Consider the following 57,149-nt stretch of genomic DNA (forward strand, 5'->3'; position numbering starts at 1 on the left):
TAGAGAGAGAGAGAGTGAGGGGCCGAAAGAGAGCGGGGCTGAAAGAGAGAGAGAGAGGGTTTCGAGCGAGAGAGGGAGGTGAACGAGAGAGACAGAGGGAGGGGGTGAGAGAGAGGGAGGGGTGAGAGTGAGGGAGGGAGGAGGACGAGAGAGAGAGGTGGGTCGAGAGAGTGGGGGGGCGAGAGAGCGGGAGGGGGCGAGAGAGAGAGAGGGTGCGAGATAGAGGGGGAAGGGGCGAGAGAGAGGGGGGAGTGGGATGAGATTGGGGCGAGAAAGAGGGGGACCAGGGCGAGAGAATGAGGTGGTGATAGTGAAGGGGGAAAAGAGAGAGAGAGACAATGAGAGAGAGAGAGAGGGAGGGAGGGGCGAGAGAAAAGGTGGGGGATGTGACAGAGAGGGGGAGAGGGACGAGTGAGAGAGGGAGGGTTTGAGGGAGAGAGGAAGGGGCACGAGAGAGAGAGGGGGCGAGAGGGAGAGGGAGGTGACGAGAGTGAGAGGGAGGTGAGGAGAGAGGGAGGGTGAGGAGAGAGGGAGGGCGCGCGAGAAAGAGAGATGGAGGGGGCGAGAGAGAGAGGGAGGTTGACCGAGAGAGGGGGAGGGGTGGAAAGACCGAATAAAAGAGGGGAGAGAGAGAGAGAGGGAGGTGGCGAGAGGGAGAGGGAGGGGGCGGGTGAGAGTGAGAGAAGGAGGGGGAGAGAGAGAGAGGGGGATGGGTGCGAGAGAGAGAGGGAGGAGACGGGCGTGAGAGAGACAGAGGGGATGGGCAAGAGAGAGTGGGAGGAGGCAGGCGAGAGAGAGAGAGAGTGATGGGGCGAGAGAGAGAGAGACAGAGGGAGGGGGTGAGAGAGAGGGAGGGGTGAGAGGGAGGGAGGGAGGGGGTGAGAGAGAGAGGTATTGGGGCGAGAGAGAGGGAGGGGTCGAGAGCGAGGGGGAGGGGGAGAAGAGGCGGAGAGAGAGATGGGGGAGAGGGGCGATAGAGAGAGGGAGGGGAGAGAGAGGGAGGAGAACGAGAGTGAAAGGGAGGTGTATGAGAGAAAGAGGGAGGGGAGCAAGAGAGTGAGAGGGACTGGGGCAAGAGAGAGAGGGGGGGGAGGGGGCGAAATAGATGGGGGAGTTGTCGAGAGAGAGAGAGAGAGACGGAGGGGCTGGGGCGAGAGATAGAGTGATTGGGGCGAGAGAGGGAGGGTGAGAGCGAGAGAGAAAGGGAGAGGAACAAGAGTCAGAGGGAGGGGGCTAGAGAGAGAGAGGCAGGGGGAAGAGAGAGAGAGAATGGTAGGGCAGGCGAGATAGAGAGAGGGAGGGAGACGAGAGAGAGAGGGAGGAAGACAAAAGAGAGAGAGGGAGGAGGATGAGAGAGAGAGAGGGAGGAGGACGAGAGAGTGAGCGGGTGATGGAGACAGGGGGGCGAGAGGGAGAGAGCGGTAGGGGGTGAGACAGAGAGGGGGAGGGGCGAGAGAGAGAGGGAGGGGGAAGAGAGAGAAGGAGGGGAGCTAGAGAGAGATCAATGGGGGCAAGAGAGAGAGGGATGGGGGAAAGAGGGATGGGGTGAGAAAGGAGGGGCGTGACAGAGAGGGAGGATGTACGAGAGAGAGGGAGAGGGGTGAGAGAGAGAGGAATGGGGGTGAGAGAGAGGGAGGGGGTGTGAGAGAGGGGGAGGGGAGGAGAGGCGGAAGGAGAGAGAGGGAGGGAGGGGAGAGAGAAAGAGGGAGCGGCGAGAGAGAGAGTGACGGGGCGAGAGAGGGAGTGTGAGAGAGAGAGGGAGGTGGACGTGAGAGAGAGGGAGGGGAGTGAGAGGGAGGGGAGTGAGAGATAGAGGGAGGGGAGCGCGAGAGGGGGATGGTTGGTCATAACAGAGAGGGAGTGGGGCGAGACAGAGGGAGCGGTGAGAGAGGGGGTCGTGAGAGAGAGGGAGGGAGTGTGAGGGAGAAGCAAGGGGTGACAGAGAGTGAGGGATGGGGTAATAGAGAGGGAGAGGGCGTGAGAGAGAGGGTGGGTGTGAGAGAGAGGGGGTGTGAGAGAGAGGGAGGGGGCGTGAGAGAGAGGGTGGGGAGTGTGAGAGTGAGGGAAGGGGTGAGCGAGAGAGGGATGGAGGTAAGAGAGAGGGAGAGGGCGTCAGAGAGAGGGAGGGGGCGTGAGAGACAGGGGGATGTGTGAGAGAGGCAGGGAGGTGAGAGAGAGAGGGATGGGGAGAGAAAGAGAGGGATGGGGAGAGAGAGAGGGAGAGGTCGAGAGGGCGAGAGAGAGAGAGAGAGAGGGGAAGGGGGCGAGAGAGAGAGAGAAGGAGGAGACGAGAGAGAGAGGGGGGAGACAGAAAGAGAGGGAGGGGGATGACAGAGAGAGGGAGGGGAGTGAAAGAGAGGGAGGGAGGGGTACGAGAGAGAGTGGGAGGGGCGAGAGAGAAAGAGGGAGGGGGTGAGAGAGGGAGAGGGAGGGGGATGAGTGAGGGAGAGGGAGGGGAGCAAGTGTGAGAGGGAGGAGGATGAGAGAAAGAGAGGGAGGGGAGTGAGAGAGAGATGGAGGGTGCGAGAGAGAGAGGGAGGGTGCGAGAGAGAGAGGGAGGGGGATGAGGGGCGCGCACAAGAGAGAGAGAGAGGGAAAGGAGCGAGAGTGGTGAAAGAGGAGGACGAGAGACAGGGAGGGGGACGAGAGAGAGAGGGACGGGGGCGACAGCGGGTGGGCGAAAGAGAGGGAGAGGGGCAAAAGACAGAGGGAGGAGGCGAGAGAGAGAGGGAGGGGGGCCAGAGAGATAGCGGGTGTGAGAGAGAGAAGGAGGGGACAACAAAGAGGGAAGGGGACGAGAGAGAGAGGGAGGGGAATGAGAGAGAGAGGGATTGGTTCGAGAGAGAGAGGGCATGAGAGAGAGGGAGGGGGTGTGAGAGACGGGGAGGAGAGCAAGGGGGACGAGAGAGAGAGAAGGAGGGGGCGAGTAAGCGAATGGGAGGGCGGGCGAGATAGAGAAAGGGAGGGGGACGGGGGACGAGAGACATGGTGGGGCTAGAGAGAGAGAGAGGGGGAAGGGGGCGAGATAAATAGGGGAGGTGTCGAGAGAGAGAGAGCGAGACGGAGGGGTGGGGGCGAGAGACAGAGGGACGGGGGCGACAGAGGGAGGGTGAGAGAGAGAGGGAGAGGAGCAAGAGTCAGAGGGAGGAGGCGAGAGAGAGAGGCAGGGGGAAGAGACATAGAGAATGGTAGGGCGGGCCAGATAGAGAGAGGGAGTGAGACGAGAGAGAGAGGGAGGAAGACGAAAGAGAGGGAGGGAGGAGGACGAGAGAGAGAGGGAGGAGAACGAGAGAGAGAGGGAGGGAAAGGAGAGAGAGGGGGGAGCGAGAGAGAGAGGGAGGAGGAGAGACAGAGGGGGGGGGCGAGAGAGAGGGAGGGGGCGAGAGAGAGAGATAGAGGGGAAGGAGAGAGAGAGGGAGGGGGGGCAGGCGAGAGAGAGATGGAGGGGCAGAGAGAGAGGGAGGTTGACCGAGAGAGGGGGAGGGGCAGAGAGACAGAGTGAAAGAGGGGCGCGAGAGAGAGAGGGAGCGGTCGGGCGAGAATGAGTGAGAGGGAGGGGGTGAGGCTGAGAGGGGGGGCGAGAGAGAGAGGGACGGGACGAGATAGAGAGAGGGAGTGGGCGAGAGAGAGAGGGTGAGGGGGCGAGAAAGAGATGGAGGATGCGAGAGATAGAGAGAAAGATGGGACGAGAGAGAGAGAGGGAGGGTGCAAGAGAGAGAGGGGGATGGGGCGAGAGAGAGAAGGAGGGGGCGTGAGAAAGAGAGGGAGGGGGCGAGAGAGAGAGAGGGAGGGGGCGAGAGAGAGAGAGAGGGAGGGGGCGAGAGAGAGAGGGAGAAAGGGAGGGGGCGAGAGAGAGAGTGAGTGAGGGGGCAAGATAGAGGGGGATGGGGCGAAGAGAGATGGAGGGGGCGAGAGAGAGAGAGGGAGGGAGGCGAGAGAGAGAGGGAGGGAGGCGAGAGAGAGAGAGTGGGTGAGCGAGAGAGGGGGAGAGGCAGAGAGACAGAGAAAAAGAGGGGCGGGAGAGAGAGTGAAGTGGCGAGAGAGAGAGGGAGGGGTGCGAGAGAGACAGAGGGAGGGGGCGAGAGAGAGAGGGGGGCGAGTCAGAGAGGGAGTGGGGGGAGACAGAGGGAGGGGGTGAGGGATGGGGTCGTGAGAGAGAGGGAGGGGAGTGTGAGAGAGGCAAGTGGTGACAGTGAGTGAGGGATGGGGGTTAGAGAGAGGGAGAGGGCGTGAGAGAGAGGGTGGGTGCGAGAGAGAGGGGGCATGAGAGAGAGGTAGGGGAGTGAGAGAGAGGGAGGGGAGTGAGAGAGTGAGGGAGGGGAGCAAGAGAGAGAGAGGGAGGGGAGCGAGAGAGAGGGAGGTTGACCGAGAGAGGGGGAGAGGCGGAGAGACAGAGTGAAAGAGGGGCGTGAGAGAGAGAGGGAGGGGTCGGGCGAGAATGAGTGAGAGGGAGGGGGTGAGGGTGAGAGAGGGAGGGGGCGAGAGAGAGAGGGACGGGACGAGATAGAGAGAGTGAGGGGGCGAGAGAGAGTTGGAGGATGCGAGAGATAGAGAGAAAGATGGGGCGAGAGAGAGAGAGGGAGGGTGCAAGAGAGAGAGAGGGATGGGGCGAGAGAGAGAAGGAGGGGGCAAGAGAGAGATGGAGGGAGGCGAGAGAGAGAGAGTGGGTGAGCGAGAGAGGGGGAGAGGCGGAGAGACTGAGTAAAAGAGGGGCGGGAGAGAGAGTGAAGGGGAGAGAGAGAGAGAGAAAGGGAGGGGGCGAGAGAGAGATGGAGGGGCCGTGAGAAAGAGGGAGGTGGTGAGAGAGAGAGAGAGGGGCGAGAGAGAGAGAGGGAGGAGGCGAGAGAGAGGAAGGGGGCGAGAGAGAGAGGGAGGGGTCGTGAGAAAGAGAGGGAGAGGGTGAGAGAGAGAGAGGGAGGGAGCGAGAGAGAGAGGGAGGGGGCGAGAGAGAGAGAGGGAGGAGGCAAGAGAGAGAGAGGGATGGGGCGAGAGAGAGAAGGGGGCGAGAGAGAGAGGGAGGGAGGCGAGAGAGAGAGAGAGGGAGGGGGCGAGAGAGAGAGAGGGAGGAGGCAAGAGAGAGAGAGGGATGGGGCGAGAGAGAGAAGGAGGGGGCGAGAGAGAGGGAGGGAGGGAGGGAGGGAGGGGGCGAGAGAGAGAGGGAGGGAGGGAGGAGGCAAGAGAGAGAGAGGGATGGGGCGAGAGAGAGAAGGAGGGGGTGAGAGAGAGAGAGAGAAGGAGGAGGCAAGAGAGAGAGAGGGATGGGGCGAGAGAGAGAAGGAGGGGGCGAGAGAGAGAGGGAGGGAGGCGAGAGAGAGAGAGTGGGTGAGCGAGAGAGGGGAGAGGCGGAGAGACAGAGAAAAAGAGGGGCGGGAGAGAGAGTGAAGGGGCGAGAGAGAGAGGGGGCGAGTCAGAGAGGGAGTGGGGCGAGACAGAGGGAGGGGGCGAGGGAGGGGGTCGTGAGAGAGAGGGAGGGGAGTGTGAGAGGGAGACAAGGGGTCGGAGCGAGAGGGATGGAGGCAAGTGAGAGGGAGAATGCGTGAGAGAGAGGGAGGGGGGCGTGAGAGACAGGGGGATGTGTGAGAGAGAGGCAGGAAGGTGAGAGAGAGAGGGATGGGGAGAGAAAGAGAGGGATGGGGGAGGAGAGGGAGAGAGAGAGAGGTCAAGAGGGCGAGAGAGAGAGGGGAGGGGGCGAGAGAGAGAGAGAAGGAGGGGGACGAGAGAGAGAGAGGGAGGGGAGAGAGAAAGAGAGAGGGAGGGGGATGACAGAGAGAGGGAGGTGAGTGAGAGACAGGGAGGGGGATGAGAGAGAGTGGGAGCGGGATGAAAGAAAGAGGGAGGGGAGCGAGAGAGAGACGGATGGGGGCGAGAGAGAGAGGGACGGAGATGAGAGAGGGGGTCCAGGGAGAGAGAGGGAGAGGGGCGAGAGACAGAGGGAGGGGGGCGAGTGAGAGAGGGGGTGTGAGAGAGAGGAAGGGAAGGGGCGTGAAAGAGAGAGGGAGGGGGCGAGAGAGAGAGGGGGTGAGAGCGAGCGGGAGGGGGAGAGAGAGAGAGGGAGGGGGCGAGAGAGAGAGAGGGAGTGGGCGAGATAGGGAGAGGGCGGGGGACGAGAGAGGGAGAGGGAAGGGAGCAAGAGTGAGAGGGAGGAGGATGAGAGAAAGAGAGGGAGGGGAGCGAGAGAGAGATGGACGGGGCGAGAGAGAGTGGGAGGGGGCGAGAGAGAGTGGGAGGATGCGAGAGAGAGAGAGGGATGGCGCGAGAGAGAGAGGGAGGGCAGGAGAGAGAGAGGGAGGGCATGAGAGAGAGAGGGGGGCACGAGTGAGAGAGGGAGGGGGATGAGGGGGCGCACGAGAGAGAGAGAGGGAAAGGAGCGAGAGTGGGAGAGAGAGGGGAACGAGAGACAGGGAGGGGGACGAGAGACAGAGGGACGGGGGCGAGAGCGGGAGGGCGAAAGAGAGGGAGAAGGGCAAAAGACAGATTGAGGAGGCGAGAGAGAGAGGGAGGGGGCCATAGAGAGAGAGATAGCGGGTGTGAGAGAGAGAAGGAGGGTACAACAAAGAGGGAAGGGGACGAGAGAGAGAGGGAGGGGAATGAGAGAGAGGGGGAATGGTTCGAGAGAGAGAGAGGGCATGAGAGAGAGGGTGGGGGTGTGAGAGACGGGGAGGAGAGCGAGGGGGACGAGTGAGAGGAGGAGGGGGCGAGTAAGCGAATGGGAGGGCGGGCGAGAGAGAGAAAGGGAGGCGGACGAGAGAGAGGGAGGGGCGAGAGAGAGAAAGGGAGGCGGACGAGAGAGAGGGAGGGGCGAGAGAGAGAGAGAGGAGGGAGGGGGCGAGATAGATAGGGGGAGGTGCCGAGAGAGAGAGAGTGAGAGACGGAGGGGAGTGAGGCAAGAGAGAGAGGGACGGGGGCGAGAGAGGGAGGGTGAGAGAGAGAGGGAGAGGAGCAAGAGTCAGAGGGAGGGGGCGAGAGAGAGAGGCAGGGGAAGAGAGAGAGAGAATGGTAGGGCGGGCGAGATAGAGAGAGGGAGGGAGACGAGAGAGAGAGGGAGGAAGACAAAAGAGAGAGAGGGTGGAGGACGAGAGAGAGAGAGAGGGAGGAGGATAAGAGAGTGAGCGGGTGATGGAGACAGGGGGGCGAGAGGGAGAGAGCGGTTGGGGGTGAGCCAGAGAGGGGGAGGGGCGAGAGAGAGAGGGAGGGGGACGAGAGAGAGAAGGAGGGAAGCTAGAGAGAGATCAATGGGGGCAAGAGAGAGAGGGAGGGGGCGAGAGAGAGAGGGAAGGGGCGAAAGAGGGGGGGGCGAGAGGGAGAGGGAGGCGGCGAGAGGGAGAGGGAGGGGGCGAGAGGGAGAGGGAGGGGGGCGAGAGGGAGAGGGAGGGGCGAGAGGGAGAAGGAGGGGGCGAGAGGGAGAGGGAGGGGCGAGAGGGAGAGGAAGGGGGCGAGAGGGAGCGGGAGGGGGCGAGAGGGAGAGGGAGGGGGGCGAGAGGGAGAGGGAGGGGGCGATAGGAAGGGGGCGAGGAGGAGAGGAAGGGGGCGAGAAGGAGAGGAAGGGGGAGAGAGGGAGAGGATGGGGCAAGAGGGAGAGGGAGACAAAGAGGGCGAGAGGGAAGGGAAGGGGGCGAGAGGGAGAGGAAGGGGGCGAGAGGGAGAGGAAGGGGGCGAGAGAGAGAGAGGGAGGGGGCGAGAGAGAGGGAGTGGGCGAGAGAGAGGGGGGCGAGAGAGAGAGGGAGGGGGCGATAGAGAGAGGGAGGGGTCAAGAGAGAGGGAGGAGGGCGAGAGAGAGGGAGGGGGTGAGAGAGAGGGGGAGCGGTGCGAGAGAGAGTGGAAGGGTGTCGAGAGAGAGTGGCAGTGGGGCAAGTGTGAGGGGGCGAGAGAGAGAGGGAGCGGGTGAGAGAGAGAGGGAGCGGGCGAGTCTTAGATGGAGGGGAGCGAGAGAGGGGGTGCGAGGGAGCGAGAGGGAGAGGGGTCAATAGACAGAGGGAGCTGGCGAGAGGGAGAGAGAGGGATCGGGCGAGTCTGAGATGGAGGGTAACGAGAAAGGGGGTGCGAGGGAGAGAGAGGGAGGGGCGACAGAGCGAGCGGGAGGGGACAAGAGAGTGAGAGGGAAGGGGCGAGAGAGAGAGAGGGAGGAGAGAGGGCGAGGGCGAGCAGGGCGAGGGCGAGGAGGGCGTGAGCGAGTGGGAGGAGGGTGAGGGCGAATGGGAGGAGGGCGAGGGCGAGAGAGAGCCAGAACGAGAGGGGGGATGGGGGATGGGGGTTAGAGGGAGGGGTAGAGGGAGGGGTAGAGGGAGGGGCAGAGGTAGGCAGGTAGCGAGTGTAGAGGGAAGGGGTACAGGGAGGGGGGTAGATGAAGGGGTGGGAGGGGCAGAGAGAAGAGGTAGAGGGAGAGGAAGGGTGGAGAGGGAGGCGGTAGAGGGAGGGGGTAGAGGGAGATGGTAGAGGGAGAGGGTAAGGGATAGATGGAGGGGGTAGAGGGAGGGGGACGAATCAGGGTGCGAAAGGGTGGCGCGGGGGTTGGGAGCGAGGGGGATAGGGGTTTGTGGCGAGGGGGGCGGGGGGCGAGAGGGGTCGAGCGGGGGTGAGGGAGGCGATTGGAGGGTGAGAGGTGGCGAGGGAGGGCCGAGGGGGAGGGGGAGCGAAGGGAGCGATTGGAGGGTGAGTGGGAGCGAGGGGGGCTGAGGGGGAGGGGGAGCGGGGGCTCGAGGGGGGCAAGGGGAACGATTGGAGGGCGAGTTGGGGGTGAGTGGGGACGTGGGGGGTCGGGGAGGTAGAGGGGTGCGAGAGGATGGGCGAGGGTGGCGATGGGGGCGAGCGGGTTTGAGGGGGCGGGAAGGCAAGAGGGTAGTGAGGGGTGCGAGGTGAGCGAGTGTGGGCGAGGGGGCGAGTGGGTAGGCGAGTGGGGGCGAGAGGGGTCGGGGTGGGCGGGGACGAGGGCGGGGAGAGGGGCGGGGAGAGGGGCGGGGAGTGAAGAGGGGTGTGCCGGGGGCGCTAGAGGGTGGGGGAGGGGGCGGGAGGGGAGGAGAGAGGGGGAGAGAGTCGGGGAGAGATGGAAGGAGAGTGCTGGCTAAGTCATTTCATCGTCTGTGAAACACATTAAGACCGGTGAATTCCCTCATCCTGATAATTTCCTGGTCAGGACTCCAGTCACGAACTTGCTGCCAGGTTCTGATAAATAACCAAAAACACAACAGGAGTTGCACTTGCAGAGTATAAGGGAGCCACGGTTACATCAACATCAGAGCACGAGGAGGCTATTTAGCTTCTTGAGCCTATTCCACCATTCACCCAAGTCATGGTCATCTTCATCATCATGACAAATCCCTGTCTTTGTCCCATAATCCTTCAGCATTTTCATTCCAAATCTACCAACCTCAAATTGTTCGGATTTGCTGAGGCATGACTTCTAATCCTTTGGTATCTCGTCTTCTGTCGAGATCAATGTCAACATTCCACCGGCCCCTTGGTCACTTTCCTGAACCTGTTTGAGACATTTTCGTGAACTCTACAGCTGGATCAATCCCGCGTCGTTTCTTTGGAGTCCACTCTCTCTCTATTTTCACAATCACAAAATATTCTATTTTGATCAAACCTCTCACTTGTCGACATAAACTCATCTGTCGTTCTTTTTTTCATTTCCTGAATCATCAAGATTGCTTCCTAATGCTGTGCTTCCATCTCCCTACACTTGGAATCGCTGTCATCTGCAGAGTGGCCCCAAATGTTGAATGTGGCTTTCCCTTCATTATGAGTAGTGAATAATTAGGGCTCCAACATCGATCCGTGCAGGATATCACTAAACATATCCTTCCAATTAGAATACCTCTTACTATCTGCACAAATGTCTCTTGTTCAAATCAAATTTCTCTGCAATAATATCTTTTGCATCTTATTACCTTCAATGAGCAGTAGAAAGATGTAAATTCAGGGACATTCTTCACAGTCAAATTTGCCTTGTGTTTATCTGATTGGGGGAACAAGGAATCCCACTAAATATTAATCTTTGTCTTCACTATATGGGAACTCGATCACAAAGATTAACAATGTCAAGTATTTATTCTCCTTCATGATTTATAAACTCTGGGCACATTGTGACCGAGTGGTATTCGCTTTTTTTTCAGAAACACAGGCCCTGCCCAACTGTTGGCTCACACTTGTTACACCATATGGTCCTCGTCCTCTCCATCTGAATCTCATGGCAAGATACCTCGAACATGGAGAGGAGCAACTATTCCAAGCACTGAGATCCCACTAATTGGTAACACCACTCACCCTAATCCATAAGAGAAGCCGACTGGCCCCGCACTATGTCCTCATCTGAACCATCCTGCTGGCTGCGTTTCTTCCCCATGTGAAAGTGGTGTTGGCTCTCTGGTGGCAGAAGAGAACGGAAGGATTTCTCTTCAATCTCATCTTTAGTTATTGGCTCGCCAACCTTATGGGAGTATTCAGTGGCAACAGAAGCAGAGGCTGTAGAGACAATAAATGATTGACATTGTTCCTTGTTATTTTCCATTGCTAACTGAAAGGTTTAGAACTTGAAGTTGAAGTTAAGGGCTGAGCTAGAATCCTTGGATTAATTATCTGCTCATGGAGCAGGGTGGGTTACAATTATTGATTCAACACAACTTTGATATTGAATCATACATTGTTTAAGTTTCCTTGTGCACAACCACAGATCCAGGGGAAAAACAAGGAACTTGGATTGAATAGCTTAAGCACATGAATGAACAAAGGAATCTTGAATTAAAGCAGTGCAAGACATGTGCCTCTTTAACCCACATACCGTTTGGGTAGGGAAGGAGTGCTAACGTCGCAAAAGATTTGATTGATTCAAATCATCTAACTGAAGTGACACATTTTCCTGCTTAAGTCATGTGATCATTGGAAGGACAAAACATCATTTCCGGTTAAAGAATCCACCTTTCTCACCAGGTAATGAAGGCACACTGTCTCTGCGGAAGGAGTCCTTGGCCACTGTTTGAACCACCTCCTCAATAGAGCTATTTCCCTTTTGTGTGGCCAGAGGTTCTGCTTTTCTCCAAGAATGGTAAGGGTGAGCTGTCCTGTTTACTGCTGCCGCTGCTGCTCCTGTAGAAATGTCACAGAACAACACAGATGCATCGTGTCAGGACACAAAAACAGGTTCTCAGTATCTGTGATTTACACAGGCTTCCATCTCAACCTGAACCCATCAACATAGTTTTCTTTGATTTCTTGTATTCCAAGCTCCTCCTTGAATTCGTCTGTTATTTGCTTCAATTATTCCTGATGAAGTAAGTTCTACATTCAAACCCCTTTTTGGTAAAGACTTTGTTGGCCTCTGCAAATTCCCCGTTAGATTTAATAGTGATTACAATTATATCCACAGATCCAGTGGATTCTGTCATTCACAAGCAGAAACATCTTTTCCATGTCTACCCTGTCAAACGTGACTGGACCATGTCACTCTTTTTCAATGAGACAAGACTGTCCAATCTTACTTGATGAATTCCAATTCAGTTTGAATATAATTCCAGTAGCTATTCTTTATCTTCCCTACTGCCTCTAGGTCTATATTACAATATGAAGATCGGAACTGTTTGCAGTGCTCCACGGGTGCTCTGTCCATGGTTCTACACATATCGAACACATTTCCATTCTGTTGTTCCAGAAATAAACCCATGATCGACTTTTCTATCTAACCTCACAAACTGGTGCCATTTGCTGCCAGTGACTCATTGCTATCTCCAGATCCCTCTGCCCTATTTAAGGACATATTTCCAAAGAGGAAGTGGTCTCTTTATTCTTTTGACCACAGTGTACTACCTCACACATGGGTGGAGGTTAATCTCCCACAGCTTTGACTGCAATATTCCCTTAACCAAATCTTCCCAACAGTAAGTCTTCCTAAAAACAAAACGCCAACATATTAATGTACTTAATCTTGTCAACTATTTCTTATTTGAAAAGCACTAACTGTCGAGCTCAGTTTTGAACAAACATCCTCTGCCACAGTTATCAAAATTCCACAAGCTGAACGACAACCACTATTTACATTCATATTCATGGCAGCCTAAGAATGAGAGGTGGTATCCTTGAGGGTCTATAAAATGGTCAAGGGATTGACCAAGTAGAGGCAGAGAAGATGATTCAATCTACAATGAGTCGTCCTAAGTTTACAATGAAGGGAAAGTTGGAGGAATTACTTCTCTCAGAGGATGGTGAACCTGGGGAATTCCCTATCTCAGAACACTGTGGATTCTGGGACATGAAGTAAATTTAAACAAGAGACACACAGACTTTTAACCAGTAATGGGTTGAAGAGTTAAAGAGGGCTGGCAGGAAAGTCGTGTTCAGGCCAAGATGAGATTCACAATCAAGCTGCCTAAATGTTAAACATGAACACTTCTTAATAGTTCACTCGATCCTAACGAAATATTTTGTGCAAAACAAATCACATGATCCATAGTTATTCAGAGAACAAAACAAGTTTTTTCATTGAAGAACCCAGAGGAAAAGGTGATGAAACAATGTGAGTTTGATATACCTCAATCATCATTTCAAGTGCATTCTCTGCATAAATTCTCCTTTTCCTCTTCGAAGTATTCAACTTCTTGAATAATTGAGAGAATGAAGTCACAGTTGTGCAATACATAAATCAGACCCTTCAGTCCAACTTGCCCATGCTGACCAGATATCCTAAATTAATCTAGTCCCATTTGCCAGCATTTGTTCCATATCCATCTTAGACCATAAGACCATAAGACATATGAGTGGAAGTAAGGCCATTCGGCCCATCGAGTCCACTCCGCCATTCAATCATGGCTGATGGGCATTTCAACTCCACTTACCAGCGTTCTCCCCGTAGCCCTTAATTCCTCGAGGCAACAAGAATCTATCAATCTTAAACCCTTTCTACTGATTATCCGTTTATTTTACTTTATCAGCACTTGAAATACTGACTTTTTTTTCTCCTAACATTGGTGAAAGAAAACATAACTTCATTCATCCAAATTAATTTTGTAATCTTTCACAAAGAAACAAGTGAGAACAACGTATAGCTGAGTGCAAACCAAAATCCTGCAGCTGCACGATATCTGGGAACACTCTTAAGGTGAGGCACTCATACTTTGGTGGAACTTGCAGTCTAGCCAATTTGCAGCAAAATGCTGTTCAATTTTATCTGCAAACTATTGAATAAAATCGTCCTTGCACAATAATGAGGCAGCATTTTGGGATGTCATTTTTAAAATATATTAGTATCAAAGTTACTCACAATTAAGAGTGATCACTTGGTACTGTCTGCATAACACAGTACGAAATTGAATTAACAGTAAAAAACCCAATAACTCAAATTAAGAGTCACAAATTCATTGATGTTGCATGGGTCCAGCATTTATAAGTAATCAATTTTTAAAAATAACTACAGATACATTTACTAACTATATTGGAGCACAGTCAAGTTTCTTACTGAACAGTGACAGGGTTGGACAGAGTCCACATGGATTTAAGAGAGAGGAATCATACTTAGCAAATCTACTGAAAGAATCTATAGAGTTGAATATTAAAGTAAGAAACAGCAGGACATTTAGAAAAGCTTATCATTAAACATGGTAGTCTGGGTTTTGTGAAAGAGAAACTATATTTGACAAATTTGCGACAGTTCATTGTGGAGATAACTAGCACGGCTGATAAAGGGCAATCCAATGATGTTCTGTATTTGGAATTTAAAAATGCAAATGATAAGGTGCGACATAAAAGGTAATTGCACAATTGAGGAGCCCATGGTATCGGGGTAATGTATTAGCATGGATTGAGGATTGGTTAACCACACTGGCTGTTGCTGAGTCCTCACTTGCAGTGCTGTATACAATATAAGCTCCCATATTTAATAAAGGATAAACCAACATTGGAGACCATTCAAAAAGATTCACTAAGCTGCTTCGAACATGAAAGGGTTGACCTATCAAGAATAGATAAGTAGGGGTGATCTCATGGAAACAAGATTCTGAGGAGCTTGACAGGGTGGATGTTGACTAGATCTTCCAGCACCAGTGAAGTCTCAAACCAGGGGACATTCATTTTAGGAAAAGTAAAGATTTTTTTCTCTCAGTGAATGGCTAGAATTTTCTCACCCAAACTTTTGTGGAAGTTAAATGTGGGAGGGGAATGGTTGGGTTACTCTTCGGAGGGTTGTTCTGGCTTGTTGGGCTGAATGGCCTGTTTCCACACAGTAGGGAATCTATGATTCTATCTCAAATTATTGTTTAAAAGGGTAGATAGATTTTTGAAATATTGAGCAGTTGAGGGCTATGCGGATCAAGCCTAAAAGCGGTGTTGAGGTCTGGGTTGGCCTAGCCATGATCTGATAGAATGGGGGAACAAGCTGAAAGGGATGAATGTCCTTCTCCTGCTCCGATTCCTCGAGGCTCCATTTCATGTTTTTTTTGTCTCCAAAGAAGAGTGTGATACAATGTGCTAAAGATTTTAGATGTTGTGAAAATGGGGTGTTTATGTACTGGTTCAGGTGGCATTGATTCACCAGTCACAGCTGTACAGTCATGAGTAGGAAGGCAATGCCCTCCATGAATAAAGGAAATCTACTGCAGGGCTCACGCAAAGGGAATTCTTACCCTCAGTAAACTCTCAACCCACCCTACCTCTTGCAAAAATGCCATCCAGTTTTCCAATTCCTCTACCTTCGACGTATCTGCTCCCAGGAGGGCCAGTTCCACCAGAGAACACACCAGATGGCCTCTTTCTTTAGAGACCGCAATTTCTCTTCCCACGTGGTTAAAAATGCCCTCCAACGCTTCTCGTCCACATTCCGCACCTCCGCCCTCCACATCCCACCCCTCCAACCGTAACAAGGACAGAACGCCCCTGGGGTTCACCTTCCACCCTATAAACCTTCGCATAAACCAAATTATCCACCAACATTTCCGCCACTTCCAAAAAGACCTCACCCCCAGGGATATATTTCCCTCCACACCCCTTTCCGTCTTCTGCAAAGACCGTTCCCTCCGTGACTACCTGGTCAGGTCCACGCCCCTCCTAAATCCACCCTTCCATCCTGGCACTTTCCCCTGCCACCGCAGGAACTGTGAAAGCTGTGCCCACACCTCCTCCCTCACCTCTATCCAAGGTCCGAAAGGAGCCTTCCTCATCCATCAAAGCTTTACTGCACATCCACTAATTTCATTTATTGCATCCGTTGCTCCCGATGTGGTCTCCTCTACACTGGGGAGACTGAGGGCGCCTCCTAGCAGAGCGCTTCAGGGAACATCTCCAGGACACCCCCACCAATCAATCACAGTGCCCTGTGGCCCAGCATTTCAACTCCCCCTCCCACTCTTCCGAGAACATGGAGGTCCTGGGCCTCCTTCACCGACGCTCCCTCACAACCAGATGCCTGGATGAAGAACGCCTCAACTTCCGCCTCAGAACACTTCAACTCCAGGGAATCAATGTGGACTTCAGCAGTTTCCTCATTTCCCCTTCCCCCTCCTCACCCTAGTTCAAACTTCCAGCTCAGCACTGTCCCCATGACTTGTCCGGACTTGCCCTACCTGCCTGTCTTCTTTTCCACCTATCCACTCCACCCTCTCCTCCCTGACCTGTCACCTTCATCCCCTCTCCCACTCACCCACTGGACTCTATGCTACTTTCTCCCCACTCTCCTCTCGCTTATCTCTCCACGCTTCAGGCTCACTGCCTTTATTCCTGATGAAGGGTTTTTGCCCGAAACGTCGATTTCTCTGCACTTTGGATGCTGCATGAACTGCTGTGCTCTTCCAGCACCACTGTTCCAGAATCTGGTTTCCAGCATCTGCAGTCATTGTTGTTACCTCCCATCACATGACCCAACATCGCAGCAAAAGCAGGACACTCTGCGCATGCTCCAGCCAAGTGACCCCCGGGTGATTGATGTCAGCACCGGACCAATGAAAGGACGGTGGGCGGAGCTGGAGGACCTAGCGGGTGGTTGGTCCTCCAACCAATCACAGTGAATGAAGGGCGGAGCTAAAGTAAACCATGTGATCACCCTCGCGCCCGACGCAGAGTCGCTGTAATGAATAATCGGGAAGTTATGGAGAGAAAGGAGACGGTAAGGAAATAAATAAACAGGGAAACGGGAGAATAACTGTGTTGCTATCACCGGAGAGGTTTTCCAATCAAATTGTGCACGTCGGAAAACACAAATTTGAACGTCCCAGCCCCATGTTTGCAGTAAATGGAGAATTGCCTCAGCGGCTGCAAGCCAGAGTGAGCGCCGCCATCTTTATTCGGGACAACGGTTCACTGGACACGTGCGCGGCCGCCATCTTTGTAGGGGGCACGGTGCAGCCAGGCGCATGTGCAGCCTGTCTCTGGTCGAGAGTCATTATGATGACAGCAGCCAATCCTGCTCTGATTCACCTCTGGGCTCCCTCAGGACCACTTTGTCAATGTCTCGCTTCGTCAGTCTCGAACCATGGGTGTATTTTTGGTCTGTTTAGTACTGTATTATTACTTTTATAGACCCTTTGTAAATGAGTTTTTCACTGTCGCCCAGCCCCTGACCATGTGCTGCTCTATTTTCAGATTACTGATATCTTGAATATTTTTGACAGTCAATAATTCTTTTTTCCATTAAGCAAGTGTATTGTTCTTCCATTTCTGACTTTTAAATTCTGAACCATTTTGATTCCCTGTAATTCATTTTGCACTCCCCGAAATATCAAATGTGTTTCTCCTTCCACAGATCCCAGTGATTAATGCCAAAGCCCTGTTGCCTGTGGAGAGGGTGATGTTTGACTTTCTTGTACAGATGCAGTTTGTGTGGTGAAGGTGCTCCCACAATGTGGCTGGGTAAGAGACATTACAGATTATTCATTACAGCAACAGTGATGATTTGAAGATAATGTCCAAATCAAGGACAGTTTGTAGTTTTATTATCATGCTTTCACAACAATATTATTGAGAACTTTAGATATGATGGAGATGTTTGGTCAAGTGACCAAAAGCTTTGCTAAAATGTAGGTTTGGAGGGATATCTTAAAAGTGGAAAGCAGACCTGTGAGGTTTTGTCTGCAAATTTCAGACCATGTTGCTTTAGCAACTGTAGAATAATCCAAACAATTGAAATTATGAATTAACAAATCATTGGGAGTTTCGAAGAAAATGGTTTGTCGAGGTCTGAAAGGATGTGTGGTGAAGGGAGCTAGGGATGATCACAGCCAGGAATTATATGAAGAGAGAGTTTTCTAAATTGTTGTTGCTTATGAATTGGAACCTTTTGATGGGTCAACATGTTTTGGGAGAAGTGAGCAAATGGGTGACAGTTTTCAATTTTTCTTGAGATTACAGAGAGGTTGAATTTGGGAGGCTGGCTAGGAGTGTGTTTGGATAATGAAGTCTGGAGATAACACACGATGGATGAGAGTTTCAGTATATGAGCTGAGATGAGGGTGGAATCAGCTAGAAATAGTGGTCTTGGAGTGGGACTGGGCTGTTCCCCTCACCTCACCTCTGGGATTCAGCTGGTTGTTAGGTTGTGAATCAGGCGGTAACACAATTGGGAGCTGCTGCTTGGTCGTCCTGCTAATGACTACTTCCATCACTTTACTGCTGATCGAGTTGGACTGATGGAGGGAAATTGTCTGGGTCGGATTGCCCTATGTTTTTATTTGAACATCCCTGGGCAATGTTCCACATTGTTGATAGATTCCAGTGCTGGAGCGGTGCGTGGCTTGGTGCGTGGCAAGTTCTGGAGCACAAGCCATCAGTATTATTGCCAGAATGTTAGCAGGACCCAAAGCCTTTACACTACTTAACTATTTTGTTGATATTATTCAAACTAAATAGAACTGGCTTAAATCTGTGATGTGAGGAACCGTTGGAGAATGCTGAGATGGATCATCCCACTTTGCATCTGGCTGAAAAGATGACAGCATTTGCAGCAATTACCTTTTGCATGGATGTGTGAAACCCCTCCATCACTCAGGGTGGGGATATTTGTAATGCTTCCTGCAACTAGTTGTTTAATTGTCCATTATCATTCACAACTGGGTGTGGCAGAACTGCAGAGCCCTGATCCACTCCATTGGATGTAGGATCACTTAGCTCTGTTGCTTGCTGCTGATGCTGTTTGAAATGCAGATAGCCCTGTTTGGTAACTTCACCAGGTTGGCACTTGATTTTTAGGTATGCCTGGTGCTGCTCATGGCATGCCCTCCTTTCCTGTCCATTGTGATGGGTGAGTGCAGGATGTACAAACCCAGGAGATTACAGATTGTGCTGGAGTACAGTTCTGCTGTTGTTGTTATCCCACAGTGCCTCAGAGAGATCCAGTTTGAGTTCCTACATATGTCCCATTTATCACGGTGTTAGTAGCACTCAACACAATGGAGGTTTTTCTCAACTTTATAGAACATAGAACTTGGAGAAATACAGCGCAGTACAAGCCCTTCGGCACTCGATGTTGCACCGACCGAAGCCTACCTAACCTACACTAGCCCAATAACCTCCATATGCTTATCCAATGCCCGCTTGAATGACCAAAAGGAGGGAGAGTCCATCACTGATACTGGCAGGGCATTCCATGAACTCTCAACCCGCTGAGTAAAGAATCTACCCCTAACATCTGTCATATACCAACCTCCCCTTAATTTAAAGCTGTGTCCCCTCGTAACAACTGACTCCCCATAAGCGAAAAAAGGTTCTCACTGTCAACCCTATCTAAACCCCTAATCATCTTGTACACCTCTATCAAATCTCTCCTAAACCTTCTTTTCTCCAATGAGAAGAGCACCAAGTGCCTCAGCCTTTCCTCATACGATCTTTCTACCATGCCAGGCAACATCCTGGTCAACCTCCTCTGCATCCGTTCTCGTGCCTCCACATCCTTCCTACAGTATGGCGACCAAAACTGCACACAATACTCCAGATGAGGCCGGACCAGAGTCTTATACAACTGCAACATGACCTCAGGACTCCGGAACTCAATTTCTCTACCAATAAAGCCCAGTACGCCATATGCCTTCTTCACAGCACTATTTACCTGGGTGGCAACATTCAGAGATCTGGGTACATGGACTCCAAGATCCCTCTGCTCGTCCAAACTACCAAGTAGCCTACCATTAGCCCAGTAATCCAACTTCTTGTTACTCCAACCAAAGTGAATGACTTCACACTTGCTACATTGAACTCCATTTGCCACCTTTCTGCCCAGCTCTGCAACTTATCTATATCCCGCTGTAACCTGCCAAATCCTTCTTCCCTGTCCACCACTCCACAGACTTTCGTATCATCCACAAACTTGCTCACCCAACCTTCAAACCCCTCCTCCAGGTCATTTATAAAAATGACAAACAGCAATGGTCCCAAAACAGATCCTTGTGGAACACCGCTAGTAACTGCATTCCAAGATGAGCCTTTACCATCAACTATCACCCTCTGTCTCCTTCCAGCCAGTCAATTCATAATCCAAACCTCTAATGCACCCTCAATGGCATACCTCCGTAATTTTTGCTGTAGCCTACCATGGGGTACCTTATCGAACGCCTTGCTAAAATCCATATACGCCACGTCTACTGCTTTACACTCGTCCACTTCCTTGGTCACCTTCTCAAAGAACTCAATAAGGTTTGTGAGGCACGACCTGCCCTTCACAGAACCATCCTGACTATCCTTGATCACATTTTTCCTCTCCAGATGTTCATAAATCCTACACCTTACAATTCTCTCTAAGACTTTGCCCACAACAGAAGTGAGACTCACTGGCCTATAGTTACTAGGGCTATCCCTACTCCCCTTCTTGAACAAGGGGACCACATTCGCTGTACTCCAGTCTTCTGGTACTATTCCTGTTGACAATGACGACATAGAAATCAAGGCCAATGGCTCCGCTATCTCCTCCCTGGCTTCCCAGAGGATCCAAGGATAAATGCCATCAGGCCCAGGGGACTTATCTATTTTCACCCTTTCCAGTATTCCCCGGACCTCTTCCCTACATACCTCAAAGCCGTCCATTCTAATCACTTGTGACTCAATGTTCACATCAGCAACAATGTCCTGTTCCTGAGTGAATACTGATGAAAAGTATTGATTTAGTGTCTCTCCAATCTCCTCCGCCTCCACGCACAACTTCCCACTACTATCCTTGACTGGACCGATACCTACCCGAGTCATCCTTCTATTCCTGACATACCTATAGAAAGCCTTTGGGTTTTCCCTAATTCTACCAACCAAGGACTTTACATGTCCCCTTCTCGCTGCTCTTAGCTCTCTCTTTAGATCCTTCCTGGCTACCTTATAACTCTCAATCGCCCCAATTGAACCTTCATGCCTTATCTTTACATAGGCCGCCCTCTTCCCTTTTACAAGGGATTCCAATTCCTTATAAAACCACAGCTCCCTCACAAGATCCTTTCCTCCCTGCTTTACTGGTACATACTTATCAAGGACACCCAATAGCTGCTCCTTGAACAAGCTCCACATATCATTTGTGTCCTTCCCTTGAAACCTATTTTTCCAATCCACGCATCCTAAGTCATGCCTCACCGCATCATAATTTCCCTGCCCCCAGCTATAACTCCTGTCCTGCAGTGCACACTTATACCCTCTCCATCACTAGAGTAAAATTCACCGAGTTGTGGTCACTGTCCCCGAAGTACTCACCTACCTCCAAGTCTAACACCTGGCCTGGTTCATTACCTAGAACCAAATCCAGTATGGCCTCACCTCTTGTTGGCCTGTCTACATATTGTGTCAGGAAACCCTCCTGCACACATTGGACAAACACCGACCCATCTAACGAATTCGAGCTATAGCTTTCCCAGTCAATATCTGGGAAGTTAAAGTCCCCCATAACAACCACCCTACTACTTTCACTCTTCTCCTGAATCATCCTTGCAATATTTTCCTCTATGTCTCTCGGACTATTAGGAGGCCTGTAGAAAACCCCTAACAGGGTGACCTCACCTTTCCTATTTCTAAGCTCAACCCAAACTACCTAAGATGGCAAGTCTTCCTCCATCGTCCTTTCTACTGCTGTAGTACTATCCTTGACAAGCAATACCACACCTCCCCCTCTTTTACCCCCATGTCTGACCCTACTAAAACATTTAAACCCTGGAACCTGCAATAGCCATTCCTGTCGCTGTTTTACCCACGTCTCTGTAATGGCCACAACATCGAAGTCCCAGGTACCAACCCACGCTGCAAGTTCACCTACCTTATTTCTTATACTTCTGGCATTGAAGTATACACACTTCAAGCCACCTTCTTGTTAACAGGCACCCTCCTTCGAGATCGATGCCTTGTTCCTAACCTCCCTACACTCAAGCTCCTGTACCTTAAAGCTACAGTCCATGTTCGCATGCCCCTGCAGAGTTATTTTAAACCCTCCCAAAGAGCACTAGAAACCTCCCCCCACCCCCCAAGGATGCTGCTGCCCCTCAGGTTCAGGTGGAGACCATCTTGTTTATAGAGGTCCCACCTTCCCCAGAAAGAACCTCAGTTGTCCAGAAACCGAATCCCTCCCTCTTGCACCAACCCTGTAGCCACGCATTTAACTGTTCTCTCTCCCTATTTCTCGACTCTCTTTCACGTGGCACGGGTAACAAACCCGAGACAACAACTCTGTTCGTTGTAGCTCTGAGCTTCCAACCTAGCTCACTGAAAGCCTGCCTAACATCCTCACCCCTATTCGTACCTATGTCATTGGTGCCAACGTGGATCACGACCTGGGTCTGTTCCCCCTCCCCCTTAAGGAACCGGAAAGCACGATCAGAGACATCACGTACCCTTGCACCTGGGAGGCAACATACCAATCATGAGTTCTGTCACCCCCGCAAAACCGCCTATCTGTGCCCCTCACTATTGAGTCCCCAGTAACTATCACTCTACCTTCCTCTGCCCTTCCCTACAGAGCTATGGGGACAGGCTCCGTGCCAGAGGCCTGAACCTCATTGCTTACCCCTGGTAAGTCGTCCCCCCCGCCCCCCACAATTATCCAAAACGGTATACTTGTTATTGAGGGGAATGGCCGCAGGGGGTCTCTGTACTGGCTGCTTCCTCCCAGTCCCCCTCACTATCACACATCTGTCTATAACTTTTGGAGTAACTACTTCCCTAAAGCTGTGATCTGTGACCACTTCTGCCTCCCGAATGATCCGCAGTTCATCCAACTCCAGCTCCAGTCCCCTAACACGGTCTTGGAGGAGCTGGAGATGGGTGCACTTCCCGAAAGTGTAATCAGCAGGGACGCTAATGGCTTCCCTCACCTCAAACATGTTGCAAGAGGAACATTGCACTGCCTTCGCTGCCATCCCTCTAAAAGGTAAACTTTAAAAAGAAAGCTAGATCTAAAGAAACAAACAAGCAAAATGCAGCACTTACCTGCTTACCACAACGGGTCTTATTATTAGGTGAGAGGAGGAGGGCAGGTGGGAGGCTCTACCCCTGTAGTGCCTCAGGTTCCTCGCCTGCGCGCTTTTATAAAAAATAACCTTCCTAGGTAAGCTAGCGCGACACCAGCTTCCGGGTCCGCTAGGTGCTTAAAAAGGCTTTAAATTTTAGCCGTTTAAAAAAAGCAATAACTGGACTATACCGCGACTTTGTATCCAAAAGGACTGTGTGATGGTCGCTCTTACCGCTGCTGTCATGGACAGATTCATTTGCAGCTGGTAGATTCATAACGTTAAGATGTAGTACCTTGTTCCCTCACCACCTGCTGCAAACCCTATTTGAACAGTTATGTCCTTGAGGACTGAGACAGCTCAGTCTGAGTGACTCTATCAGCTACTGAGTTAGACTCATCTTCCCAGAAGTCCTTCGCTCCTACCTCGCACATCTAATATTCCATGTCTTTTTTTTACTGGAGAAGGATGTGGAAGCTAGAGAGTTTGGGGAAATGAATAGTGATAACTTGAAAAGTGTCTGTTACAGAGGAGGAGTTTCAGGATGTCTTAAATTGCATCAAGGTGGATAAAGCCTTGGGACCTGATCAGGTGTATTCCCGAAATTTGTGGGAAGCTCGGGAAGTGATTGCTGGGCCCCTCCCTGACATATTGGTATTATCGTTCGTGACAGGTGAGGTGCTGGAAGACGGGTGCCATTCCTTTTTTTAAAAAAAATGCTGGTAACAAAAGGCCAAGGAACACGAGAACAGTGAGCCTGAAGTCAGTGGCAGGCAAGTTGTTGGAAGGGATTCTGAGGGACAGGATTTACATGTATTTGGAAAGACAAGGAATCATTAGAGAGTCAGCATGGCTTTGTGCGTGGGAAATTGTCGCTCTAACCTGATTGAGTTTTTTTTTGAATAAGTGCTAGGAAGATTGATGAAGACAGACTGTGGACATTGTCGATATGGGCATTGAACAAGGTTCCACAAAGCAGACTGGTTAGCAAGGTTAGATAACATGGAATGCAGGGAGAACTATCTATTTGGACACAAAACAGGCTTGAAGGTAGGAGACAGTGGGTGGTGATGAAGGGTTGCTTTGTTGACTGGAAGTATCTGAAAAGCGGTGTGCTGCAGGAATGGATATTGGGTCCTTAAATAATGTGAATATATGAGGTAGGTTTACATAAAATAAAAAATTGTAGATGTAGTGGACAGTGAAGAAGTTTGGTTGAGAATACAACAGGATCTTGATCAGATGGGCCATTCGAGTGAGGAAAGGCAGATGGAGTTCAATTTAGACAAATGTGAGCTGCTGCATTTTGGTAAGGCAAACCTGGACAGGACTTAATACATTTAATGGTAAGGTCCTGGGGAATGTTGCTGAAAAAAGGGGTACATCGTTCCTTGAAAGTAGAAGCGCAGGTCAGCAGGGTAGTGAAGTTGGTGTTTAGTATGCTTATATTTATTGGTCAATGCATTGAATACAGAAGCTGGGACGTCATATTGTGGCTGGATAGGACATGTGACAATGAGAACCTTATTCCACGTATGGAGTCAGCTATTACTTGGGAGCATAGCATTAAATTAATGGGTGGTAGGTATAGGACAGATGTTAGGGGTAGATGCTTTACTCAGAGAGTCGTGAGTTCATCGAATGCCCTGCCAGTAGCAATGGTGGAGTCTCCCTTTTTATGGGCATTTAAACGGGCATTGGATAGGCAAATGGAGGATACTGGGCTCGTGTAGGTTAGGTGGGCTTGGGTCGGCGCAACAACGAGGGCCAAAGGGCCTGTAGTGCGCTGTATTTTTCTATGTTCTATGATAAAGTCATTTCAGGAATTCCGTTTTCAGTTCGAATTTTCCTGTTCTGAGAAGGATGTTGTGAAACGTGAAATGGTTCAGACAAGATTTACAAAGATTTGCGAAAGTTGGAGGATTTGGGCTACACGGAGAGGCTAAATCGGCCGGGATTAATTTCCCTTGAGAATCAAAGACGTTTGGGAGATTTATAAAATCACAAGGGGCGTGGATATGGTGAACTGCTGTGGTCTTTTTTTCCCCCACGTTAGGTGAGTCCAAAACTAGTCCACGTGGGTTTAAGTTGAGAGGGCAAAGATTTAAAAGGGATCAAAGGGGCAACGTTTTCAAGCTGAGTGTGGTGTGTGGACGGAATGAGCTGCCAGAGCAAGTAGTGGAGACTGATACAAATACAACATTTAAAAGGCATCCGATTGGGTACGTGATTAGGAAGGATTTTGATGAATTCAGACCAATTGCTGGCAAGTGGGACTCCGTTAGTTTAGGATTGCTAGTTGGCATGGGCGAATTGGTCTATTGTTTCTGAGCTGTACATCTCAGCACAGATAATTCTTGGATCTGAGAAGGTTAAGCAGTGATTTCAAACAGGTGCACATTTGTTCCTGGGATATTTTAATTTGCAGAGAGAGGGTAATTGTTAACAATGTCACAATATTAGTAACTACTTTAAGTTAAATGGAAAATAATGGGAATATGTGACCTATATTTTACTGAGTACATTCTGAGCATCTGGAACAGTCTGAACAGCGGGTGGACACAGATACAGCAGGTGTTCGCAAACAGATTTGCAATTTTACTTTTTACAGAAAGATTGGGAGGCTGTGCGTAAATGTGAGGGGAGTTGGGTCGGGTTTGCAGCATCTCCAGAGGAAGAGCGTACAGCCTTAATGGGCTGAATAGCCCCCAGCCCCTGTGTTCTGTGATACTGCCCTATTCACTGTGAATGATGAAGCTCATCCCAGGGCAGAGAGAGGGAGGAGCCCACCACTCACCTCACAATGGGGGATGGCTTGATTGATGGCAGCTCCAGACCAAAGGGAGGAGAGTCAGTGTGGTCCTGCAGCCAATGGGAGTGAATGAGCGGTGTGGCCAGCAGGACAGCACCTGTCCATGAGCTGTGCAGGTGCAGTGTCACTGGGTGGGGTTGGGAGAGACAGCAGAGACTGGGACAGAGGCTGTTGGACCTGAATTTAACACTCCCAGTAAATTAAAACCAAAAGAACTGCAGATGATCTAAATCAGAAACAACAACCAGGAGGGTCTGGAGAAGCTCAGCAGGTCTGGCAGCATCTGTGACGAGAAATCAGAGTTAACGTTTCAGATCCGGTGTCCCTTCCTCACAGCTGATGTTATTGTGAGAACAAATGTTGGTTTATATGCAGAAGGTAGGGTTTAGGGGAGGATGTAAGGAGTAAAGCAGAGGTGGGGATAGAGAGAGAAGAACGGTTGGATAAAGGAGTAGATAACGATCTGGCTGGGGGAGGGTGACTAGCTGTTAATGGAGACTATTAGTGGCAAACTATAGGTAGTGTGTAATGACAGGCTGTGAGAACAAGGCCTAGTGTGTGGGGTAGGGGACTAGGACATGGGGTTGTTAAACTATGGATAGCCACTAACTGTCTCCGTTGTAAGCTGTTCCACACATACATCACTCCACGATTGGAGCTGCAGATGGGCGGCACAGTGGTTAGCACTGTTTCATCACAGCGCCAGAGAACCGCGTTCAATTCCCACTTCAGGCAACTGTGTGGAGTTTGCACATTCTCCCCGTGTCTGTGTGGGTTTCATCCGGGTGCTCCGGTTTCCTCCCACAGTCCAAATGTGTGCAGATTAGGTGAATTGGCCATACTAAATTGCCCGTAGTGTTAGATGTAGGGGATTGGTCTGGGTGGGTTCCTCATTAGAGGGTTGGTGTGGGTTGTTGGGCTCAAGGTCCTGTTTCCACAATGTAAGTAATCTAATCTAAAAAAAAACATAAATAATATCTTTCCTAAACCCCTCTGTCCTCCTTAAATGTGTATCTTAAAGTTGTTTTCATTAATTCATGTTTCCAGAGTTCATGAAACACTTTCGGAGAATTGTCAGTGTGGAAGGCTCCATAAAATGCAGGTAGTTGTTGTTAATGTCTGACATCAGGAGAAACAGGAATGAACCCTCATTCTTATACCTCTTCTCAGAAGATGGGGCTGGGACTGGAAGGCCATGCTGTGCCTGTCGGTCCTCCAACCAATTGGAGTGAATGAGGGGCGTGGCTATACACAACCACGTGATAAGGTTCACTGGCAGCACAGTGTGTGTTGTGACCAAGGCATTGGAAATGTGTGAAGGTGCAGGACACGGTTAAGGAAAGACATAGTGACCAGGAAGAGAGGGAAATTTTAATGGAACGGGCTGAGACGTTTTACAGAACTTAGTGCACATCGGAAAACACAAATTTGAAAATCCCAGGACCGTGTTTGTGGCAAACGGGAAAATGCTTCAAATGGTGAATGGTGCGAGTGAGCACCGCCACCTTTATTGGGGGCAGTGATTCATGGGACATGAGTGTGGCAGCCAACTTTGTGAGGGGCAAGCTGCAGGGGGACACATGCACAGCTTTGCCTGGCAGGGAGTGATAGGGCAGAATTTACAGAGTGTCAGGGTCAGGGAGTTTTCAATGTCAGAGTGTGATGCTGGAAAAGCACAGCAGGTCAGGCAGCAGCCGATCGGTGGGAAGGAAGATGGACAAAAAAGTGGTGCCGAGTTGTAAGGCTGGATCTGGGGTAAGGTGGGGGGAGTGCAAATGAGGAAACTGGTGAATTCCACATTGATCCCATGTGGTTGGAGGATCCGAACACAGAAGATGAGGCGTTCTTCCTCCAGGCATCAGATGCCTGGGATTTGGCGGTGGAGGTGGCCCAGGACCTGCATGTCCTTGGTGGAGCGGGAAGGGGAGTTAAAGTCTTGGGAAACAGGGTGTTTGGGTTGTTCAGTGTTTTACTGTTACTTTCACAGACCTTTTGTAAGTTAATTTTCCTCTGCTGCCCAACCCCTGACAACGGGCTGCTCTCTAAACGGACTGAATTTTCCACAATCACTTTGCCAGTGAATAATTCCTTTTTACAACAAAAGTGCATTTCCCCTCCATTTCTGACCATCAAATTCTGCAACATTTTCATTCCCTATAATGCATTTTGCACTCCCTGAAATATCAACTGTGTTTCTCCTTCCACAGATCACAGTGATTAATGTCAAAGCCCCATTGCCTGTGGAGAGGGTGATGTTTGACTTCCTGTACAGCTGCAGTTTGTGTGGTGAAGGTGCTCCCACAATGTGGTTGGGTAAGAGATGTTACAGATTATTCACACAGCGACAGAGAAAAGGTGAAAACGTATGTGCAAATCAACAACAGTTTGTATATTTATCATTTTTATAATTTCACAGAAATACTATTGATAATTTCTGACATTAGTCAACAGATGGGGATATTAGGTCAGGTGATCAAAAGAATTGCCAAATAAGCAGGTTTTCGGGAATACCTTAAAGGAGTAAAACAGATATGAAAGGGTTAGGATAGGAATTCCAGACCGTGTTGCCTTGACAACAGTAGAAACAGCCAATCCGGTGAAGCAACGAATAAACACATTGTTGGGAGTCTGAAAGAAAATGAGTTGTTGAGGTCTCTCAGGTTGTGTGGTGCAGGGAGACAGGGATGTTCACAGCCAGGAATTACATCAAGAGTGAGAATTTTAAGTTGCTTGTAAACGGGAGCCTTTTGTTGGATCAACAAGTTTTAGAGCAAGTGAGCATTTGGGCAGTAGAGTTTTAGATATTCTTGAGATTACATGTAAGTTTAATGTGGGAGGCTGGCCAGGAGTGTGTCTGGGTAATGAAGTCTGGAGATAACACAGGGATGGACAAGTATTTCAGTAAATGAGCTGAGACTTGGGTGGGGTTGGGTGATCTCACGAATGTAGAAATAGCAGTTTTGGAGTCAGGCTCCTCCTCATCATCATCATCATCAAGGATCTATCCTTGGTCCCTCCACTTTCTCACCTACATGCTGCCAGGAGGTGACATCGTCCAAAAGCACTGTTAGGTTTCACATGTACACTGACCATGTCCAGCTCTACCTCCCCATCATCCCTCTCCATTGCTCCACTGTTATTCTGTTATCAAACTGCTTGCCACACTCCCACTACTCGATTAGCTGCAATTTCCTCCAATGAAACATTGTAATGGTTAAACCCATTGCCTTCAATTGCTGTTACAAATTCCTTTCCCTTAATGCTGACCCCCTCTCTCTCACTGGGGACTGAGGCAGAACTACACTCTTCACAATATTGCTATCCTATTCTGACCCCAAGGTGACCTTCTGATCAGACATCTACACAATCACAAGCACCAGGAATTCCAATCTGTAAAATGTTGCTTGTCTCCCCCTCGCCCCAGCTCCATTGCTACTGAAACCCCTTACCCGTGTTGGTGTTGCATTAAAGTTGTCAAAACTAAAACAGAACCCTTGATTCCGTGACTGACACAGAGTCTGGTTCTAGGTTCCCTCATGCTGGGACACATCCTGTCAGTCTTTACCTTGTCAAACCCCTGAGGAAGCCGATATGTTTGAAAGAGTTCACTTCTCATTCTTCCCAAATCGAGCGAGTAGAGTCCTGACTTCTTCAGCCTTTTATTAAAAGAGAATCCCTTCAAACCAAGGATCATCCCAGTCAATCCCCTCTGAATGCCTCCGATGAAGTGATGTCTTACCTTAAGTAAAGGGACCAAATCTTCTCTCATTACTCCAGATGTGGTCTCACTCGCACTTTATAAAGTTGTTCTCAGGTATATACTTCAAACTCTTATCCTGCAAATCCCTTGAAATCAGGAGCAATATTCCATTCCCCTTCCTGATGACCTGGTGTAACTTTGTGCTAGCTTGCTTTGTTTCCTGCACATTTACCTCTTGGTCCCTTTGTGGTGCAGCTTTCTACAGTTTCCACCAATTAAATAGTCCTCTGTTCTTTTTATTATCTCCTCCAAAATGAACAACTTCACATTTTCCCAAGTGATACTCCATTTGCCAACTTGTTGCCCACTTTTCCAATGAATCCCTCTCTGTAAACTGTTTATAATCCTTTTGGAACTTTACTGTTATGACTTTCCGAGGCGATTTTCCCCATCATTCTTCTAAACTTTTCCTGGGAACACTGGGCCGTGGGAAGCATGCAGAGTTCCTGTCTTTTAAGGGATACTCTATGGAATGACTGGGAGGAGCTTACTGCCTATTTTTTCAGAATGGTGACAACTTGCCCCTGAAGCTGCATGAACCTTTCACCCCACCCCCCATGTCTTATTGATGAGGCACAGCGGCAGCACAGAAGGAAAGAAGAAGCAGCAAATCCTGCTCTCCACATCTCACTAACTCTTGAAACATTCTCTCCCATGTGTCAAAGATCTGCCCTGTTTAGTCACATGAAGTCCCAAGATGGAAACTGATAGAAACCCACATAGATTTCCCTCTGAACTGACTGCTAACCTCCACAAGGGGTAATGTGTCCAGTCATCCTGGCCCTGAAGGAGGGGATGGTGAGAGTTTCTAACCTGATCTGACAGTGACGGATTTTATAAACTTGTATTACAGGTGGATATTCAGATGGTAACCTCAGTATTTGTAACACCAAACTCTGACAGAATTACTCATTTCATCAGGAGCTGGATATTTGCATTTAGTTGTGAGTATTGTATTCCAGCTCATTCCTATTTGATGCTTAAAAGTTCTCCTTTGAATCAAACCATCCTGTCAATAGATCTCCCCCAAGTCTGTCTTATATGTCTTGTCAACAGTTTATAATGAGCTGATGAGTGTAAGTTCTGTAAACCCCTCTGTCACAGTGCAGCCACAATTGCCTTTGCTACAAGGAGAACAATCTCACTTTCCCCAAACCCCTGATTCCCCAATGTCTGTTTGCTCTCTATAAGGCACACATCAGGATTGTGTTGGAACATTCTCCACTTGCCTGCATCAGTGCAGCCCCAACAATATTAAAGAAAGTGAACATCCTCCAGGACAAAGCACTGTGCCTGTGTGGTGTCCCATCCACCACCTTCAGCATTCCCTCTCCCCACCCCGGTGTACAGTGGCATCACTGTGTAAAAGGGAAAGGCAGCATTGTCCTCCCAGACCATAGGCTGCTCTCTCATTAGGGAGAGATGACTGGTGGTGGGTATAACCTGAAGGTTACCCAACCCAGGCAAGGGGAGAGGTTAGAAAGGAGAATCCATCTATTGTAGATGGATATTCTTGATCTGTACCATTAACACCCACATCCCTGCAACTAAAATCCCCCATTCCTTGGACCATCCTGGTAAATCTCCTGTGCCCCCTCTCAGGGACCCTGCCATCCTTCCCAATGTGTGGGTGATCTCTGTTTTGCACAGACCCAGCTGCTCTGTGTTCCTGTGGGTGATGTCGTCATCGAGCAAGAGTTGCACTCAACCTCACTGTCTGTCAGGATGGGAGACACAAATACCGAAAACATTTGAAATGTATTTAGTGTGCACTTGAGATGCCATGATAGATGAGACTTTTCCACAAGTACTGGAAAATAGATCAGGATAGTTCGGTGGTAGTTTTCTTTCTCACAGATGGATCACCAGAGTATTTTTCTGTTCTGTAGACCGTTGAGATGTTTATTATAGGAATATGACAGGCTCCATTGGACATTAGGTCAGAAAAGGTGATACTAGAGTAGATGAAACTTGGTTGGCCGATGTTTTTGGGAGGTAAGTGAGACGGAGAGTTTTAAGATGAAATTCAGAAGCTCAGCTCAGGAATGAGAAAGGGCCATCATCAGGTGAGAAATAAAAATTGGGTGTCCTGGAGGCTGGAAATAAAGAAAGGCACATATCGCAAAGTTTTGAGAGAAGGGAGGGGATTAGAGATAGGGAGGATAATGAAGCTGGAGAACATGAAAGTTGGAAAGTATTCTGAGGATGGAGGATGTTACAGACATAGACGTTTATGATAGAAATTTTTGGGTTTTGAGGCTGGAGAGGAATTACTGAGATTTGGAAGAGTTGTAAGGCTGGATGAGGTGGCATTGACAGGGAGAGTTCCGAGCACACAGCAATTTACAGAGGTAGCGAGGGTTAGAGACATAAAGTTGTACAGCACTGACACAGACCCTGTGATCCAACCAGTCCGTGTTGACCATAAATTTGAACTGAACTAATCACATCTGCCTCCACTTGGTCCAAATCCATCCTAGCATTACCTATCGATATACGGGTCCAAATGTGTTTTCCTCTTAGAATCCCATTCCCCTTCCCTTTAACTCTACATTTACCCCTGACTAATTCACTAAACACTATGGGCAATTTAGCACGGCCAGTTCACCTACCCTGTATATCTGTGGTTTGTGGGAAGAAAGGGGAGCACCTGGAGGAACACACGCTGACATGGGGAGGAATATCCAAACTCCACATGGACAGCCACCCAATGCAGGAATTGAACCTGTGTCCCTGGTGCTGTGAGGCAGCCCTGCTAGCCATTGAGCCACTGTGCCACCCTGAAATTGTAATTACATTCACAGCTACCACATCCTCTGCAAGTATATTCCACACGTGAACCACTCTTAATGCAAAAACAAAAAATTAAATCCCAAACGTCGTTTGAAAGCTTTCCTCCTCTCACTTTAAAATGTATGTACCCAGTCTTGAATCGCGCCCCCTCCTGGAAAGGGCACCTGCTGTTCACATTACTGATAGTCTTCAGGATTTTATGAAACTCTAATATGGTCACCCCTCAGCCTCCTAGACTCCAGTGAAAGAAGTCCCAGCCTATCCCAGACTATGCTTAAAATTAAAACCGTCCATTCCCATCAACCTCCTGATAAAACTCTTCTGAACCCGCTCCAGTTTAATAATATCCTTCCCATGACAGCACAACAGTATTCCAGAAGAGGCCTCCCCAACATCCTGTACAACCTCAACATCCCGTCCCAACTCCTATACTCTGAGGTCTGAGCAATGACGATAAATGTGCTAAACGCCTTTTTAACCACACTGTCTACATGTGACAAATACTTTAAAAATCTGAACACCGAGGTCTCTTTGTTCTATATCGCTTCTCATGGCCTGACTTTTAATGATTGTAAATCCTGCCTTTTTTTATCAAGATGTAATATTTTGCATTTATTCCAATCCAAAACATCCTTTGAGTATCAAAGCAGTAGGAGAATACTGAAGAGGGAAATCAGGAGGGAAGGAAGGGGACAGGACACAGCTTTGGCGAATAGGGTTAAGGATAATCCAAAGCGTTTTTGTAAATACATTAAGAGCAATGAGTTACTAGAAAGAGAATAGGGCTCCTCAAAGATCAGCAAGGCGGCCTATGTGTGGAGCTGCCTGTGATGCGGTTGGGGATGTTGGCGGGGGAGTGACTAAACGAGTATTTGGCATCAGTGTTTACTGTGGAGAAGGACATGGGAGTTATAGAATGTCGGGAAATAGATGGTGTCATCTTGAAAAATGCCCATATTACACAGAAAGTGCTACTGGATGTCTTGAAAAGCATAAAGGTGGATAAATCCCCAGGATATGATCAAGTGTACCCTACAATTCTGGAGGAAGCTAGGGAAGTGATTGCTGGGCCCCTTGCTGAAAGTTTCGTATCATTGATAGTCACAGCTGAGGAGTCCGGAGATTAGGGGTTGGTTAATGTGGTGCTACTGTTTAAGGAAGGCAGTTAGGACAAGCCCGGGAACTACAGACGCGTAACCCTGACGTCGGTGCTAGCAAGTTGTTGGAGGGAACCCTGAGGGACAGGGTTTACATGTATTTGGAAAAGCAAGGACATACCAAGATTGATGAAATTGATGTGCTGAAAATTTTGGAAAACATTAAGATTGATATGTCCCCATGGCCAGACCAGATTTATCCTCGGCTGCTCCAGGAAGCGAGAAAGGAGGTTGCTAAGCCGCTGGCGAGGATATTTGCCTCCTCACTCTACAGGAGTCGGGCCAGAGAATTAGAAGGAGGCGAATGTTGTTCCTCTTTTCAAGAATGGATATAGGGAAATTGATGGCAATTACAGACCAGTCAGTCTTACATCTGTTGTCAGCAAAGTTGTGGAAATAATTCTGAAGGATAAGATTTATGACAGTTTGTCAAAGCATAGTGTGATTATTGAGTTCTTTGAGGAGGTGTCAAGACAGGTCGACGACTGTAGAGCAGTGGATGTGGTATAAATGGATTTCAGGAAGGTATTTGTTAGGGTTCCCCATGGAAGGCTCATCCATAATGTCAGGAAGTATGGGACACGGAGATTTGGCTATCTGGATTCAGAATTGGCTGGCTGACAGAAGGCAGAGAGTGGTTGTAGATGGAAAGTATTCTGTCTGGAGGACAGTGTTGAGTGGGGTCCCGCAGAGCTCTGTTCTTGGTTCTCTGTAGGATTTATAAATGACTTGGATGAGGAGGTTGATGGTTGGGTTAGTAAATTTGCCGTTGACACAACGATCGGAAGTGTCGTCGATAATATAGAGGGCTACTGCAGGTTGCAGCGTAACATAGACAGAATTCAGAGCTGGGCTGAGAAATGGCAGATGGAGTTCAACCTGGATAAATGCGAACTTGAATGCTGAATATAGGATTAAAGACAGGATTCTTGGCAGTGTGAAGGAACAGAGGGATCTGGGTGTGCAAGTACATAAATCCCTCAAAGTTGCCAACCAAGTGGATAGGGTCGTTAACAAAGCAAATTCTTTTTGGCTTTCATTAACAGGAGGATAGAGTTTAAGAGCCGTGAGGTTATCCCACAGCTCTACAAGTCCCAGGTGAGACCACACTTGGAATTTTGTGTGCAGCCCTGGTCTCAATACTATAGGAAATGTACAGAGGCTTTGGAGAGGGTGCAAACAAGGTTTACTAACATGCTTCCTGGACTGGAAGGTTACCTGTATGAAGAAAGTTTGAATAAGCTCGGACTTTTCTCTCTGGACAGAAAGAGGAAGAGAGGAGACCTGATAGAGGTGTACAAAATAATGAGAGGAATAGATACAGTCAATAGTCAGAGACTTTTCCCCAGGCAGGATTGACTTGTATGAGAAGTCATACTATGAAGATATTAGGAGGAAGGGATAAAGGACGCGTCCGAGGTAGGTTTTTTACAGAGTTGTGAATGCATGGAATGCGTTACCAGTGGTGGTGGTGGTGGAAGCGAAGTCATTGGGGACAAGACATGCACATGGATAGCAGTGAGTTGAGGGGTGCGTAGGTTAAGTTACTATGTTTTACTTTAGGATTAAATTTCGGTACAACATCGTGGACATAAGGGCCTGTTCTGTGCTGTACTTCTCTATGTTCTATGATTTGGGATAGTCGTCATGGCTTTGTGTGTGGGAAATCATGTATCACGTACTTGATTGAGCTGTTTTTGAAGAAGTAGCAAAGAGGATTGATGAGGGCAGAGCAGTAGATGTGATCTGTGTGGACTTCAGTAAGGCGTTCGACAAGGTTCCTCATGGGAAACTGATTAGCAAGGTTAGATCTCACAGAATACCGTGAGAACTAGCCATTTGGATACAGAACTGGCTCAAAGTTAGAAGACAGAGGGTGGTGGTGGAAGATTGTTTTTTGGACTGGAGGTCTGTGATCAGTGCAGTGCCACAAGGATCGGTGATGGGCCCTCTGCTTTTTGTCATTTATATCAATGATTTGGATGTGAACATAGGTGGTACAGTTAGTAAGTTGGCAGATGAAATCAAATTTGAAGGTATAGCGGACAATGGAGTATGTTACCTCGGATGACAATAGGATCTTGATCAGATGGGCAAATGGGCTGAGGAGTGGCAGATGGAGTTTAATTTAGATAAATGCAAGGTGCTGCATTTTGGAAAAGCAAAGCTTAGCAGGACTGATACACATAATTGTCAGATCCTGAGGAGTGTTGCTGAACAAAGAGACCTTGTAGTGCAGATTCATAATTCCTCGAAAGTAGATGCGCAGGTAGGTAGTGCACTTGAGGAAGTGTTGAGATGATCACACCAAGCACTAGTGATGCTGCCTGACCTGAACACAATGACCAGTATGGATAAGATGTGGGCATTGCTGGAAGTCAAAGTCTATACAATGTGGACCTGGGGAAGTGCAGCTGGTCAGGCGGTATCAGAGGAGCAGGAAAGTTGATGTTTTGGGTCGGGACCCTTTGTCAGTCCTGATGAATAGTCCCGACCTAGAACGTCAGCTTTCCAACCCCCATCGTATTCATGCTGGTCATCAAACACCTATTTATTCTAGACCCACGTTCTGGCACTCAGCGTGTAACCGATATTGTAGTGCTTGGTGTGATCATCCCAACACTATTTCAAAGCTGCAATGTTTCCTGCATCTGTCACCATTTCAGACACTGCCAGACCCGCTGAGGATCTCCAGCCCTTTTTGTTTTTATTGTGGATTTCCACCATTTTGCTGAGGCACACAGAGCAGAGAGTTATTCAGCACGGAAACAGACCCTTCAGTCCAACTCGTCCATGTCGACCAGATATCCTAACCTGATCCAGCTCCATTTGGGAGAGTTGGCCTATATCACACATGAACACTTTCTATTCATGTCCCCCTCCAGAAGCCTTTTAAATTTAATTTGGCCTGTGTTCATCATTCTTATAGCATCTCATTCCATAAGCTCACCAACCTCTGTGTGAACCATTTGACCCTCAGGTCCATTTGAAACCTTTCCCCTCTCACCTAAAACCCAATGCCCTGTAGTTTTGAACTCCCCGACACTGGGTGGAAACTAAGACCTTGGCTATTCACCCTGTCTGTGCTTCCCCGTAAGGTAACCCCTCAGTCTCTGACGCTCTGGGGAAAAAGCCCCAGCTTATTCAGCCTTTCCGTTTAACCCCACAGTCCGAACAATAACCTTGCAGATATTTTCTGAAACCATCCTCAAGTTTTGTGAAACAGAGTCATAGAGATGTATAGAATGGAAACAGACCTTCTGTCCTTATCTTCCATGCCAACCAGCTCATTTATACATGTACCAAGCAAGTTGTCCCTACGGTCCCCTTGAAGTCTTTCCCCTCTCACGTTAAATCTATGCCCTCTGCTTTTGGACTCCCCTATCCTGGGAATAAAGAAACTGACTAGTCACCCTGTTGTTGCTCCTCACAACTTGTATAAAGCCATCCTACAGCATCTCCTGCTCCAGGGAAAATAGCCTCAGCCCCTCCCTATGGTTCAAATGTTCCAATACTGGGAACACCCTTGTAAATCTTTGCTGAACTTGTTCAGGCTTCCCAACATCTTTCCTGTAGCAGGGAGACCAGAATGGAAAACAGTCTGGGGATTCCAAAAGTGGCTGAGCTAATATACTGTGCAACCGAACCATGATCTCCCAACTCCTACACTCAATGCACTGCCCAATAACAGCTATCATACCAAACACCACCTTCACCGACCTGTCTACCTTCAACTCCAATTTCAAGGAATTATCAACTCACTGCACAGTGTATTTGTTTGTGCACACTTTCCAGGAACTTGTCATTATGAGGTTGAGTCCTATTGTGGTAATATTTTTTCTGAAATCAGGGAGAATAGAATTGAATGTAGTATTCTAAAACTGGCCTCACCAATGCCCAGTACAGCCACAACTTCAGCTAACTCCTATACTCAGTGACCAAATCCCTAAAGTGTGGAAGCAGGCCATTCAGCCCATGAGACTATGCCAACCATCTGAACTTGTGTATTTCCAATATCCATGCCCCTCATGATTTTGCAAACCTCGATAAGGTCACCCATCAGTCTCTGACGCTCCAGAGAACACAGCCTATTCAACTTCTCCCGGTAGCTCAAATCCTCCAGTCCTGGCAACATCCTTGAAATTCTTTTCTGACCCCTTTCAAGTTTCACAATGTTATTTTGATAGGAAGGAAACCAGAATTGTATGGATTATTCCAACAGTGGCCTGAGCAATGTCCCGTGCAGCCGCAATATGATCTCCTAACTCCTGTACTCAATGCTCTGACCAATACAGGAAATCATACCAAACGCTGCCTTCACTATTCTATCTACCTGCGACTCCACTTTCAAGAAGTTATGAACCTGCACTCCGAGGTGTCTTTGTTCAGCAATGCTCCCGAGGACCTTATCAGTAAGTGTATAAATCCCTACTGCAGCGCGTCACATTTTTCTAAATTAAACTCCATCTGCCACTCCTCAGCCCATCCGCCCATCTGATCAAGCTCCCATTGTACTCTGAGGTAATCTTTATCACTGTCCACTTACCTCCAATATTGGTGTGATCTGCAAACTTACTAACCATAACTCCTATTTTAGCATTCCAGTAATTTATATAAATTACGAAAAGTAGTGGATCAAGCAGCGATCGTTGTGACACTCCACTGGTCAGAGGCCTCAAGTCTACAAAGCAGCCCTCCACCACTCTGTCTTCTACCTTTGAGTCAGTTCTGTATCCACATGGCTGGTTTCCTCTGTATTCCATGATATCTAACCTTGCTAACCAGTCTCCCATGAGGAGCCTTGCGGAACACCTTACTGAAGTCCACGTAGAACATGTCCACCGCTCTGCCCTCATCAATCCTTTGTTACTTCTACAAAAGACAATCTTCCCTTTGGAAAACGTAACAGTTTCAGCACCAGAGTAATCAGCCCACCGTGTCTATGCGGATCATGATGCCATTCCAAACTAATTCCATCTGCCTGTACATGATCCATATCCCTGCCACCCCATGCCTGCTTGTGTGTCTGCCCAAACGCCTCAAAAACGTTGATTGTTTCTGCTTTTACCATCTCCCAGGAGAGTCCATTCTAGTCAACTACCACCTTCTGCATAAGAAACTTGCCTGACATATCTCCCTTTTAACCTGCACAGATATTGTTGGAAATGCCCAGCAGGTCATGCAGCATCTGTGAAGAAAAATCAGTTACTGTTTCGGGGCTGGTCATCCTTCCTCAGAAACGTTAACTCTAATTTCTCTTCACAGATGCTGCTGGACCTGCCGAGCTGTTTCAGAAACTTCTGTTTCTCTTCCTGGTTTACAGCATCTGCAGTTGTTTTGTTTTTCAATTCCTTTAAACTGCCCCCTCGCCTCTTAAATGTCTGGATCTAGAATTTTTCACTTCCACCTTGGAAAAAAGATTCACATTATTCACTCTGTGCCCCTCGGGTTACCCCCCAGCTATTGACTTGCCAAAGACAAAACTCGAAGTTTTTCCAACCTCTCCCAATCCAGACAACATCCTGTTTTCACCCTCCCCAAAGCCTCCAAATCCCCTTGAAGTTTTTCCCCTCTCATGTTAAACCTATGCTGTCTACTCTTAGATTCCCATACCCTGGGGTAAAAAAGAAACCATGACTAGTCACCCTATCGTTGCTCCTCATAATTTTATAAAGTTCTACAATGCCACCTCAAGCGTCCAGTGATCCAGGGAAAATAGCCTCAGCCTATTCAGCCTCTCCCTATGGTTCTAATGTTCACCCTCGTAAATCTTTTCTGAATTCTTTCAAGTTTCCCAACATCCATCCTATAGCAGGGAGACTGGAATTGAAAGCAGTATGGAAATTCCAAAAGTGGCCGAACCAATAAATTGTACAACTGAAACATGATCTCCCAACTCCTATACTCAATACACTGCCCAATAACAGCTAGCATTAAAACACCACCTTCACCGACCTGTCCACCTTCAACCCCACTTTCAAGGAACTATCAACCCACACTGCACGGTCTGTTTATTCGTCAACATTTCCCAGGAACTTGTCATTGAGGTTGAGTCCTATTGTGGTAACATCTTTCTGAAATCAGGGAGACGAGAATTGAATGTAGTATTGGGCGACACGGTGGCACAGTGGTTAGCACTGCTGCCTCACAGCGCCTGAGACCCAGGTTCAATTCCCGACTCAGGCGACTGACTGTGTGGAGTTTGCACATTCTCCCCGCGTCTGCGTGGGTTTCTTCCGGGTGCTCCGGTTTCCTCCCACAGTCCAAAGATGTGCGGGTCAGGTGAATTGGCCATGCTAAATTGCCCGTAGTGTTAGGTAGGGGGTAAATGTAAGGGTATGGGTGGGTTGCGCTTCGGTGGGTCGGTGTGGACTTGTTGGGCCAAAGGGCCTGTTTCCACACAGTAAGTAATCTAATCTATTCTAAAATTGTCCTCACCAATGCCCTATATAGCCGCAACATGACCTCCTAACTTCTATACTCAGTGACAGAATCCCTACAGTGTGAATACAGGCCATTCGGCCCATGAGACCATAACAATCAACGGAATAGCATCCGACCCTAACCATGTAACCTCTCATTTCCCACAGCGAATCCATCTTACCTGCAAGACTTTGGATTGAAAGAGCAAACCAGAGCATCCAGAGGAAGGCCACGCAGACACACACTGGGAGAATGTGCGAACATCACACAGACAGTGGAATTGAACCCAGTCCATTTATTAATCAGTGCCCTGACCAATAATGGTCACCATCCCAAATGTCAACAAATGATCTCCCTGAAACTCTACTTTGGAGCAGCTATGCAGTTGTTCTGAGCCCTTCAGAGGGATTGAAGGGGATGGAGAGAAAACAGCAACAGGGTTGAATTTTGATCTGTAAACATTCTCTCTATCTTCCCCCTCTCTGCCTGTCTCCCCTGTCTGTTTGTTCCCCCCCCTTCTCCCCCTCTCTGTCTGACCCCATCTGTCTGTCTGCCCCCTCCCCGCACCTGTCCCCGTTGCTTCCACTGTCTGTTCCCCATCTCTCTCTTCCCCCTTCTCTGTGCCACCCCTCTCTATCCCGCCAGCCTCTCTGTCTCCCCACCCTCTGCCACCCCATCCCTGCCTTCCCTCATCTCCCTATTCCCTAGGTCTATACTCCCCCACCACAGGGAAAAGACGTTGTCTATTTAACCTACCCATGCCTGGCGTGACTTTATAAATCCCTATAAGGTCACCCCTCAGCCTCCGACACGCCAGGTAAAACTCCTGGCAACATCCTTGTAATTCTTTTCTGACCATTTCAAGTTTGAGAACATCCTTGTGATCAGAAGACCAGAATTGCATGGAATATTCCAAAAGTTGCCGAATTAATGTCCTGTACAGCCACAATATGACCTCCCAACCCCTACACTAAACACTCTGACCAATAAAGGCAAGCAGACCAACTGCCACCTTCACTACCTTAACTACCTGCGACTTTACTTTCAAGGAACTATGAAGCTGCAGAACAAGGTCTCTTTGTTGAACAGCACTCCCCAAGAACTTACTATTAACTGTATGCCTCCTGATAAGGTTTGCTTTCGAGCAACGTCACCACGTCTAACGCCGCCCCTACGTCGATCTCCGTCGCCGCCCAATACCCCGCACTCACCCCCAGCTCCAGTCCCACAACAGGTCCTAGCTCCCAGCCATGCTGGACTTCACCATCCCTCCAGACCTCCCTCTCTCTGAGGATGAAAGATCAATCCTCAGCAGGGGCCTCACCTTCATTCCCCTATGCCCTCGTATCAATGAGTTCAACATGCGGCGCGATATTGTACAATTCTTCCGCCGCCTTCGCCTCCGTGCCTACTTTCACAACCAAGACTCCCGCCCACCCTCTGACGACCCCTTCTCCCGGCTCCAACACACCCCATCCACCTGGACAACCTGTGCTGGCCTCCTGCCCGCCCTCGACCTCTTTATAGCCAACTGCCGCCGTGACATTAACCGACTCAACATGTCCACCCCTCTCACCCACTCCAACCTCTCACCCTCAGAACGTGCAGCCCTCCACTCCCTCCGCTCCAATCCCAACCTCACCATCAAACCAGCAGACAAGGGAGGCGCGGTAGTAGTTTGGCGCATTGACCTTTATACCACTGAGGCCAAGCGCCAGCTCGCGGACGCCTCCTCTTCTCGCCCCCTTGACCACGACCCCACCTCCCACCACCAAACCATCATCTCCCAGATCATCCATGACCTCATCACCTCAGGGGATCTCCCATCCACCTCATCCAACCTCACAGTCCCATAACCCCACACTGCCCGTTTCTACCTCCTGCCCAAAATCCACAAACCTGCCTGCCCCGACCGACCCATTGTCTCAGCCTGCTCCTGCCCCACCGAACTCAGCTCCCAATACCTCGACACGGTCCTGTCCCCTTTAGTCCAAGAACTCCCCACCTAAGTTCGGGACACCACCCACGCCCTCCACCTCCTCCAGGATTTTCGCTTCCCCGGTCCCCAACGCCTTATTTTTCACTATGGACATCCAGTCCCTGTACACCTCCATCCTCCATCACGAAGGACTCAAAGCCCTCCGCTTCTTCCTTTCCCTCCGCAACAACCGGTACCCTTCCACTGACACCCTCCTTCAACTGACTGAACTGGTCCTCACCCTGAATAACTTCTCTTTTCAATCCTCCCACTTCCTCCAAACTAAAGGAGTTGCCATGGGCACCCGCATGGGCCCCAGCTATGCCTGCCTCTTCGTAGGATATGTGGAACAGTCCATCTTCCGCAAGTACACTGGCACCACCCCCCACCTTTTCCTTCCCTACATCGATGACTGTATCGGCGCTGCCTCGTGCTCCCACGAGGAGGTTGAACAGTTCATCCACTTCACCAACACCTTCCACCCCGACCTCAAATTCACCTGGACTGTCTCAGACTCCTCCCTCTCCTTCCTAGACCTTTCCATCTCTATCTCGGGCGACCGACTCACCACAGACATCTACTATAAACCGACTGACTTCCACAGCTACCTGGACTACACCTCCTCCCTCCCTGCCCCCTGTAAAAACTCCATCCCATATTCCCAATTCCTTCGTCTCCGCCGCATCTGCTCCCAGGAGGACAGTTCCAACACCGCACAGCCCAGATGGCCTCCTTCTTCAAGGACCACAGATTCCCCCCAGACGTGATCGACGATGCCCTCCACCGCATCTCCTCCACTTCCCGCTCCTCCGCCCTTGAGCCCCGCTCTTCCAACCGCCAACAAGACAGAACCCCACTGGTTCTCATCTACCACCTCATCAACCTCCGCATATAACGTATCATCCGCCGTCATTTCCGCCACCTCCAAACGGACCCCACCACCAAGGATATATTTCCCTCCCCTCCCCTATCAGCGTTCCGCAAGGACCACTCCCTTCGTGACTCCCGCGTCAGATCCACACCCCCCACCAAACCAACCTCCACTCCCGGCACCTTCCCCTGCAACCGCAGGAAATGTAAAACTTGCGCCCACACCTCCACACTCACTTGCCTCCAAGGCCACAAGGGATCCTTCCATATCCGCCACAAGTTCACCTGCACCTCCACACACATCATCTATTGCATCTGCTGCACCCGATGTGGCCTCCTCTATATTGGGGAGACAGGCTGCTTACTTGCGGAACGCTTCAGAGGAGAACACCTCTGGGCCGCCCGGACCAACCAACCCAACCACCCCGTGGCTCAACACTTTAACTCTCCCTCCCACCCCACCGAGGACATGCAGGTCCTTGGACTCCTCCACCGGCAGATCATAACAACACGACGGCTGGAGGAGGAGCGCCTCATCTTCGACCTGGGAACACTCCAAACACAAGGAATGAATTCAGATTTCTCCAGTTTCCTCAGTTCCCCTCCCCCCACCTTGTCTCAGTCGGTTCCCTCAACTCAGCACCGCCCTCCTAACCTGCAATCTCCTTCCTGACCTCTCCGCCACCACCCCACTCCTGCCTATCACCCTCACCTTGACCTCGTTCCACCTATCCCACCTCCATCGCCCCTCCCCCAAGTCCCTCCTCCTTACCTTTTATCTTAGCCTGCTTGGGAAACTCTCTCTCATTCCTGATGAAGGGCTTATGCCCGAAACGTCGAATTTCCTATTCCTGAGATGCCGACTAACCTGCTGTGCTTTAACCAGCAACATATTTTCAGCTGTGATCTCCAGCATCTGCAGACCTCATTTTTTACTTTTCCAAAATGCAGCACCTCACATTTTTTTCTCAACTGAACTCCTCAGCCCATTTGCCCATGTGATCCAGATGCCTTGTACTCTGAGTTAATCTTTTTCACTGTCCACTCCAACTCTAATTTTGCCGTCATCTGCAAACTTACTAACAATACCTCTTCTGTTTACATCCAAGTCAATGATATAAATGACGAAACGTAGTGGATCCAGCACCGATCCTTGTGACACTCCACTAGTCACAGGCCTCCAGCCTGAAAAGCACCCCTCAACCACCATCCTCTGTCTTCGACCTTTGAGCCAGATCTGTATCCAAATGACTAGTTCTCCCTGTATTCCATGAAATCTAATCTTGCTAACCAATCTCCCATCGGGAACTTTGTCAAACGCCTGACTGATGACCACTGCTCTGTCCTCATCAATCGTTTTTGTTACGTCTTCAAAAAACTAACTCATGTTCATGAGATGTGATGTCTCACACACAAAGCTGTTAATAATATACTGGACTTAACTCTGTACACTGGGGTCTGTGTCACCCAGTTATGGGTGTTCATAGTCTGGATAAAGTTCGCATACACCAGCTTTGTGTTAGTGACTGTGTATTGTTAATATCACCAACGCAGGGGAGTTCCATTTAAAAGGCAGTCCTTATATCCCTGCCCCCCTCCCATCTGCTCTGTCACCTCCATCCCCACCGTAGACAGTAAGTAGGAGGAGCTCATGGAGTTTCCATGCGAGTGAGATTGAGAATATCTTCCCTTCTTTCCAATAGCCCACCAAGAAATGGTGGTAGTGTCCTTGCCTCTGGACCAGAAGGATTGGGTTCAGAGTTGAATAACACCATCTTTGAAGAGGCTGACTAGAAAACGTGCCCAAGCCACCAAACCATACTATCTCCCAACTGTCCCTGCCTGAGCCTCAACAGAACCTTTCTGTAGTTTCTCTCCTGTCAGACTCTCCCATTGCTCAGTTTGTCCAGGATCCCCTCCTGCTGCTGCACTGCTCCTGTCCCTCACTGACCTGTCCATCCACCGTGTCCCTCCTCGTTCATTCATTGTTTACAATCACATTGTTCCAGTCCTCCAGCCCCGCCCCCTCCACACTATTGGACAGCAGCTGCTGTCAATCACCCGGACTCCTGTGTGATCTGGAGCATGTGCTGTCGGGCGGGGAGAACCGTGCACAGGCACGGTGCTGGCCAATTGGCCACAGGGCGAGTCAGTGCCAGGGAGGGAGGCTGTGTGGGATTAACCTTATCATTGGCAGATCCAGATCTTCCTCCTCTGGGAACAGGACCCAGGGAATAGCCCCTCTCCTGGTATGCTGACGAGTGGTCAAAGTATGAATGGGGGAGGATTTTGCAGAAAGTTATCAGAACACATTTTGTGAAGATTCAGGAATGTTATGGAAAGGGACAAGGATGGGCCTGCAATTAGATTTCTAATTTGGTTCATTTCATTTCAACCAGACATGATTTTGCCAGTGTGCAGGATGCAGTGCGTGCAGGATGGCTCTCATCAGAGGGTGGAGGTGGGGAATATAAATGAGATGTTCCAGATTGATTTTCCCCAATGTGATTCCGACCAGGAAGGAAACCCGGGGACCTGGGGGGAGGATTCACCAACACCCGGGAGGCTCTGAGTCAGAATCATTGATTTGGTTCTTAGTCTGCAGACAGGAGCTAGGTAACTGAATTCAAGGAGAGGAGAGAGATTGTGAAAACTGGGTGTGGAGGGAAGGAGTGAGGAGATTGGTTTAGTCTTCAGTTAACAAGAGAGAGAAATTGTGAGACTGAGATTTAAAGCTTTGGGGGGAACAAGGAAACTACCATTTAATACTATCATTATCTTATAAAGTTCCATCCTGTATTAATAGTGGTGAGTTGTTTTCTCTGTTGTAGGGTACTGAATGGGTGGATTTGTGGATGAAAAATTCAAATTGAGCTTCATGGTCAGACCTGATGGTTACTGGATCCGTGCCGATCTGAATATCATTGGCCTTTTCATCTGGAAGGAAAGGTGTGTATTCTCTCCGTGGGCAAATATTTCAAATGTCAGTGTGTCTGGAAAAATTACTGCGACACAGCCAAGTCCATGTTAGCAAAGTTTGTAGCTTTGAATGGAGGCTGTTTATCAGGATTATCTCCATGGCAACAGCAGTTTAAAAAGTCTAGTTCATTTCAGCACATTGTGTTTTAACATCGCACCCCTCCCCCACGCCCCCCGTGGCTCACTTCAGTACCTGACAGGCGCTTCAGTTTCAGTGGGATTGTCTGTCAGGATTCTGATGTGGAGCAGACGGTGTTGGAGTTGGGTGGACAAAGTTATAAATCTCACAACACCACATTATAGTCCAACAGGTTTTTTTGGAAGCACAAGCTTTCCGAGCACGGCGTAATTTTTAACTTTTTTCAGGTCTATCTCTATGATGACAGACTTCTTCAGTTAAGTACGTCACTAGCCAGTGGGCAGCGCGGTGGCACACTGGTTAACACTGCTGCTTCACAGTGCCAGAGACCTCAGTTCAATTCCCGTCTCTGGCGACTCTGTGTGTTAGGTGAAAGGGTAAATGTAGGAGAATGTTTCTGGGTGCATTAAGCTTCGGCGGGTCGGTGTGGACTTGTTGGGCCGTAGGGCCTGTTTCCACACTGTAAGTAATCTAATCTAATTATAAAGGCCACATATTCCCCTCTAGCAGTATCAACTGCTATTCTGGCCCTCGGGTTAGCTACTCGTCCCTTTTTATCCCCAATCCCATCTAGCTTTCTGTTGATCTTAAACGTGTTTCTAATCTCCTAGTTTCTCGCTGATCATTGCCAATTTGTATGTCTTCTATTAAAATTTGATAGACTCCCTTATTTCCTTAGCCATGGCGGATTATTCCTTTTCCAACAGTCGTTCCTTTTCTCTGATACATACTTTTGCTCACCACTTTGAAAAATTGCTTTGATATTTCTCCACTGGCCGTCAACTAACCCATCGTAAAGTCTTTGCTTCCAGTTTACATTAGCCAACTCCTGTCTCATCCTGTTGTAGTCTCCTTTATTTAAGCACAGGATCTGGATTTGATCTTCCCGCTTTGCAACTGTATTCTAAATTGATCCATACTTATCACAAGTCCTTTATCAGATTACAAGGTGAGGGGATGTTTCCTGGGTGTTTTGGTTTTCATTATCAGTCACCTTAACTTTGTAATAAAGTACAGGATAGATATTCACAACAGAGTATTCTGGACAGTGTGAATGTCCTACACAGTCTAAAACCATAAATCACTGTCCCCCCTCAGTTCAAAATCGCAAAATCATTATCTCCTACACGCTTCCTCACTATCTAAGTTTGAAACGCTAATCCACCTGACTATCCTGCATTTTCAGAAAATCTCCTTTGGTGAAGGTGGTGAGTTTTGGATTCAGCTTTCCAGTTATTACCGTAAGAAGATGAGCACTGGGCACAGGAGAGGCAATGTAGCCTTTCGATGATGATTGAGCTCACTTCGGTCTCAGCTGGATTTTCCCACCTGCTCTCTCTCACCCTTCATCTCATTACAAATTCAACATCTCTATCTCTTCAGTAAATCTGCTCATTGTCCTGGCATCCACCGCATTTTGAATAGGGAATTCCACAAATTCACAACACATTGAGATAGGTACATTCTTCTTCCTGAGAATAGAATAGAGTCCCTATAGAGCAGAAACAGGGTATTCATCCATCGAGTCCACACCAGCCCTATGATGAGCATCCCATTCAGACCCACCCATTCCCTGTGACCCTGCATTTCCCATGTTTAATGGCTTAACTGGCACATGCATGGGCACTGTGGGCAATTTAGTTTGGCCAATTCACCTAACCTGCACATATTTGGACTGTTGGAGGAAACTGGAGCACCCAGAGGAAACCCACGCAGACATGGGGAGAACGTGTAAACTCCACACAGTCACCTAAGGCTGAAATCCAACCCGGGTCCCTGACGCTGTGAGGCAGCAGTGCTAACCACTCAGCTACCTCTGCTTAAAATCTGCTACCCCTTATTAACCTCCCCGCCCTGCAATTGGTTGAATCTATGTTCTTTACATCAGAAATCAGGTTGTGGAAGCAGATATCTCAGTAAAACCCAGTGACAGCCCATATGTCCTGTGTGTCTGAATGGGGATCCTATACCCAACACCTTCCACCCTACACTTTTCATTCACTTTTCAGAGACTGGGCTCCAGTGGCTTCATGGGGATTACAACTCCCACAATCCCTGAGGCGGGGACCATACGTGTGTGGGGAAACCCGGCACTGTACATGTACAGAATGTGGGCCGATTTTGCAGCATGTGCTTTGGGGTAACTAGCGGAAAGTAGTTCACACTATGATTGGCTGGAGGACGAACGTATCGGTTGGGTGGCGGGGGGTCAAAGTGTCACTACACCCATGTGGAGCCAAAGGCCATCCCCAACTAGTCATAACACTGGGCATCGAACAATGGGAAACAAAGAAGGATCTGACCGATTCTCCCAGACTGAAGGTTCCTCTTCTGTCCAGGAGCTGCCACCTCGCTTTCTGTTTCCTTTTGTTTCATTCTGCTGTTACATTATTGACTTGCAGCAACTGAAGGGAAAGGAAGTGAATCTAGAAAGGGTGCAGAGTCTAACCAGGGACGGGAAGTGGTGGCATGGATCTGTTTATCAGTAACTCCATGAGAATGGGGAGGGTGTACATTAGGGGGTAGCAGAGTCAGAATGGTGGGAGAGAGTAAGTGGGCTGGAGGGTTACAGCTTTGGGGGAAGAAAGGGGAAAAAAATATTCCAGAGAAAATAGAATTGTCTGTTCTGAATTTCTAATCTGTACATATTCCTTTTATACAGGGTGCCATACGGTGAAGATTTGCAGACTGAAATCTCAATCATGCGCAGATTGTGATTAAGATAACAAGCATTTGAAGAACCAAAGATGGAGAATAACTTGGCCAAAATCCTCCAACACTCTCCCTCACAGCATTGTCGGTCTCTCTGCGCCAAATGGATTGTGAATGGTTCAAGACAGCAGCTCACTACCATCTTCTCAAGGGTAACTAGAGATGGGGAATAAATGCTGGCTGTGCCAGTGATGCCCATATCCTGGAAATAGTTTCTATCTCTAGTTGCTGAAACCCCGTTGATGTTACTGCAGGATGATGAGGGATGCTGAGTGCATCCTCCAGGAGGCGGCACCATCACATTACCCCTGCCTACACCCACACAGGAACACCGCAACGTCACTGGAACAAAAGGCAGTGAAGCCAAAGGAGGACTTAGATATAGTTCTTCGAGGTAAAGTCGTGAAAGGGGATTGGAGCACAGCAGGAACAGGAGACTGAGCTGGATGGTCAGCTGTTTCCCATTGAATGGTGGAGCAGGATTGAAAGGACGGATGGCCTCCTGCTGCTATCTCCCAGGTATGTATATAGTCATGAAGCCCAGGGAGGAAGGAGTGGGCAGGGATTCTCCAGGAGATTGCACTTCCACATCAGGTTTCAGTGAGGGAAGGTTTGATGGATTTTATTTCACTATTTTACATTTTAAAATAAAAAATTTGCAAACCTTGTGTTAAAGTTTAGTCCACAATAAATAAAAGTAAAAGAATTGAAACTATCTGAATATAATAGTTTTTAAAATTTCAAATGTCCTTTAGAACAAAATCCTGTCTATTCCCGGACACCATCATTTTCCAGTTACTCAAACTCCAGGGAAATATTCCCCTCCTGTCTGAACCTTTGGTTTGATTTAACTGCTTTTCAGTTCTCGGTCTGAGAGTTGTGAAGTATTCTTTTTCCCCTATTTCTCCTACTCAGAAGTGTTACCACAGCAACCTTCCCACCGTCAAAATCATCATTACACCATTTTGCTTTTGGTTAATCACCCACAGTAAACCACCCGTGTCACCAATTGAATATTTATAAACAAGGCCCATGACGGGCAAAGCCAACCATTACAAGTGACAGAGTGGGAAGGGACTAAATGTAAGTAGAGTTGTGGGGAGGGGCAGCGGCGGAAATAAAGCACTATATCCCCTGCGGTGCCCACCTCTATCTGAAGGCATCGAGAACATTGATACACACCACATGCTCCTTCTGCAAGGACACTCTGCTGTGTAGCCTTTATCCTCAATCATAGAATAGAATCCCGACAGTGTGGAAGGAGAGCATTGGCCCGTCAAACCCCACTGACCATCTGGAGTTCATCACGCCCAGAGCACTCCTTTCCTGTAATACTGCATTTACCATGGCTGGTCCACCTAGTCTGCACAATCCTGGACACTGTGGACAATTTAGCACGACTGGTCCACCTAACCTGCACATCTTTGGACTGAGAGAGGAAACCAGAGCACCTGGAGGGGACCCACGCTGTCATGGGGAGAATGTGGGAACTCCACATTGACCAAGGCTGGTCTCTAACCTTGTACGTGGTGCTGTGAAGCAGTAGTGCTATGATCATAATTTAAATCAAAACAGATGATCATTGCTTATTATTGCATTGCTGTTGTGGAGACTTACTGCCCAGAGAGATATTGACCATCTGAATGGCCTCTCCCCTGTGTGGACTCACTGGAGTCTCAGTGGGGCAGGATGAATCACTGAATCCCCTCTCACACACTGACCAACTGAATGGCCCCTCCCCCTGTGTGAGTTCACGAGGGTCTCAGGAGGTCGTACATTTGAGTGAATCTCTCCCCACACTGGGAGCAAGTGAATGACCTTTCCCCAGAGTGAGCTCGCTGGTGTTTCAGCAGGTCACTGAGTGAATCCTTTCCAACACACTGAGCAGGTGAATGACCTGCCCTCGATGGGAATGCACTGATGTTTCCACAGGTGGGAGATTTGAATGAATCCTTTATCGCACATTGAGCAGGTGTAGGGTCCACATCCACTGTGCTGTCTCTGGTGCCTCAGCAGATTGTAAGATTGAGTAAACCCTTTCCCATACATGAGGGAGGTGAGTGGTCGCTCTGCAGTGTGACTGTGTCGGTGAGTGTCCCATTGGGAGGGTAGGTAAATTCCTTCCCATAATCCCCATATTTGCATACCCTCGCCCTGGTCCCGTTATAATGGTGTCTTCCCAGATCACATGACTGGTTAAATATTCGACCACATGCGAAACATGGGAATGATTTCTCTGGCTGGAATGTTGTTTTCCCCTTCCATATTCTCGATAAGGATCAGGAGCTGCGGAATTGGAAGACTCTGCAGTTGAAGTGATGTTAAAGCTGAGTTTCCCATCTCGGAACACTTTCTCTCTCTCTCTCTCTCTGTAAACCAAGCTTTCCCTACAATTATTACAACTCCCAAACCCAGCTTTCCCATCAGTTCTCCTGAACTTCTAAATTTGGACTAATGCAATGACCTTAGTAATGTGCCTTTCTCTCACTTGTTTCTGAAAGTAAATTAGGATCATTTTGAATAACTTTGCGCACTTTGCCAGAAGAACCCACACCTATTCTATCATTTAAAAGTTTTAACCCATGGGAAATTTGTTACCTGCTCCAATGACAGTTATAATGCTCTGACCACTTCTACAGAGCCAGTGCAGGTCAATTCTAACAGTTATCAATAAATTGTTTCTGAACAGCATGTCCCCACAACAGGAAGTGCTTTGACACTCAATGCCCGTAAGTTGTGTTGTTTTTTCTTAAAGCCCCTCATGTGTCCGGCAATCTGGCAATACAATTGACGATATTTTATAGAGTAACCTTACAGTCTCAACTGCCATTTCCTGTCCATGAAGCAGCCATTTACATTCACCAGTCACTTGAATTCTGATGACAGCATTGCTCTGGTTGGAGAGATTGAAGAGCATGAAACTGCCTTCTCTGGAGTATCTAAAATGAAACACTTAGAAATGAACAAAATTCTTCAAGAGCTAGATAGGACAGATACAGGAAGGATGTGCTCCCTGGCTGGTGTGTCTAGAATGAAATCAGCACTAAGTGTGGTATCTTTACCCAGCATCCCCTTTAGCTGCATAAATGTTTAAGATGTATTTGCTGCTCTAATTCCACTCTCTTGATCACTCCCGTTTGTAACTGCTGTAGTGTTGTGGACATTTGATTCAATCCATCCCAAAACCCCTTTGTGTCTGTGTCACACTTTAGTTGAGCGAGACCGTCATTCAGTCTGACCTCTTTACAAACCCTGCCCTGATATTTCCTTAGAGGGCTCAGAATGAAATGTTCACAGAATTATTACTGCGCAAAAGGAGGCGATTGGCTCATCAGCTCTCCAAAGGATCACCTCACCGAATGGTATTCTTCTACTTTTACCACGTAAAACTTCCCATTTGTCCTCTTCCAGTAACTGTTCAATTCTATTCTCTTCATTGTACCTGGCTCCACCACACTCTTTGGCAATGCATTCCTGACCATAAACCTTCTCTGCATGAAAACATTTTGTCTCATGTCACATGTGCTTCTTTTGTCAATCCCTTTACATTGGTGCATCCTCATTATTGATTCTTCCATGCATGCGAACAGTTTGTCCTGATCTACTCTCAGTAGACCCGTGTTGGAGGTATTTTTACCCTGTATCCCCCGGGATGGTGAATATCATTTCTCCCTATCACAGGAGACCAGTGCGAGACCATTCGGGTGCTCTCACTGTGGGACTGAGTTCAGTACACCATCCAGCCTCACTGTACTCCAGAGAATACACGCTGGGGAGAGGCCATTCACCTGTTCTGGGTGTGGGAAGCAGTTCACTCAGATATCCAGCTTGATGAAACACCGACAGGTTCACAAATAACCACAGCGATTGGATTTGTTTTGTTTGCTCATGGGATCACGGCATCACTTGCTGGGGCAGCATTTGTCATCCATTCTGACTGCCCAGGAGATGGTTCAGAGTCAACTACACTATTCAGGGTCTGGATTCACATGTAGGCTGGACCAGGTCAGAATTAACAGTTTCACAGGCCCAATGACATGAAAAGTTGATTTCTGGTCTATTGTCGTATTTTGGAAATAATAATGAAAAATTTTTGCAGCTGAATTAGACGTGTAAGACCAAAATGGGTTTTATGAGGAAGTGAGGACTGCAGATGCTGGAGATAAGGGCTGAAAAATGTGTTGCTGAAAAAACGCAGCAGTTCAGGCAGCATCCAAGGAGTAGGAGAATCGACGTGTCAAGCACGAGCCCTTCTTCAGGGCTGTGCTTTTCTAGCACCACACCTTTTGACTCTGATCTCCAGCATCTGCAGTCCTGAAGAAGGGTTCATGCCCGAAATGTCGATTCTCCTGCTCCTTGGATGGTGCCTGATGAGCTGCGCTTTTCCAGCAACACATTTTTCAAAATGGGTTTTATTCTGATTGAGCACGTCCTCCTGTTTCTCTCAGTTATTATTGACAACCTCATTCTCCCCGCACCAGAACCTGTTCCAGCGAGTGTTACAGAACAGGCAGAATGGTCAGCTGCAGCTGGTCACCTGACCGGTCACTGGACCCGAAACGTTCACTCTCCACAGATGCTGCCAGATCTGTTGAATTTTTCCAGCAATGTCTGTTTTTGTTTCTGATTTGCAGATGGTTCGTTGTTCAATATTCATCTTGTCTGTTTCAAAGGAGTTTATTGATGAATTTGGAGAGTTTTGAAAATTGCAAGTCAGGCCACAAATTAGCCAAGATCTATTGAATGGCAGAGCAGGGTTGAGGGGCTGAATGGCCTCCTGATGTTCCAATGAAAGTTGTCCATCTGCGGCTTTTGGTAACATTTCCCCTCGCTGCTCACTTCACATCCATGTCTAACACACCGTTACTGACTGAACAAACCTCCTGTGTTTGAACTAAACATGCTGAAGATCAGTGGCTCCCTGTCTTACCACCTGGTATTAACTCTCATCATGGAATGTTGTCTCGTATTACTGCGGGAATGCTCACAAAGGACTCAGCATGGAGTCTGTATCCCCTGGGATCCACAAACCCCATTTATATCCTCCCTCTCTCATTCTGGTTATTGAATTCTCTGTTTCAATCCATTCTCCTGTCATGCTCTTCAACATGTCCATGTGGGTGGACTGCAGACAGTTGGTAGTTAACGAAGGGAAGATGTGATAAGGCGGAAGAACGAGGAGAGGCGACAGCAAAGACAGTTCTCATTGTAACGGCAGAGTTTCTCTGTGACCCAATGAGTGCGGAGACACCTGAGATTGTGGGGGAGGCAGATTCAATCAGGGATTTGGGAAAGCACTCAGACACTGACCTACCCATCTGATTGTTAACTCAGTCAGAAAGACAAAAGAAAGATACACATTTAGATAACAACTTTGACTTGGGGTAATGAAACATGTTTCAGACCCAACAATTCCAACCTCAAATCTCTGAACCCACAAAAACAAAGCTTCCTCCTTTTGTCAGGTTGTCCCTCAGCCTCCTCTTTTCTTGAGAAAAACATTTTGAATTGTTCAGCCTTTTCTGGTGATTATAAGCTCTATTTTCCTGTAAGATTTGTGACGAATCCTTTATTACTGTTCTGTTCCTTGTCAGTTATGCCAGCTGACCTGTGCGGGTTTAGGTTGGAGTATTTGTTTTACAAATTCATTCTCATCCTCATACACAGTGTGAAATTGCTGTAAAACAGAAGGAAACGATTGAGTGAGAACCTACATAAACACAAAGGCAGCGTGTGTACATGAACTGAGTGAACCTGGCATTAGAAAAACGTGACGACAATCACTAGTTAGAATCACAGAATCCTGTAGGTGCAGAAAGAGGCTATTCAGTCCATCGAGCCTACAATGACCTGCTCTCCCACCCTACCTCCATAGCCCCACATTTACCATGGCTAACCCAACCCGCCAAACCTCCCCAATACAGGCCATGTGAGCACGGCCAATAGAGCAAATCTGTACATCTGTGGGCGGGTCACAGATTCCATCCCAATGCTGGGAATTGTGGAGGAAGGCTCACGGATATGTGACTCTGACACAAATACTCTGTTTTTAAAAATAAAATCTGGGGGAAACTGCAACCAGAAAGATTTCCAATTATCTCTGGAAGAAGAGAAATCAAAACTCGGGCCACTGACCCAGGGGACACAGTGATGTCACAGAGGCCTGGGAACCATCAGAAATGTGACAGGTTGTGAGCAAGGTGGGGGTCAGACAGGGACAAAAAGACAGTCTGTCACATTGGGGAAGCGGGGGAGAGATTAAACAGCAGAAATGGTACTCCATCAAGGTCAGATGGAATGGAATTAGGGCTGAGAAAGAAACCAGGAAACAAGACATGCAGCTGTCAAATACTTTGGAAAAACAGATTATAACAACATAGAGGGCAGAGTTCACAGTCTGAAATTGTTGCTCTCGTTGGTGAGTACAGGACGTTGTAAAGCCTGGGTAGTTCTATTACAAGCAAGACTTATAGGATGGGCCAAGTGGCTGCGATCTGTGCTGTAATTTTCTGATATTTTTTATCTGATATTTGGAGTTCAAGTCTGATGACGTTAATAAATGTTCAAATTGAACTGGAGTTTAATATTCTGGAGAAATGACAAATAAATCACATTGATCCTATTCTGCAGAGTTTGGTCCATAGCCCTGCATGTTCCAGCATTTAAGTTACATCCATGTCCTGCTGGTGGAACAGGACATACAGGGATGGTGATGGTGGTGTCTGGGACATTGTAAGGAATGGTTCTGACTGTTTAAGGCCGTTGGTTGACAGTCTGTATTCCAGCTCACCCAATACGATGCTGGCAGGGTGAGAAACTACATTTGGAGCTCCTCTGCTCACCAGTTCCTTTCCTTTCTGCTTTTATCTTATTTATTTCTCTCTCACTCACCCCCTTGCAGTCTCTGACACAAATGTCTCAACTTTGAATCATGATATCAGGATAACCCTGTACCCCGTGTCTCACTACTTTCTGAATAAGCCTTCCATGGGGAACGTTATCAAACGCATTGCTGAAATAAATATACATCACATCCACTGCTCTATCCTCACAAACATGTTTGTCACATCCTCAAATAATTCAGTCACATTTGTGAGGCATAGCCTGACGCTCACAAAGTCATGCTGGCCATCTCTAATCAATCTATGCTTTTCCAAATAAATCCTGTCTCTCAGAATCCTCTCCAATAATTTGTCCACAACTGATGTAAGACTGACTCATCAATGATTCCCAGGATTATCTTGATTGCCTTTGTTGAAAAAAGGAATAACTTTTGCAACCCTCCAACCACTGGTATGACTCCAGTGGATAGTGAGGATGCAAAGATCATTGCCAAAACACAGTAATCCGTTCCCTCGCTTCCCATAATAACCTAAGTTATATCCTTTCTGGCCCAGGGCACTTCTCTACCCCCATGAGTTTTGAATATGTTCAGCACATTCTCCGTCTTAACATGGATTGGTTTGACCATATCAGCCTGTTTCACATTGTCATCACAAAGAACAACGTCCCACTCACTCATGAGTACTGAAGCAAAGTACTCATTAAGGACCTCCCCGACCTCCTCTGACTCCTGGCACAAGTTTGCTTCACTATTAGGGGTATAAATGTGGAATTATGTCTCAGCACTGAATTAATGTAAAGATATTGCAGTGTACAATCCCTCGATTATTTTGAATATTGAACTATATTTTAACTAAGAAAAAGGTTGAATTGATTTGATTATATTTCACTTCACGCTAACATTTATTGTATTTTGAACCACAATAAGAGTTTCCTTTTTACATATATAAAACTTAATTAAAATTAATCGCATGTTTGCATACAGAAAATAGAATTACCATCTGCTTGTTCCTTCCTTTTTCAATGACTGTTCATTTTGAATTTGTGGAAGGTGTACATTGTTGAAAGGAAGGGGAATTGTCTTCAGCTGAATATTCACATTGAATGACTGATGTATTTTGCAAATCAAAGTACAATAATCATACAGTTTTGTCAATTTGCATTTCAAAGAATTGTCATGAGATTCCTGTTTATTTAAGTCTATCATTCCTTTATTCTATTGTTATTGTAAAATATTATTTAATTTCCACTCCATTATACACAGAAACTACCTAATCAATTCCCATTCAAATTAATGCAATAAACAGCTGATTAGTTTTCATTTGAGTAACCACATTAAACATAATATTGCAGTCCTGCCGGCCTGAGTGAGAACATTATGGAAGTAGCTTGTGGAGCTGTGGCAGTGTCTCTATTACTAGACTCGAGGGAAGGTTTCAAATCACACCTTCAACAGAAATATGTGCAGAGCTGCTCTGAATGTTGATTAGAGAGTACCTAAGCACAGATTGAATTGCTTTTCAATTTAATATTAGATCTGCTTTTGACTATTACATCAATAATCACAAAATCTGATACTTACTTGAGTCAGGTTACCAAGAAATATGTGTTGGAAAATTCGTTTTTGCCACCTTGCTTTTACAAAAGACTTACATCTGTCCCTGTTTTCTCTAACTGTAAGAACTCTAAAGAGGATTTTCACTTTTACGAAAAAAGTGGAGCTGTTTCCCATATAAATTAATGCTTCTTCAACCAACGCCTTTTCAGCTTAGAAAAGGTTTCATAATAATGCTTTACTTTCGGATAGTTGGGTTACCTGTATCTAATTCTGTCGCTTATAAGTTCCTGGAGAATATTTGAAAATGTTGCAGAATTCAATATTCCAAGTAATGAGATTGATCTTTTTTTGTTGCAAAGCGGCAAGTCCAAACAATTGAAACACATTAAACATTATTTTCTCGTGCCATAAATTGGAAATAAAGTTGATATCTTCTTCAGTAAACTAACAAATGCTCCCACCTATTACTTGTCAGTCAGCTGTTTGCCGACTTTGTGACTAAATATTCTGATTCATCTAAATATTACTCTGTCCTTTGATCAAAGTGAATTTGTAATTGTTGTTCAATTTATGAATTGCCAGAAACTTGTTTTTATTTTTCCATTCACCTGTTCATTTTGACCGTAAGGTTGAAATACTTTGAAAATATTCGAGTTTGTTCATTTAAAAATAAGGTTTGCACATCTCTCAAATATATCATTTCTTGTATTATGATTCAAGAATGTTTCCTGGTGGAATTCAAGTAACTT

General features: G+C 48.1%; 1 long non-coding RNA gene across 1 annotated transcript; it reads left to right on the top strand.

Moving 5' to 3' along the window:
- Nucleotides 1–16,722: 16,722 nt before the first annotated feature.
- On the top strand, nucleotides 16,723–29,855 carry LOC132813777 (uncharacterized). Its single transcript, XR_009644169.1, has 3 exons — nucleotides 16,723–16,824; nucleotides 27,396–27,551; nucleotides 29,802–29,855. It is a non-coding gene; the product is annotated as an uncharacterized LOC132813777 (long non-coding RNA).
- The last annotated feature ends 27,294 nt before the right edge of the window (nucleotides 29,856–57,149 follow it).

The sequence above is a fragment of the Hemiscyllium ocellatum genome, unplaced genomic scaffold (genome assembly GCF_020745735.1).
Source record: "Hemiscyllium ocellatum isolate sHemOce1 unplaced genomic scaffold, sHemOce1.pat.X.cur. scaffold_470_pat_ctg1, whole genome shotgun sequence".
Taxonomy (NCBI): Eukaryota; Metazoa; Chordata; class Chondrichthyes; order Orectolobiformes; family Hemiscylliidae; genus Hemiscyllium; species Hemiscyllium ocellatum.